This window comes from Neoarius graeffei, chromosome 6, assembly GCF_027579695.1.
Source record: "Neoarius graeffei isolate fNeoGra1 chromosome 6, fNeoGra1.pri, whole genome shotgun sequence".
Classification (NCBI taxonomy): domain Eukaryota; kingdom Metazoa; phylum Chordata; class Actinopteri; order Siluriformes; family Ariidae; genus Neoarius; species Neoarius graeffei.
The window spans coordinates 62,819,694-62,891,782 of record NC_083574.1 but is presented as its reverse complement, the minus strand read 5'-3'; the positions used below and the strand labels follow the sequence as shown (position 1 = coordinate 62,891,782).

The window sequence follows — 72,089 nt, the reverse complement described above, 5'->3', positions numbered from 1 at the left end:
TCCATGCTTAGACTGCTGCCTCCGCGACCCGGCCCCGGATAAGCGGATGAAGACGAGGTGAGACTTCAAAAAATGAGATTTTAGGAAGCAGTCAGATTGAGGCTGTGATTCTTGCCATTTCTCTCATTTGGACAATAACATGCCATCCTTTGTTAAGTTGCAGATGCAGAACCTGGTGTAAAATTAAGTTTCTGAAATATTTTTGCATGTAACATAACCACTGTACCTTCCTTGATACCACCTTTAAATGTATGGCCCTAGGGGTGGTCACAAGACATCAGGATTGGCCATGAGTGACAGAAAGCAAGAGAGGTCAAACCTTTGACATTTGCTGTTCCACCAGCCCTCGATTTTTATACCAACCCTTCTCTTGCCAATTACATTTTTTTTCTTTTTCCCTGGGGTATCAAATTGCAAATGTCATAGAATAGACTTTGTCAGTGGAGACATTGTATGTATGTTATATGTGGTTCCATTTCATCTTGGTGACCTCTGTTGGTACAATTAACTTCTATATGATCAACTTGCCATCTGTGTGAAATGCTGTACAGAACACTTGCAGCATCCAAATATAATCAACAAGCCAATTATTTTAGACATTCCTGTCACAGGAGGCACAAAAGATATAAAGGCTAAGAAATATTAAAATAGGTCAGCTTGACATTGCAGAGAATCCAGTCAGGACTTTAGTAAAAGATAATGACTGTCATCAGAGAGTATGTGAGGAGAAAGTGATACTCTAACTGCTGCCTTCTAAATAACATGCTTGCTCAGTTTGGTTTGATGTGTGATAAATAAAAAACCCTGATATTTTCTTTTAACTTTATGCCTTTCACATACATTATCATGAGTGCATTTACACTAATTATAATTATCATGTGTGTCCTAATTTTAAGAGTATTTTAATGTTAAATTGGTAATTCATGCTTTTTATTCATGAGAGAGTAATTGGATAGATCTTAAATTTTAAAAGGGGTTCTCTTTGGAAAGTCAGACATAGAACCTTTTAAGCATTCCACCAGAGGGACAAAATAAGGAGCCCTTTAAAGTCCTAAAAATATTCATCAACTTTATTTAACCAGGAGTAAGAGACTCACTGAGATTAAAAGTCTATTTTCCAAGAGTGTCCTGGCCAAGACTGCAGCACACAACAGTTTCAAACACAAACATAAAACATTACAAAATAAAAGCTAAAAATAAAACTTATCAATTTTTGAAACATCTACAATCAGAAGTAACTGTATCCACATCCTTTAAAAACCCTTTAAAAGTGTTCAGTGAAACCAGTTCCTGAAGGTTTAAGTGATTGTGCAACTGGTTTCAAGCAGAGGGAGCAGTGTATTTAAAGGTCCTTTTCCCCAGTTCAGTGTGGACTTTGGGGACCGTAAGAAGCAATAAATCCTGGGAGGGAACATGATAACTTCCCATACTTTTTTGTTGTATGTAAGCCTGTATAAAAACAAGAAAGAAGTCCAAGAACTGCCTTATCAAGAAAAATATGCCAATGCTTCAGTCTACGGGTAGAGAGAGCTGACCAACCCACCCGCTCATACAGAAAGCAATGGTGTGTGAGAACCTTGATATTTGTGATAAATCTCAATGCTCCATGATAAACTGTATTCAGCATGTGTAGATACTGTGAAGAGGCATGCATATACAATTGTGGTCAGAAGTTTACATACAGTGATATGAATGTCATCTTGGATATGAATGTCATGGCAATATTTGGGCTTTCAGTAAGTTTTTTGAACTGTTCTTTTTCTGTGGCAGAATGTACAGCATACATATTTTAATTAAAAAAACAAAACACAAGAATTTGGTGTACAAGTTTTAATTTTCTTTGGGTTTTCTGAAATGAACACAGGGTCAAAATTATACATATGCTCACTTAGATTATTAATTCAGAGGTGCTGAAACTTCCAAAATGTCTCTTATCTTGCTAAGGCCAAGGTCTTTTAACTTTCTGTTAATGATCATGATTGACTACAGCTGGTAGCTTCTCTGTGCCTTCATAAAAAGGGTTTGTTTACAGCACACATTTGACTGACCAGCACACAGTAAAATGAAAGTCCAAGGAGCTCAGTGCAGAACTGAGAAAGACGATCACAGATATACACAACTTTGGAATGTCTCTTGGAGCCATTTCGAAACAACTGCAAATTCCAAGATCAGTTCAAACAATTGTATCCAAATTATTGTGAGATGTAGTCACTTTGCCAAGCAACTTTGCTTCAAAGAAAACCCCAAATGAAGTTCTTCATACTAATATAATGTATGTAGCATCGAAAAATAGGTCTACCCAGTTAATTCCGTTACTTATTATTTCCAGGCCCCTGGGGCCATATTCTGAGTTTCTTTCTGAATTTGCAGATTTTATCTCAGATCTGATTATTTCCTTAGACCAGGGGTGGGCAATTATTTTTTCCATGGGGCCACATGAGAAACAGAAAATTTTGTGGAGGGCCGGACCAAAAGGCTGAACTAAATTCTGCATAATATTAATTGTATTTCTTTATATAAAGCAGTAAATAACATAGCTTGTAAAAACAGCTAAGACTGGTAAGAGTATGGGAAAAACGAGGTTGCCTTACAAAAAATGTCATTTATTCAATCAAATTTCCCAAAACGAGGGTTATGTATATAACCGCGGTTCTATGAGTTTCGGATGACCGCCAGAGGCGGTGCTTTCAGCACATGGATATCCATCACACGAACGTGCAGGTCGAGTAATAGTAACAACAAAGTCACGTGTGACCTGGATGACATCACCCCGTGACCCTGGCACAAAAGACCGGTGAACCCAGGAAGTGACCTCTTGGCAAATCTTCTCGTGTACACTCCGAGTGACTGCCAAGCTCTGGTGGTCATCCGAAACTCATAGAACCGCGGTTATATACATAACCCTCATTCTATTTAATTTCTCCTGACCGCCAGAGGTGGTGCTTTCAGCACATGGATGACTAATACCAACCAGGTCATGAGGAGTGCCTACCCGTACTCAGTGCTGCTGAGACGGGCCTGGAATGACGGCCGTCACCACAGGATTATGTGGGACGACATTAAGACGGTAAAACCTGGTGAAGGTGCAGCTGGACGCCCAGGAGGCTGCGCTGCATATGTCTGAAAGGGGTGCGCCCTTCAGTGATGCCCATGAGGCCACCACGCCCCGTGCAGAGTGCGCCCTGACAGCCGGAGGAATCGGGGAGCCACTGTGCCTGTAGGCATGTAATATGGCCTCGACTATCCACTTGGATAGCCTCTGTTTAGAGAGCGCCAGACCCCTCCTCGGCCCTGTGTGGCACAGAAACAGGGCATCACTCCTACGGAAGCCCTCCGTACGGAACACGTACACCCTGAGGGTGCGAAGTGGGCACAAAAGTTCCGACCTCTCACCATGGCCCGCCTCGAACGCCGCAAGGCTAAGGGGCTGGTTGATGAAGGTAGCAGAGAGGGTCTTTGGGAGGAAAGAGGGGTTAGGCCACAGAGTGACCCCACTGTCGCCGGAGTGCCACTGCAGGCACTCCCCACTGACTGACAGCGCGTGTAATTCCCCGACGCACCTCGTCGATGTAATGGCCAGAAGAAAAGCAGTCTTCAGGGAGAGCCATGAAATGTCTGCCGTGAGCAGGGGCTCAAACGGTGCGTCGCAGAGAGCCTGCAGCACCAAGTGAAGATCCCGTGTGGGTACCCGGCTCCATTGGGGGGGGTCTCAACCAGAGAGCACCCTTCAAGAAACGTGCCACCAAGGGGTGGGACCCCACGGTCCTTCCCCCAACTCTGGCATGCTGAGCAGAGATGGCAGCTGCATAGACCTTGATGGTGGAAGGATTAAGACCCTTGTCAAACAGAGACTGGAGGAACAGTAGAATGGTCGGCAGGGGGCAGCATGTAGGCTCCTCCCCCCAAGTCAAGCACTAGTTGGAGAAAAGCCTCCATCTGTTGGTGTAGAGGGCATTGGTGGAGGGTGCCCGAGAGCTTGCAATGGTGTTGACCACTGCCGGCTCACAAAGACCTAGCAGGGGGTCCGGCCCTTCAGCAGCCACACCCAGAGCTGCAGACGGGCTGGATCCGGGTGCCAGATCTGCCCTCCCAGCTGTGATAGCAGGTCCGTCCTCACTGGCAGGCACCAGGGGTCACCGTTCAGAAGTTGCAGCAACTTGGGAAACCACACTCGGCCCGGCCACCGAGGGGCAACAAGCAGCAGTCCGTGGTGGTCCATCGCAACCCTGTGTAGGGTTGGCATGATCAGCGGCAGAGGGGGGAAGGCATACAGCAGTTGCCTCGGCCAAGCATGCACCAGCGCATCCTGGCCCAGGGAGCTGGGGCCGTGGAGGCTGAACCACAGAGGGCAGTGTGTCGACTCCTGGCAGGCAAAGAGGTCCACCTCTGCCCTGCCAAAACATTCCCAGATGGCGAGAACCACCGCTGGGTTGAGTCTCCATTCCCCGGGATCGGGGTCCTGGCGGGACAGCAGATCCGCTGCCCTGTTGGCAGTGCCTGGCAAGTACATGGCACGCAGGCTCAAGAGATGTCGATGGGCCCACCGCAGAAGTTGGCCGGCCACTTCCAAGCACTGGAGGGACTTGGTGCCTCCCTGGTGGTTGATGTAGTACACTACCGTAGCATTGTCCGTCCACACCAGAACGTGTCTGCCGGCCAGGCCTGGGAGGAAGTGCTGTAGGCCAAGGAACACAGCCCGTAGCTCCAGCACATTGATGTGCTGCTGTCGCTGCCCTGGACTCCAGCAGCCTCTGACGGTCCGGCATTGCCAGACTGCACCCCAACCTTCCAGGGAAGCATCCGTGGTGATGACCTCCCTCCGGGAGGGGATAGCCACCAGCGGAACACCCTGCAGAAGGTAAGCCCTCCTCCTCCATGGACGTAAGAGCCTGCAAAAAGTATCCGTCACCTTCACAAGCCTGTGCCCGTGCAGTGCCGGATGGAGGTGGAGACCGTTGAGCCACCTCTGAAGTGGACGTAAGTCCAGGAGCCCCAGCAGGACCAGAGAGGAGGCTGCCGTAAGCATGCCCAGCAGGCACTGAAAGGTCTTCAGGGTGAGTGACCTGGCCCATCTGAAGCGGCCAAGCAGCAGGTGGATGTTGTGGATCCTGGTCTGGGAGGGGGTTGCCATCAACGACCTCGAATCCAGGTGCATGCCCAAGAAAATCGTCTCCTTGGCTGGGCACCAGTGAGCTCTTCTTGTAATTCACCCTGAGCCCCAGCTCTGCAACATGTGAGAGCACAGTTGCGATGTCGGTGTGGGCCTGAGCTGCTGACCGTGAACAGATGAGCCAGTCATCCAGGTAAGGCAGAACACGCAAACCCCGTGCCTGAAGTGGTGGCAATGCCGCTGCCACACACCTGGTAAACACACGTGGGTGCCAGCGATATCCCAAAGGGCAGAACATTGAACTCGAAAGCCTGGCCCTCGAAGGCAAACCGCAGGAACTGCCTGTGGTGTGGCGCAATGGGAACATGGAAGTAGGCGTCTTTCAGGTCGACGGTGGCAAACCAGTCGCCCGCCTGGATGTGGTGTAAGACATCCACTGTACGCAGCATGCGGAATCTCATGGTCTTCAAGTGGGAGTTGAGGGACCTCAGGTCGAGGATCGGGCGGATACCGCCGTCCTTCTTCGGAACCAGAAAATACCTGGAGTAGAACCCACCTTGCTGTCTCTGCCTGTCGACGGGAGAGATTGCTCCTTTCTCCAGGAGGGTGGCGATTTCCTGCCGGAGGACGAGGGACTTCCCCGGATGGCTCACGGTGGTGTTTGACCCCATGAAAATGCAGCAGTCGGCGGCAGAACTGGATGCGGTAACCCTCGGTGAGGGTCACCAGCACCCAGGGGTCTGGGGTCAACGCTCTCCAGCGTTGGAGCTGTTCGCTGGAAAAGCGGCCGACCGCCGGCGCGCTGATGTCAGCGCCGCCCAGACCGCCCCCGTCGGTCACCAGGGGGGCGACGAGGAGCGGACTGGGTGTAGGGGGCGGCACCGTGGGTCCGGGAGGTGGTCGGGTGATGAAAGTCATCAACCTGTCTGGTCTCCTGGCGGGTGCGTGGCTGAGACGGAGTCGGTGTGGGCCCCCTGAAGGACTGTGCAGCGTTGCCATGGTGGTAGACCTGGCAGAGGCTAGCGAACTGCTGTCGTGCCTGGACGACCTGGGCATGCCGGTCCAGGGCTTGTTGAGTGGCCTCGCCAAACAGCTCCCCGGGGACAACAGGGAGAGAGTGCAGCACACGCCAGTCGGGCTTGGCCAGAGGGGACTGCGCCAGCCATATCTGCCGGCGGGCGAGGGTGAGATACGACATCAGCTGGCCCAGTTCCTGCGACGAGTAGGCAAAGGCGTGGAGAGCCGCGTCGCACAGCTCCCGTGATGCCGTGCTCGTCCCCTCCAGCGTCCGGGCGAGGGCCAGCAGCAGGTGGGACATGGAATTGTCGATACGACCCATTCGTGCCGCCGTGTCGTATCCCCGCATGATGAGGTCGTCGGTCACACGGCATTGAGTGCGGGGGCATCGGGCGTCAGGCCGCAGAGCCTCGTTGGGCGAAAGGACGAGGGCAGCCACGGAGGGCTCAATGTTGGGCATCTGCTGGAGGCCATAGGTGGGGGCGTCCTGCATTGCTGCCAGGGCCCTGCAGTCACTAGGGAAGTGGGAAAGGCATCTGGGGTCTGCCCAACACCTCTGTAACTCCTCGATGTATGGGGCCGAGGGCGGAACAGACAACGAGGAAGGCTGTGTGGAGCCTCTGAAAAAAGCGCTCTGATGCTGGGCCACCAGGGGCATGTCCAAACCCAGACGGGCCAATGCAGCCCTCAGTGTTGGCTGGATGGATGAGCGTCCGTCTTCCGACATTGCCACGGTGCCATGGCTTGTGGCCTGGGAACCGGCCGGAGAGGTGGAGTCGTGACCGTCAGACCCACCGCAGTCAAAGCTCTCCAACACCTGGATCGACAGCTCATCCAGGCCGCATGCATCAACGGCCGGTGGCAGAAGCGGTGGTGACGGCGAATGGTCGGGCTGCCAGGCAGATGGGGTGGCTGCGGGAACATTGCTGCCCTGTGGCGGAGGCTGGAGATTCGCCAGCAGGGCCTTCATCTCCTCCAGCTCGGTGGACATCACCTCCACCTTCCAAGCCAAATCGCCCGAGCGCTTCTTTTTCGCCTTGGAAGCGGAGACGTGTGGGGGAGCCCCACGGCACTTGCTGGGCCCCGCTGCTGCAGCCGGCACCATGTCCTGTCCCCCCAAGGCCCGGGGGGATGTCAGATGGAGGATCCATCCAAGCCAGCCTGGCGGTCCGTGCAGCCACGCTCAGGCACATGCAGTCTGCGCAGGCCATGTCCGTCAGTCCCTGCCGCAGGTGATCAATACCCAGGCACGAGGGGCACTCGCGGTGGCCGTCCTCCGGCTCGAGGGGAGCCCGGCAGTTGGTGCCGCAAGAGAATAGGTCCATGACACCTGGCTGGCAGAAGGGAACTTAAAAAATAGGGCTAGAGCACCCCAATAATTATTAAGTAACACAAAATAAACAATCAGGCAACAACGAAAAACGACCGGGCGAACACACCCGTGGTCGGAAAAAAATGGTGCGAGGGCCTAAGCGGGAGCACCCGGACCTCGCGAACCGCGAGCCTACTGCCGCGGGTTTAAAAGACAGCCGCAACTAAACAGTCACTCACTAGCGTGAGAAGACATCATACACCACTAAAACATACAAGACAGCCAGCCCGTGAACAGGCCGGAGGCAAGGCTACACAAAACAAGGCGGTCGATAATACTAATAAAAATAGGTGCCGTGCGCCACAGAACTGATAACAAAACAGCGGTGAGAAACACCGCTTTAATTCAAATGAAATGAAAACCACTTACCTGAATGAAAACAAGCCGGCCTCCAGCGGCGAGGACACCACCTCGGAGGGCTAGTCAGCTAACTCCACCGAGCGAGAGCACTCAGCTAACGGAGTAACAAAACAATACGAATACCACGACAAGAGAAAAAAAGAATTGATGGACTTAACGCAGTTTCTTGGGGGATGCGTAAGCACAGCCCCAACCCCACGGGTAACGAAACTAACACGGCGCTTTGTCCAAAATCCAAATTTCCAAATTCCAATCCAACTCGCAACCTGCAAAACGCGAGAAGATGCAAGAGGTCACTTCCTGGGTTCACCGGTCTTTTGTGCCGGGGTCACGGGGTGACGTCACCCAGGTCACATGTGACTTTGTTGTTACTATTACTCGACCTGCATGTTCGTGTGATGGATATCCATGTGCTGAAAGCACCGCCTCTGGCGGTCAGGAGAAACGAAATAGAACAATGGTTAACAAAATGTGAACGTTTGTACCATTTTTTTTCAGTCACATTCACCCCAAAACACAATAAAGACATCACAATATTGTCTTTCTACTCCAAATATCAAACAAGATACATCATATTATAATCATGATGCCCACATTTGTAGTCTAATCACCTCTTTGGTGTTTTTCAGTTTTTTATTTGTTCAGTGAGAGAAATCTAGTCTCTGTTGGTCTTTTTAACGAGTGCATCAGAGTCAGGTTGAATGTCTGAGGTGGAGATGCGAAGCACAGCTGACAGAGTCGATTCGGTGTAGGAATCAGATCTTTTTTTTATTGAATTCAAACATAAACAGAATTATTTTATATTACAACATAAAATAACATCTCCTCTGAAAATATAATCTAAAAAGAAAACTTATCAAATACATATATATATACAATATATGTAAAATGAAAAAACAAAAAAACAAGGGGTTTATGAAAGGTTAACTTGTGCTATGAATGTGTACAGTATATTTGCATGAGGATTGTTTATAGATTTCAGACATTTTTGTAACAAGGACAGTTCATTCTTAAGAGCAGGCCATGAAGGGGGGGATTTGGCATATCGACACTTGTGTATGTAATATTTTGTAAAAATAATGAGATTATTCACCAAAAAGTAGGAATCAGATCTACAGATCGGCTCGGGCTCCGGCGCCTGCTGGTGACGTCACACTATGTGATTGGCTGGACCGTTTGAAGGATGACGTGCAAGTTTGTGGTTGGTCTGGACAAATTACGGAAGTAGTTATCACGGGATTAGGTTTTGTGGGATTTCATGTCATGTTCATGTCGCGCGCATTGCGTTTTTGTTGAACACAACTTCAAAATAAAAGCAATGCACATTCAGTCCATGCATGAGGTAAAATTAGAAAATACGTGTATTTTGTAATTTCTAATTAACCTTTCGCGGGCCGGTCAGAATGAACCAAAGGGCTGGATGCGGCCCGCGGGCCAGAAAATGCCCAGGTCTGCCTTAGACAAAGCTTTAGTTGTCGGAGATTTTAATATTCACTTCAATAACCCAGAAGACCCTTTGAAAACAGCGTTTGTGTCCATTTTAGATTCAGTAGGGATTAATCATACTGACCCATAATGGTGGTCACACTCTCGATCTAATACTAACATTGGGGTTAGATGTAGAAAATATAGTCATACTTCCACAGTCTGAAGTTATTTCCGATCATTATCTCATCTCATTCAAAATATGTCTGAGTAATAATATATGCACCTCACTACACTACTGTATTAAGTGTACATTTATGTCAACTACTGCACAGAGCTTTATAAATGATCTCACAGTGTTATCAACTTTGACTGGGTCACTGTCAGCCCCTGCAGAACTTGATCAGGCAACTGAATGCTTTGAGTCAACATTCCGACATACCTTAGATAATGTAGCACCTCTTAGAAAATGGTCAGAGACAAAAAAATTAGCACCCTGGTATAATGATGACACTTGCACATTAAAACAGACCACTCAAAAATTGGAAAGTAAATGGCGTCAAACAAAATTGGTAGTGTTCAAATTAGCATGGAAGGAGAGCTTCCTGAAGTATAGGAAAGCTCTTAGTGCTGCTAGATCAACATATCTCTCCTCCCTAATACAACCCCGATTCCAAAAAATTGGGACAAAGTACAAATTGTAAATAAAAACGGAATGCAATAATTTACAAATCTCAAAAACTGATATTGTATTCACAATAGAACATAGACAACATATCAAATGTCGAAAGTGAGACATTTTGAAATTTCATGCCAAATATTGGCTCATTTGAAATTTCATGACAGCAACACATCTCAAAAAAGTTGGGACAGGGGCAATAAGAGACTGGAAAAGCTAAAGGTACAAAAAAGGAACAGCTGGAGGTCCAAATTGCAACTCATTAGGTCAATTGGCAATAGGTCATTAACATGACTGGGTATAAAAAGAGCATCTTGGAGTGGCAGCGGCTCTCAGAAGTAAAGATGGGAAGAGGATCACCAATCCCCTTAATTCTGCACCGACAAATAGTGCAGCCATATCAGAAAGGAGTTTGACAATGTAAAATTGCAAAGAGTTTGAACATATCATCATCTACAGTGCATAATATCATCAAAAGATTCAGAGAATCTGGAAGAATCTCTGTGCGTAAGGGTCAAGGCCGGAAAACCATACTGGGTGCCCGTGATCTTCAGGCCCTTAGACGGCACTGCATCACATACAGGCATGCTTCTGTATTAGAAATCACAAAATGGGCTCAGGAATATTTCCAGAGAACATTATCTGTGAACACAATTCACCATGCCATCTGCCGTTGCCAGCTAAAACTCTATAGTTCAAAGAAGCCGCCGTATCTAAACATGATCCAGAAGCGCAGATGTCTTCTCTGGGCCAAGGCTCATTTAAAATGGACTGTGGCAAAGTGGAAAACTGTTCTGTGGTCAGACTAATCAAAATTTGAAGTTCTTTATGGAAATCAGGGACGCCATGTCATTCGGGCTAAAGATGAGAAGGATGACCCAAGTTGTTATCAGTGCTCAGTTCAGAAGCCTGCATCTCTGCTCATATATTCTCCAGGATTTTGCAATGTTGCAATTTGTAACTTCAACGCAAATTCAACCAATCCCCGTGAATTCAAGGCGGTGTTGCAATTATATCCAATCACCGCAACTTTCCCGCAAATTTGACCAATCGTTGGCGTCGTCTTGAGGTGACGTCGACAAACTACCTTCCGCCTTACTTCCAGTGTTGCCAGATTGGGCAGTTTCCCGCCCAGTTGGGGGGTTTCAAGTGCATTTTGGTGGGTTTTGAAGATATTTTGGGCTGGAAAACGTCAGCAGTATCTGGCAACACTGCTTACTTCCATGTATACATTCAAGAGAAGCAGCATGTATGAGTCAGTGTTTATATAGGCTTAAATTCTGTTACTGAAAGTGTGTTATGTTTACAGTGAAGGACTGTGCACTTTACATTATTTTTTTTACTTAATACAAGAAATTAATTGATGCCAACATTTTTACCAAAATGGTATTTTATTTTTCATTGTTTAGGCAGCTTCAGCATCATACTGTGAGATTCTGTTCAAATTGTTTTTTTTCTTCTTCTATGAAGCCTGAGCCATTTATTTTATTAGTTTATAATTATTGTTTAATTTAGTCTTCAGGAGAGACTGCCTGCACACAGTACTAGTATTAATAGTTTTTTTTTTCTTCCATGAAAGCTGAGGCATTTATATTATATTTTAAGGTAACTTCATGTTGTGCTGTGAGATTCTATGCACTTCAACTTTTGAACCAACAGGTGCATTTGGATAAGTCTCATCTCATCTCATTATCTCTAGCCGCTTTATCCTTCTACAGGGTCGCAGGCAAGCTGGAGCCTATCCCAGCTGACTACGGGCGAAAGGCGGGGCACACCCTGGACAAGTCGCCAGGTCATCACAGGGCTGACACATAGACACAGACAACCATTCACACTCACATTCACACCTACGGTCAATTTAGAGTCACCAGTCAACCTAACCTGCATGTCTTTGGACTGTGGGGGAAACCGGAGCACCCGGAGGAAACCCACGCGGACACGGGGAGAACATGCAAACTCCACACAGAAAGGCCCTCGCCGGCCCCAGGGCTCGAACCCAGGACCTTCTTGCTGTGAGGCGACAGCGCTAACCACTACACCACCGTGCCGTCCATTTGGATAAGTAAAGCCTATTTTTCTGCATTTTTGTAGTCCTGGTATTAAATTGGTAAAGTTGTTTATAGGGCCATTTCTCAGTGTCTGTTTTTTGAATCAATAGTTTTTCAGCAATAACTTAATATTTAACATATCACTCAATTTTAATCTCAAAAAGAGAAAATTGCAACAATTTCTCGCAACTTTCACTTCCTCCCGCAATGTAATCGCAACAAAAACCTACAAAACACAGCAACTTTCATCGCAATTTTTTTGGAAAACCCCCCACGTCATCAGACATTTTAGCCCGCAACAATCACAAAAAAGGCCTGCAAAATCCTGGGGGGACTGATATATTGAGCCATATTTGAGTTACTGTGAAACATATGGGGGGAAATGTAGCTTTTCAGACCTGTTGCTGGGCCTTAATATGTCTAAATGAGCAGCAGCACACCTGGCTACTCTAACATTAGCAGCATGTTTAGCCATCATATTTTCATTAACGGACAGCGTGGTCATCTTCTCGTTGTGTTCATCATGACATGTTTGTGCTCTATCAGCGCATTGCGACATGTTAAAAGGAGGCAGAAACATGAGTCTGTGAACAAAGGAGTATACACACTAAACAGCGTTTATGTAGAGAGCATGCACACTAAACAGCGTTTATGTAGAGAGCATGCACACTAGACAGCGTTTATGTAGAGAGCATACACACTAGACAGCATTTATGTAGAGCATGCACACTAGACAGCGTTTATGTAGAGAGCATACACACTAGACAGCATTTATGTAGAGAGCATGCACACTAGACAGCGTTTATGTAGAGAGCATGCACATTAGACAGCGTTTATGTAGAGAGTATGTTATGCACAACCTGTCAACCTCGATTACAAATTCTTATCTCTGTATTGGCCTAATTTAATGTTTTAAAGTAATTATTTTTTCGACTAAAATGAATGACTAAAACTGGACTAAAACCCTCTTAGTTTTCATTGACTAAAACTAGACCAAAACTATCAAGGATAGAATTGACTAAAATGTGACTAAAACTAAAGCATTTCGTCCAAAAGACTAAGACTAAAACTAAATCAAAAATGGCTAGCAAAAACAAAACACTGATCAGGGGACAGAGACTTTTTTTTACAAAGCCCCACAGTTATGGAACAGCCTTCTGAGTAGTGTTCGGGAATCAGACACAGTCTCAGTGTTTAAGTCTAGGCTGAAAACATATCTGTTTAGTCAAGCCTTTTGGTAATGGTGTTTATGAGGTAAAGGTATAGATCTGGAGGGTCCTCTGACATAGAGTGTTTTGGTAAACTGGGATGCATGGATGCTGTCAGTCCCCACTCGCTTGCTCACTCGAGTTTGTTGATGGTGTAGTGGCTGGCTGCTTTATGTCCTGGGGCTCCCTCATGCCTGTGTTACCTTCTGGCTCTCCCCTTTTAGTTATGCTGTCATAGTTAGTTGCCGGAGTCCCTGCTTGTACTCAGTGCAATATTTATACTGTTCCTACTTATTCAGGTGACATTGGGCATACCTAACAACCTGCGTTTTCTCTCCCCCCCCAAAAAAAAAAAAATCTGTCCCTCTGAGTTACATGTCGGTCCTGGGATCGAGATCCTGACCTCTTCTGCTCCTCGGACCTGCCTGATCCATCCTGGTGCCCTGTGTCTGGTTGGAGTCTCATCGCATCGCTCCTGTGGAGGGTGGCCCCATGTGGACAGTTGGGGGTCATGCCTGGAGGATGCTCTGGACTCTTGCAGTGGTGCTTTTGTGGCTGGAGACTGAAGTTGACTTGCTGACTCTGGGACTACGGTTGTCGTGAACGGTTTTGCATTTGGGTTTCCGTTGGTGGGGGGTTTACAGCATCAGTGAAGCTGACTTTATGTTAATACTGTTTGTGTTATAGTCATGGTGTCTGTTGTTGGCCGGGTGGGGATGGGTTCCCTTTTGAGTCTGGTTCCTCTCAAGGTTTCTTCCTCATGTCGTCTGAGGGAGTTTTTCCTTGCCACCATTGCCACAGGCGTGTTCATTGGGGATAGATTAGGGATAAAATTAGCTCATATTTTAAGTCGTTCAAATTCTGTAAAGCTGCTTTGCAACAATGTTTATTGTTAAAAGTGCTATATAAATAAACTTGACTTGAAAATGTCACTCTCAGCTGAAAGGAAATTGGTTTGGATGGTGAGGAACAACCTGGGAACCATCATGGCACAGCCCTGCCATGAACTGGAAGCTGATGGATCACTGTCTACAGTTCAGATCACCATGGACTATCCAAGTATGGCTGCTATCCAAGAAATAACTCCCTGCTCCAAAATTGACACTCTCAAGCTTAACTACAGTTTGAAGCTGACCACACAGACAAAGAAAAAGCCTTATGGAGGATAGCTGTATGGTCAGATGAGACAAAGATTGAGTTGTTTGGCCACAATGTACAGAGGGACACAGTACCAGCTGGTGGTGGTGGTGGTAGGATGATCATGCTCTGGGGCTGTTTTGCTGCTAGTGGAACTGGTTCAATGCACAAAGTGGATGAAATAATGAAGAAGGAGGTCTACCTCAGAATTCTTCAGCATAAACCATCAGAAACTTGAACATGACTTGGGACTTGGGAGTTACAACAGGACCGTGAACCCAAGCACACATCAGAACTGGTTGTGGAGGATAAAGCAGGCTAACATTAAGCTTAAAACAAGTCCTGACTACACCTCTATTGAAAATATATGGACCATGCTTATAAGTCGAGTCCATGCCAAGAGGAAAAAAAAATAGTTTTACTCTGCGAATTCTACCATGAAGAGTCATGAAATATCCAACCAGAATTCTGCCAGAAGTTTGTTAATGGTAAACAAAAATGTTTGATCAAGGTGAATCTTGCAAAGAGACATTTTACCCAAACATTACTTGTGCTGTATGTATATTTTTGACCCTGTATGTATAATTTTGACCCTGTGTTGATTTCAGAAAACCCAAAGAAAATTTAAACTTGTGCACCAAATTTTAGTGTTTTTTTTTAATTAAAGATACATGCTGTACATTCTGCCACAGAAAAAGAACAGTTCAAAGAAATGCATGTTCAAAGTTCAACAGTTCAAAGATGACATGTCACTGTATGCAAACGTCTGACCACGACTGTATACAACATCCCCATAGTCCAACACAGACATAAAAGTAGCAGCTACCAGGTCTTCCTGGCCTCAAAAGAGAAGCAGGCCTTATTTCGAAAATAAAATCCTAATTTCAGTTTCAGCTTTTTTTTTACCAATTGCTGAAGATGAGGCTTAAATGTGAGACCATAACCTATTTTATTATATACTATACTAGTGTGTGTGTGTGTGTGTGTATATATATATATATATATATATATATATATATATATATATATATATATATATGAGATAGATAGATTGATCCCTGGGGTACACCTTTCGAGACATGATGGGAACTAGAAATGCAACCTTGTGCCTCATGCATTGGGATCTGCCTGACAGATTATTCTCAAACCAACAACCAGCTTGTTCTGACAGTCCTATACTGTTGAGTCTCTGTTTCAGTAAGGCATTATCCACAATATAAACAGCCTAAAGGCCCGGTCCCACTGCACTTACGGATGCAAAGAGGATGTAAAACGTAAAAAAACTTTGGCATCCGTTGGAAAACGCTATGCATCCGTTATGTACTCATTGCATACGTGCTTCATACGCTCTATCCATCGAGCATCCGTCCACTGTGATTTCATCTGCGCAAAAAGTTTTGAGCTGCACAAAACTTTTAGAACGGATGAACTTTCCGCCATGTATGATGTAAATCCGCGACATATACGAGCAACAAACGTTCTATATCCGTTATCATCCATTAAACGTCTGCTGTATCCTCTCTGCATCCTCTGGGCATCCTCGCAACTCACATCCGCTGCAGCTGAAAACAGAAAGAGGGAGGAAAGATAAGGTACATGAAACGTCTATTCATCGTTAGTAGCACGGGAATAGAAAGGATGTAAGCGTATGCATCTCGTATATAAAGTATTCAAAACGGACAAAGCGTTTATATCTGGGATGTATCTCGTATATTTAGGATGTCTGGAGTATGTCTAGAGTATGTAGAAGGACACCTAGCGGATATTTTGTATAAAAAGGGGGAGAAAATCATCTGGATCTCAGTAGAGATGTATCGATGTAGCCGCCAGCACGTCTTTCCACTTTATGCTGACGGCGTGCGTGCTGCATCCCTTTATATCCGCGGAGCAGACGCAATTCATACCCCCCGCATGCGCAATGAACGGTCTGCATCCGATATACATCCGTGCAACATCCCCTTTGTTTCCATTAGGCGTATGTGATGCATCCCCTTCATCCGCTATGCATCCGCTCTTTCTGCTATGCGTCCGCTTCTCAGTTATCACCGGTAACCCCTTCGGAGCTGTCATCCACTTCCATCCACTTTCATCCGTTAGGCTTCCTATGAACATGCGTTTAACATCCCCGCTATATACTACCCACGTCAGTTCTTTTCCGTTCTGTTTTCGCAAATTTTCACCAATTTTGTCCATTTCTGGAGCGGATGAAAACGGATAGAGCCACCCCCGAAATTTTGCTCATCCGCTGTGTCCTTTTTGCATACGTTTTGTGTCCATCGGCCAGTGGGACCGGGCCTTAAGACAAATTACTCAGAAGGGCTGCACAATGATGCTTGCTGTCAAGAGATTCAATAAAATCATTAACTACTATTAAAATAAGCTCCAAGTCATCAGTTATATTAAGAGCATAGGCTGAGGTTAAATCATGGTCTTTTTTTTTCTTAAAACACACGCAATAAATAAATGTTTTATTTATATATATATATATATATATATATATATATATATATATATATATATATATATATAAGGGCTTAATCAGTCAATTGTCACATTATAAGCAAAGCCATTTAATAAGGACGAATACAGTGAAATTGAAATCTCTCTATGGACAAGGTTTGAAGTTTAATCTAAACCCTCAGGCAACAAGAAAAATTGCAGACTAACTTCGCAAAAACATTATGTTTAATAGAGCACAAATTAAACCAATTCTGCTGGAAAGGAGCAGTGAAGTCCACATCATTCAGAACACAAGCTCTGCAATTAGACTGTGGTGAATTTCCACTCGGCTCATCAGCCATACATTTTGTTAATAGGTCAGATAGTCATGCAGCACAAGTGCACACACATTATTGAACATAAAATCCAGGCCATAGGGAATAGAGCTTTCATTGTTAGCCATCAAAGAAATACATGAGCTATTATGGAGAGAAACTGGGGAAAAGAGAGGCTGAAAGGTTGGTGCTGCTTTTCAAAACTTAATAAAGATGCTAGCTACTCTCTTTCCCCTCCCAGAAGCATCAACTCATGTTAGTATCTTTTAATTTCATTGAGTCACTTTTTAGGGATAGTAAATCCCTCAGAACTGGTGTTTTCAAATGATACTACAATTCACCTGTGCCTTTGTGGAGACTGTGCAATACTGGACATGGGATAATGATGGTCAATATTCAGCAGGGTTTTGAGTGACTCCCTATGGCATTAGTGACTGGAACATATTGATTCTTGCATCTTTGCTACTGCATTGACTTACCATGCCACTGGAGTCTGTGAAAAGAGGTCTGCTGATCCCTGAGATATATGTAACAGATTTGTTTTAATTATGTGTGCCAATGGCATGGAAATTGGATCCTTGACTGAAATGGTGAGACTGCAACAATAATAGCACTAATTGTTTTTGCTTTGCTTCCTCCACAGATCAATAGATAGAGGTGCACTCTGTGCAGCTCTGGCAGGGATACAGCTGCCTGGGAAACTGAATTAGAGTTGCTTGAATGTGTAACTGAAATGTTAATTTTGGAATGTTCTCAAATTATGAGGCTGTCCCAAGAATTTCTAAGTGTCTATAATATCTTTTTTTTGTATTATTCTTAAATATTTAACTATTTGCTACAAGCAGTGTGGTGTCTACCTATGAAATGTTAATTTTATGTCAATTACTTTGCCTTACAGTGACCTTATTTATTTATTTATTTTTATTTATTTTATTTTTGTATTGCCGTGTCTGCCTGAGGGTCTCACCAAACCCAAGTCCTAATCCCAAAACATTGCAATACTACAAAACCCTTTGAAATAAAATACTCAAACAGTTAGAACAATTTAGTGAGCAGACTCACTTCCTTTCAGCTGTGTCTTCCCTGTGCTGTGGCTATTTCTCCATGCCCAATAGGGGATCTGCTTTGTGGCTTTTAATAACCTGCCTTTTGGTGTGCTACCTCCTGAGACATATTCTTCTCTCTCTTTCTTTTTCTCTTTATTTGTGCCAATCTGTTTCTAACCTACCAGCAGCTGGATGGAAGAGAAGTGACTGCCTAAGAAATGGAGGTGGCAGTAGTAAATTTCTTCCAGTTGCTCAACACCCTAATCCTCCTCCTTTTCTGCCCAGCTCAAGCATTATATTACAGTTTCATTGACTGGGAGGTGTTGTGTTGTGGCAGAATAAATAGTCAAGGGGATCCTAGCCTAACGATTAGCTTGTCAGTCAAGCCTGTATGGTGGTGAGAGAACATGAGTGGAAAAGAGGGGAGGAGGGTAAAGCTGGCGTAAATAGGCAGGAATGCTGGCTGCCGTTGCTGACTGCTCCACACCACCTGTTACAGAAGGCAATATGTGCCAAGTGTATTAACTTTATCTGCTACTGGGACATAACCACTGTCCAAAGCTAGGCCAGAACCCTAGTATGGGTGAGACATCTCTCTCTCTCTTTCTCTCTCTCTCACACACACACACAAAAAAAAGCTGTGTAAACAACGAGTAACCTTCCATGTTTCAGTCTACATGATCTGGTTGTTAAGAATAAATTAGTCAATGTCATATGTGTAGTGAAACCCACAACATGTGTATGAATATCTAAATGCCCTTTGAACTGTCACTCACAATTATAGATATTATGTCTGTGTTTTTCATCCCTAAAACACTGCTAAAAACCAATAGTTTCCATTATGCTAGTATGGGTGAAAAAGTCCTTTTCTCACTGTTATGCTGTGATACATTTAATATATGTATGCCTTTTAAACTCAATCATAAATAGCCAAATCTATCAACTGTAGTATTACACTTTGCACAGGATCCTAGCGGATTACAATACACTTGCTTGTACCTCCCCATAATCAGGGCGGAGCTAAGTAAGGAAATATGCACAAAAACATGCACTGCTGCTGCTTGGAAGCTCTGTGTCATGTTTGTTTTGGTGCATTAAATCAATTATTCAGGGTTGATCCCAGGAGGTATCAAGATCTAATCCTATTCTATTTCAGCAAGTAGTAAAAGAAAAGTAGTTGTATACTAGTTTGATAGTTGTATACTACATATGAGCCAAAAGCTTTACAAAGAGGAAATGCAAAGCGCAAATTGGCAGCCTTTGGAAAGCATTTTAGCCATCTTCCCAATGTTTATCACAGTTCATCAGCAACAGAAAGTCATCTAATAGCTGATATAATACTTGTCCCCTAATGTATGCTTTATTGTATTAGTCTGTCACAGTCAAATATTATATGTATTTTTTTTAATTTAAATTATTAAGTTACCTATGTGTAGACCTAATAATTATATTTTAGATTATTTACTGTTACTATTAGGGATGAATTGGTTACTGGTTTCACAACAAGATTCCTGATGGCTTATATTACCATTTCAAATTTTAAGTATCATTAAAATTGCTGTTGATTGCCAAGATTTGAAAAGCTTACGTTCAGTGCTGTCCAGCATCAACCAAATTTAGCAAGAGTCTCCTAAAATTACTATGTAAATGCTATGTGCAATACGTTAGTCATTTTTGTATGGTGTTTAATTAGTCTCCATTCCCCAAACCCGTGCTTACACATGCACGTGATTCCCAAGCGACAAACCATCCTCGCACCTGTTCTGTGCACTTATGTCATGTAAATGTGCATGCATAGGTTTTTAATGCCATATTTTTGGCTCTGGTCATTGGTCTATTCCAGTCAATGCTACAGTTTAAAAAAAAAAAATCATGACTCAGTTGTGAAAGAGGTTCGGTGTAAAAGTTTCCAAAGACCTAAGGTTTTGAAAGTCTAGGAATACTTCAAATTATAGCAGCACTAGCACTATGCATGAGCCTGCCAGAAAAGGCAAGTGTTAATAATATTACATTTTATTTATAAGCACCTTTCATGACACTCAAGGACACTTTACAAGAATAAAACAGAAAAAAATAAACAACAAATAAATACTACACAATATAAAATGGGAAGAGGAAAAACATACAATTTACAAGGAATAAGCTAAACAGCAGATAGAAACTAAACAGCAAAATTAAGAAAAAAGAGAGGAAAACAATGCAAATTACAAAGAAGAGGCTATTTTGAACAGGTGAGTTTTGAGTCTAGATTTGAAAAGAGGAAGAGAGTCAATATTATGGATATCAGGTGGGAGGGAGTTCCAGAGTTTGGGAGCAGAGCAGCTGAAAGCTCTGGTCCCCATGGTGCTAAGGCAGGCAGAGGGCACAGTGAGATGAGTGGAAGAGGAGGATGTGAGCGAACGGGTGGAAGTTGCAATATGGAGGAAATTTGACAGATGGGGAGGGGATTGTGGATGGCCTTGAATATGTAAAGGAGAATTTTGAAATCAATTCTGTACTTAACTGGGAGCCAGTGTTGTCTATTCATGTTTCTTAAATTACAATTAGCAGGGAGAGCTTTTAAATATTTTTTTTTGTCCTTGTAGCTGCTAAATACACTCATTATTAAAACCATAAAATCATCTGCCTGCTATCTTAGAATTTCCATTTTATCAGTGTTTGAGAAAATGGATAGGCTAGAATCTGGGTTTATTCTACGTTGACTGATGGTGCCTATGTGTGTTCATGCATGTTGGGACATGTACCTTGTCTGTTTTATTTCTTCCATTATTTTAAGCACATTTCTTTGTGTAGAGAATGTCTTAAATACAATAGATACCTGTTACCTATCTGCTTTCAGCCTCATGACACGAGGCCTTCACAGAGTCCCTCCACTTTTCCTGGTTAGCCGCCACAGCCCGTACCTCACCCCATATTTTCCAACCCGCCATGTTCCTCTCTTTCTCTCCAGTGTGCCTCCAGGTTTTCTTGGGCTGTCCTCTTTTGTTTCCCCTCTGGTGCCCTGGTCATTACTATACTACAGTGGCTATCCTGGTCCTGTCTTAGTATGTGGCTGATCATCTTCCATCTGTGATGTTACTTCTTTGTTCAGCAGCTTCATTTTGCTTTCCCCCCTAACTCTTCCATGCTAACATGATCCTGCCACCCGATTTGTAGAATTATTCACAGGCACTTATTTTGAAACCTATCCACTGCCTTGTCATCCCCTTTATTCATCTTCCATGTTGCACACCCATATAGCAAGACTGGCACTACCAGGGTCTTATACAGCTTGAGTTTACTTCTTTTAGAGATGGTTCTTGACCTCCAAATTCCCTTCAATCTTGCAAATGTACCCCTGGCTTTTGATAGTCTGTTCTTCAGGTCCTTCATGTCACCTCTTCCTTATAAACCTTAGCCCCCAAGTAAATGAACTTGTCAACATCCTCAATATCCTGTCCATCAATGGTAATATTTTCTTGGTTTCTGGAGTTGATCCTCATTATCTTCATCTTTTCCTTGTTGATCTTGAGTCCCACTCATCAGGCTTCTTCATCTAGTCTGTTAGTCTTGTCTTGCATCTGCTGCTTAGGTGAGGAGAGTAACTCTGTGTCATCCGCATAATCTAGGTCATCAAGTCTGGATGTAAACTTCCATCTAATACCATTCTCACAATGTCCAACTGCTCTTCTCATCACCCAATCCATTACTATCAAGAACAAGAATCCTGGCATATTGTATCTTTGCTTAACACTGGTTTTAATGTCAAATGGCTCACATGTTTCTCCTTGATTTTCTATTGCACACTGAAGATATTCATAGAATATTATCACCATTCTTACAATCTCTTCCAGGATTCCATACTTCCTCATAATTATCCATAAGCTGTCATGGTGGATTGAATCAAAAGCCTTCTCAAAGTCTATGAAGCCCAGGTATAGTGTTGCTTTCCACTTGTTCACTTGCTCAATGATGTTCTGCAGTTCAAAAACTTCATCTGTTGCTCCTCTTCCCTTTCAATAACATGGTTGCTTCTTCCTCAGTCTTCTATTTACTTGATTACCAGTTCTTGCTTCCACTTCTTGGGAATCTTCTCATGTTGCCAGGCTTTCTTCATTCGTTGATGTATTTTCATCATGGAAAACTGTTTGCCTTCAATAACTCGGCCATGATTGAGGCAATCCCTAGTGCTTTCCCATTCCTCAGTCTTTCAATAGCTCCTTTGACTTTTCCTAGTGTTGGTTGATTAACTGCAATCTTTTAATCACATCTGCAAATTCAAATTCACACACTTCATTGATAGTAACTGGATTTGCTGGTTCTTTCCAGTTAAGCACTTCCTTAAAATGCTCTGTCCATCTGGCTTGCACTTCTTCCCTGCCACTAACAAGTTTCCAGCTCTTATCTAGCACTGCCATGCTCTGTCTTGGCCATTCATTAAATAGCGTCTTTGTAAGTGCATTAAGTGTCCATGTGTTGGCTTCTTGCCACTTCTTCTGCTTTACTCGCTATACAGTGTCTTGCAAAAGTATTCGTCCACCTTGGTGTTTCTCCTGTTTTGTCGCACATCAAGCTGTAATAAAAATGCATTTTTAGGGGGTTAGCACTATTTGATTGACACAACATGCCTACCACTTTAAAGGTGCAATTTTTGTTTTATTGGGACACAATAAGATTAAAAAAAAAGAAATCTGGAGTGTGCATTGGTATCCCCCCCAAAAAAAAGAAAAAAATCAATACTTTGTAGAGCCGCCCTGCGATGACCTGGCGACTTGTCCAGGGTGTACCCCGCCTTTCGCCCATAGTCAGCTGGGATAGACTCCAGCTTGCCTGCGACCCTGTAGAACAGGATAAAGCGGCTAGAGATAATGAGATGAGATGAGACTTTGTAGAGCCACTGTGGCAGCAGGGGTGGGGCTCTACAAAGTATTGATTTTTTTTCTTTTTTTTCACAGCAGTCTGTGAATGGAGGGTGGGGTCAGGGAAGGTAAGTGGCTAAGTCATTCCACCTGCTGTCAATTGTGTGTGTATGTTACAGGGATGGAGCATAAAAGGAGAGAGAGAGAGCAGAGAAAGGGAGCTCTCTCCCTGATCACATCACATGTGTGAGTGAGTGAGTGAGTGAGTGAGTGAGTGAGTGAGTGAGTGAGAAGGAAGGAAAAAAAGAAAGAAAGCAAGCAATCAAGCAAGCTGAAAAGCTAAATAAAGTGGTTTGTGGAACATTAACTCTCGCCTGCTGTGCTTCTGTGATCCACCCACATCAGGAATTACTACAGTGGTGCCAAAACCCAGGAGCACAGAAGGGAACCACCCCATGGAGTCCTCTCCATTCAAAGAGCTCATTCTTGCCCTCGCTACCACCCAGCAGAACCAGCATCAAGCACTGACCACCCTCCAGAAGGAGTAGCAGCAATGCTTCAAAACCTTGATGCTGGCCCAGCAGGAAGATCACCAGGCATTCCGGCACCTGCTCGCGTCAGCAGGGCCATCAGCCACCGCTGCCTCCAACCTCACAAAGATGGGACTTCAGGACTATCCGGATCCCCGACATGCCAGAAACCGCCCCCGATCGGGCCGGAACGTATTGCATACCAGTGAGTATTCAAGGGGATACATATCACACTTTGGTGGATTCCGGTTGTAATCAGATCTCAATTCACCAACACCTGGTGCAAGGTGAGGCATTGGGGGGAGCACAAGTGGTGAAAGTGTTGTGTGTGCATGGAGATGTTCACCATTACCTTCTAGTGTCTGTCCATATTCTATTCCATGGCCAAATGCATAGAATAAAGGCGGCAGTTAGTCCTCGTCTTACCTACTCATTGATTTTGGGTACTGATTGGCCGGGATTTAAAAAACTAATGGAATATTTAACACATAGTGGGTCCTGCCCTAGAAGGTCATGGGAAGATCCCGGTGTGGCATTGGCTGGAGAAGCTGTCACAGAGCCGTCTATGTCAACACCGCGTCAGAGTGAGGAGCAGCCCGCTCCTCCTCCCTCTCTTGGGGATTCCCCGTTAGAGCAGTCATGAGACGAGACTCTGTAGCATGTGTTTGACCAAGTGAGAGTAATCAATGGTCAAACTCTTCAGTCAAGCACAGCACCAACCTTCCCCTATTTTGCCATTATTAAAGATAGATTGTACCGAGTGATGCAGGACACTCAAACTAATGAACGAATAACCCAGTTGTTAATCCCAAAGAGCCATAGGGAACTCGTATTCCATGCGGCTCACTTTAATCCCATGGCTGGACAGTTGGGGCAAGACAAAACACTAGCCCGAATAATGGCCCAGTTCTATTGGCTAGGGATTTGCGGGGATGTCCATCGGTGGTGTGTGGCATGCCGTGAATGCCAATTAGTAAATCCTGAGGCAACTCCAAAAGTGCCGTTGCACCCTCTTCCTGTAATCGAGACCCCGTTTGAGTGAATTGGGATAGATATCATCGGGCCATTAGTGCTGCGGGAAAATTGGGAGGAGGGACCTTCACCTAGTAAAATCAGCATGGGGATATCGCTTTATTTTAGTTCTAGTGGACTATGCAATGCAATATCTGGAAGCAGTGCCTCTCCGCAATATCTCAGCACACGGTATTGCAGAAGCGCTCTTCCGCTTTATCTCCTGGGTTGGGATTCCAAAAGAAATCCTGACAGACCAAGGCACCTTGTTTATGTCACGCACACTGCGCGAGCTGTATGGGTTACTGGGGATTAAGTCTATCTGCATCAGTGTCTATCACCCACAAACAGATGGCTTAGTAGAGTAATTTTAACCAGACACTCAAAAACATAATCTGGAAATTCGTAAGTGAAGATGCGCGTAATTTGGATAAGTGGCTCGAGCCCCTGTTATTCGCAGTACGAGAGGTCCTGCAAGCCTCCACAGGGTCTTCTCCCTTTGAATTATTATATGGGCATAAGCCGCGTGGTATTCTGGATGTGCTGCAGGAAAATTGGGAGGAGGGACCTTCACCTAGTAAAAATTAAATCCAGTACATTCTTGACCTGCACGCAAAACTCCACACCCTCACGCACCTAACCCAGGAGAATTTGCCACAGGCACAAGAACGTCAAAGCAGGTTGTATGATGGGCACATGCGTTAGAGAGTTCACGCCGGGAGACAAAGTGCTTGTATTATTGTCCATGTTGAGTTCTAAATTAGTCGACAAGTGGCAAGGGCCCTTCGAGGTCACATGGTGAGTTGGGGATGACGACAATGAGGTGAAGTGAACGGAAAGGGGTGGGGCACTGCAAGTCTACCACCTCAACCTTTTAAAATGCTGGAATGAGGGGGTCCCCATGGCGTTGGTGTCGGTAGTCCTAGAGAAGGCAGAGCTGGGGACGGAGGTAAAAAAGATAACATCTCGGACCACTCCAGTCTCTTGTGGAGACCACCTCTTGACGGCCCAACTCACGGAGGTATCCAAGTTGCAGAAGGAATTTTCCGACGTGTTCTAGCCCCTTCCAGATTGTACTCACCTCATAGAACACCACATCAAAACACCTCCAGGGGTGGTAGTGAGTGGCTGCCCTTACCGCTTGCCCGAACTTAAGAAAAAGGTGGTTTGGGATGAACTCAAGGCCATGCTCGAAATGGGCATAATCGAGGAGTCCCATAGTGACAGGAGCAGCCCAGTGGTCCTGGTTCCCAAGACTGATGGGTCGGTCTGGTTCTGTGTGGACTATAGAAAGGTTAATGCAGTGTCTAAATTTGATGCATACCCAATGCCTCGCATTGATGAGTTGCTTGATCAGTTAGGTGTTGCTCGCTTTTATTCGACACTGGATCTAACAAAGGGATATTGGCAGATCCCCTTGACTCCTCTATCCTGAGAGAAAATGGCCTTTTCCACACTGTTTGGTTTACACCAATTTGTCATGCTTCCTTTTGGGTTGTTTGGGGCACCTGCTACGTTCCAGCAGCTTATGGATAGGGTCTTTCACCCTCACACTGCCTATGTGGCCGCCTATCTGGGTGACATAATAATCTACAGTCATGATTGGCTGCGGGACTTGGAACACCTGAGGGCTATTCTAAAGTCGCTGAGGTGAGCAGGCCTCACAGCTAACCCGAAAAAGTGTGCGATTGGGCAGGTGGAAGTACAGTATCTGGGGTTCCACTTGGGTCATGGGCAGGTGCGTCCCCAAATTAACAAGACTGCAGCTATTGCAGCCTGCTCGAGGCCCAAGACCAAAAAGGAGGTGAGGCGGTTCTTGGGGCTAGCTGGCTATTATCGTAGGTTTCTACCTAATTATTCGGACATCACCAGCCCACTAACTGACCTCACTAAAAAGGGGGCTCCAGATCTGGTCCAGTGGACGGAGCACTGCCAACAGGCCTTCTCTGAGGTAAAGGCTGCACTGTGTGGGGGGCCACTTTTACACTCCCCTGACTTCTCTCTCCCCTTTATTTTGCAGACTGATGCATCGGACAGAGGGCTGGGGGCCGTTTTGTCCCAGGAGGTGGAGGGCGAGGAGCACCCCGTGCTGTACATCAGCTGAAAGATGTCGATGTGTGAAAGCAAATGCAGCACAATTGAAAAGGAGTGTCTTGCCATCAAGTGGGCAGTCCTTGTCCTCCGATACTACCTGCTGGGGCACCCTTTCACTCTCTGTTTGGACCACGCACCCCTCCAGTGACTCCACCGCATGAAGGATGCCAATGCGTGGATCACCTGTTGGTATCTCGCTCTCCAGCCATTTAAGTTCAAGGTGATCCACAGGCCGGGGGCAAAGATGGTGGTTGCGGACTTCCTGTCCCGTCGGAGGGGTGAGTCAGCTTCAGGCCGGTCGGCTCCCCAGCCTGAGTTGGGTGGTGGGGGTATGTGGCAGTGGGGGCATGGCCAAGCAGCAGTCTGTGAATGGAGGGCGGGGTCAGGGAAGGTAAGTGGCTAAGTCATTCCACCTGCTGTCAATTGTGTGTGTTTGTTAGTTACAGGGATGGAGCATAAAAGGAGAGAGGGAGCAGAGAAAGGGAACTCTCTCCCCAACCACATCCCATGTGTGAGTGAGAAAGAAAGAAAGAAAGAAAGAAAGAAAGAAAGAAAGAAAGAAAGAAAGCTAAATAAAGTGGTTTGTGGAAGATTAACTCTCACGTGCCGTGCTTCTGTGCTCTACCCACATCAGGAATTACTACAGCCACCTTTTGCTGCAATCACAGCTGCAAGTCTCTTGGGGTATGTCTCTATTAGTTTGGCACATCTAGCCACTGGGATTTTTGACCATTCCTCAAGGCAAAACTGCTCCAATTCCTTCCTTCAAGTTAGATGGGTTGCATTGTGGGTACAGCAATCTTCAAGTTATGCCACATATTCTCAATTGGATTGAGGTCTGGGCTTTGACTAGACTATTCTAAGACATTGAAATATTTCCCCTTAAACCACTCCAGTGTAGCTTTAGCAGTATGTTTAGGGTCATTGTCCTGTTGGAATGTGAACCTTTGTCCCAATCTCAAACCTCTAGCTGACTCAAACAGGGTTTCCTCCAGAATTGCCCTATATTTAGTGCCATCTGTAGCGGTTCAATACTGGTGGGTGGAGCACAGAGGACGGCAGGACAGAGATCAGGTTCAAAATAGCATTTTATTGCTACACTTTTCAGTCTAACAATTATAACTCGAACAGACACACACACACACACACACGACTGGCGTCTTGTTCAGGGATGAGCTCCTCTGCTCTCGCTCTTCCTCCTTAAATAGGGCGCGGTTACTGGGAAGACACACACAAACACAGGTTAATTGCCATCAGGTGTAGTGATTCTGCCACTTACCTTCCCTGACTCCACCCTCCTGTCACAGACCGGTGCTTGACCACGCCCCTGCTGCCACATACCCCCACTGCCCGACTCAGGCCGGGCGGCCGTCCGGCCCGCAGCCAACTCCCCCCCCCTTGATGGGAGAGGAAGTCCGCCACGACCATCTGCGCCCCCGGCCTGTGGACCACCTTAAAATTGAAGGGTTGGAGCGCCAGATACCAACGGGTGATCCGTGCGTTGGCATCTTTCATGTGGTGGAGCCACTGGAGGGGCGTGTGGTCCGAACAGAGGGTGAAAGGGTGCCCCAGCAGGTAGTAATGGAGGGCAAGTAACGGAGGAGCTGGGTCGGGGAGAGGTGGTCTCCACAGGGGACCGGAGGGGTACGTGATGTCAATGCCCCTTTTTGAACCTCTGGCCCCAGCTCCGCCTTCTCCGGAACCACCGACACCAACGCCATGGGGACCTCCTCCTTCCAGAGTTTAAGCAGATTGAGGTGGTAAATTTGTAGCGCCCCACCCCTGTCCGTTCGCCTTACCTCGTAGTCGATGTCCCCGACTAGCCGTATGACCTCAAAGGGTCCTTGTCACTTGGTGATCAATTTGGAGCTCGAAGTGGGCAACAGTACGAGTACTTTATCTCCCTTTGTGAACTCCCTAAGGTGCATACCCTTGTTGTACAGGCGGGCTTGCCGTTCCTGGGCCTGCCGCAAATTCTCCTGGGTTAGGTGGGTGAGCGTGTGGAGTTTTGCGTGCAGGTCCATAAAGTATTGAATTTCGTTCTTGCTTTTTGAAGGTCCCTCCTCCCAATTTTCCCGCAGCATGTCTAGGATGCTGCGTGGCTTACGCCCATATAATAATTCAAACGGGGAGAACCCCGTGGAGGCTTGGGGAACCTCTCGCACTGAGAACAACAAGGGCTCGAGCCACTTATCCCAATTACATGCGTCCTCACTTACAAATTTTTTAATGATATTTTTGAGGGTGCGATTGAACCGTTCTACTAAACCGTCCATTTGTGGGTGATACACACTGGTGCAGATCGGCTTAATCCCCAATAACCCATACAGTTCACGCAGTGTCCGTGACATAAATGTAGTGCCTTGATCAGTCAGAATCTCTTTCGGGATTCCGACTCAGGAGATGACGCGGAAGAGTGCCTCTGCAATACTGCGTGCTGAGATATTGCACAGAGGCACTGCTTCCGGGTATAGTGTTGCATAGTCCACCAGAACTAATATAAAGCGGTACCCTCATGTTGACCGATCTAATGGCCCGATGAGATCCATCCCAATTCTCTCAAACGGGGTCTCGATCAATGGAAGAGGGTGCAAAGGCGCTTTTGGAATGGCCGCTGGATTTACTCACTGGCATTCACGGCATGCCGTACACCACCTACGAACATCGCCGTGAATCCACGGCCAATAGAATCAGGCCATTATTCGGGCTAGTGTCTTATCCTGCCCTAAGTGTCCAGCCATGGGATTAAAGTGAGCCGCCTGGAATACCAATTCCCGGCGGCTTTTTGGAATTAAAAGCTGCGTGACTCGCTCTTTAGTTTGAGTGTCCTGCATCACTCTGTATAACCTATCCTTCATAATCGCGAAGTACGGGAAGGGCGGGGTGGCTTTCGGCTGGAGAGTTTGACCATCGATTACTCTCACTTGGTCAAACACATGTCGCAGAGTCTCGTCTCGCGATTGCTCTAATGGGAAATCTGCGAGGGATTCCCCAAGAGAGAGAGGAGGGGCCGGCGGCTCCTCACTCTGATGCGGAGATGACGTAGTTGGCTCTGTGACAGCTGCTCCCGCCAAAGCGACCCCGGGACCTCCCCCCGTTAAATGGCAGGACCCACTCTTGACTAAGTGTATCGTTAAATCCCAAAATCCCAGCCAATCAGTCCCCAAAATTAAAGAGTGGGTAAAGCGAGGATTAACCGTCGCCTTCACTATAACTTTTTCCCCTCTGAAAAAAATGTGGACCGACACCAAAGGGTAGCTGTGAACGTCCCCATGCACACACAACACCTTCACCCCCTGTGCTCCCCGAATGCCTCGTTTTGTACCAGGCTTTGGTGAATTGAGGTCTGATTACAGCCAGAATCCACCAACGCCTGATATGTATCCCCTTGGATACTCACCGGTATGCGATACGCTCCGGCCCGATCGAGGGTGGCCTCTGGCGCGTCGGGGATCCAAACCACCGCGCACATTTCCATTGCCGTGCACTGCTGTTGAAGGTGGCCCGGCTCCCCGCAGCGCCAGCAAACCGGCCCGGGCTTTCCCTCTGCACCGGTGTTCTGGGGCTCACTCACCTGAGGGGGGTGAGAGACAGACACAGAAGGGAGAAACGGGAGGGCACCATGTGTGCGATGGGCCAGCTGGGGTGGTGCCGGCCCCCGCCTCCACAGTGGGGGAATGGGGCGAGGACGGGACACAGGAGGAGGGGGAGAGAGAGAAGAGGAGAGAAGAGAAGATGCCGTCTGCTGTCCTGCCGCCGGGACAGCCGCCAAATGGTCCTCCGCCAGCTCGACTGCCTGATCCAGCGACGCCGGGCGGTGGCACTGGACCCACTCCGTGGTTCCTGCTGGCAACCGAGCGATGAACTGTTCCAGCACCACCTGGTTGATGATTCCCTCGGCATCGCGGTTGTCGTCCCTCAACCACTGCCAGCAGGCATCCCGGAGCTGCTGGCCAAACACGAACGGCCAGCCGACTTCCTCCAAGTGCAACGCGCGGAAGCACTGGCGCTGCTGTTCTGGGGTGCATCCCATGCGCAGGAGGATGGCCTGGCAGAGGTCCGCATAGGCCAGCCAGCGGTCAGTGGGGAGCTGTAGCTCAGCCAGCTGTGCCTCTCCCGTTAGCAGGGGGAGGAGGCACGCCATGTGCTGCTCCATCGGCCACCCCGAGGCTTCTGCGACTTGCTCGAAGAGCGTGATGAACGCCTCGGGGTTGTCCTGCGGGCCCATCTTGGTGATGGTGAGGGGAGACGGGCCTGCAGTAGGAGCGCTGGTGGACCCTGCCGACGTGAGGAGGTGCCAGAACGCCTCTTGGTCTTCTTGCTGGGCCAGCACCAGGGCCTCAAAGCGTCGCTCTTGCTCCTTTCGGAGGGTGACGAGCACCTGGTGCTGGCTTTGCTGGGCCGTGGCGAGGGTGTGGACCAGGTCAGTGAACAGGGAGGACTCCATGGGGCTGATCAGCTGGTGCTCCACTTTGCCCCGGGTTTCGGCACCACTGTAGCGGTTCAGTACTGGTGGGTGGAACACAGAGGATGGCAGGACAGATATCAGGTTCAAAATAGCGTTTATTGCTACACTTTTCAGTCTAACAATTATAACTCTAACAGACACACACACACGACTGGCGTCTTGTTCAGGAATGAGCTCCTCTGCTCTCGCTCTCCCTCCTTAAATAGGGCGTGGTCACTGGGAAGACACACACAAACACAGGTTAATTGCCGTCAGGTGTAATGATTCTGCCACTTACCTTCCCTGACTCCACCCTCCTGTCACAGACTGGCGCTTGACCACGCCCCCACTGCCACACCATCTTTCCTTCAATCCTGACCAGCTTTCCTGTCCCTGCAGATGAAAAACATCCCCACACCATGATGCTGCCACCACCATGCTTCACTGTAGGAATTATGTTCTCAGAGTGATGGGAAGTGTTGGGTTTGCACCATACATGGCATTTCCTATGATGGCCAAAATGTTCAATTTTAGTCTCATCTGACCAGAGAATCTTCTTCCATGTGTTTGGGGAGTCTGCTATATGCTGTTAGGCAAACTCCAAACATGTTTTCTTACATTTTTTGTTTTAGCAATGGCTTTTTTTCTGGCCACTCTTCCATAAAGCCCCACTCTGAGGAGTGTACAGCTTAAAGTGGTCCTATGGACAGAGATACTCCCATCTCCACTGTGGATCTTTGCAATTCCTTCAGTGTTATCTTTAGTGTCTTTATTGCCTCTCTGATCAATGCCCTCCTTGCCTGGTGTATGAATTTTGGTGGGTGGCCTTCTCTTGCCAGGTTTGTAGTGGTGCCATTTTCTTTCCATATTTGCTATTATGGATTTAATGGTGCTCCATGGGATATTCAAAGGCTGGGCTATTTTTTATAACCCAACCCTGATCTATACTTCTCCACAACTTTGTCTCTGGCCTGTTTGGAGTGCTCCTTGGTTTTCATGTTGCTTGCTTCAGAGTGTTGCAGAGTCCAGGTCCTTCCAGAACATGTTGATTTATATAGATATCATGCGATAGATCATATAACAGTTTGATTGCACACAGGTGGATCTTAATCAACTAATTATGTGACTTATGAAGTTAATTATTTGGACCAGCTCTTATTTAGGGGTTTCATCTGAAAGGGAGTTAATACCTATGCATACTCCATATTTTTGTTTTTTCATCTTAATTATTGCTTGTGTCACAGTAAAAATAAATAAATAAGTACAAATTGCACCTTTAAAGTAGTATGCATGTTGTGCAAATCAAATTGTGCTAAACCCCCCAAAATCCATTTTAATTTCAGCTTGTAATGTGACAAAATGGGACACACACCAAGGGGGATGAATAATTTTGCAAGACACTATATTCTCCATCCATCTCTTTTTGTCCAATTTTATATTCCTTTTCAGTTCTCTGGGTTTTTTTTCCCTTGTCCTCATCTGCCTTTTGACCCACTCTGAGTGTGTGGCCAGGGTTTTCTTATAAATTTTATCTCTCTGGTCAACAAGGTCCCATGATGTTTCACTGCTTCATGGTTACTTCTTCCTCAATGGTCTACCAAGCACAGAATGAAATTGTGAGTGAAGAGTTTAGAGTCAGTATGGGTCTCTGACCTTATTGATGACACCAGCTGCAGTGCAGAAAATGCTGGCATTATGTCAGAGGTTTTGGTTCTAATGGATCACAACCTTCTACCAGAAGGGAGTGTCTCAAACAGTTTGTGTGTGGGGTGATAGGGGTAGGTCACAATCCTTTCTGCTCTCCTCAGGGTCCTGAACTCATACAGGTGCTGAAGAGATGGAAGGTTGCAGTCAATTGTCCTTTCAGCAGAGTGAATGGTACACTGCAGTCTGCCCTTGTCCTTGGCAGTGGTGGCAGCATACAAAAGTGATGGAGGAGGTGAGGATAGACTCAATGATGGTGGTGTAAAAGTGCACAATCATTGTCTTTGGCAAACCGAACTTCTTCAACTGCTGCAAGAAGAACATCCTCTTCTGTACTTTCTTGGTGAGAGAGCAGATATTCATTTACCACTTGAGGTCCTGAGTGATTGTAGTGCCCAGGAAGGGGAAGTACTCCACAGAGATTGCTGGGGAGTCAAACATGGTGATGGGGGAGGGTGTGGCAGAGCTCCTCCTGAAGTCTGCAATCATTTCTACTATCTTGAGAGCATTGAACTCCAAGTTTTTCTGTTTGCAACAAGAAACCAGATAGTCAATCTCCCACCTGAAGTCAGACTCATCCTCATCAGAGAGGCATCCAATGAGGGTGGTGTCATCTGTGAACTTTTGGAGCTTGACAGACTGATGACTGGAGGTGCAGCTGTTGGTGTACAGGAAGAAGAGTAGAGGAGAAAGGACGCAGCCTGGGGGGATCCAGTGCTGATGGTTCAAGAGTCAGACACATGTTTCCCTAGCTTCACATGCTGCTTCATGTCAGACAGAAAGTCAGTGATCCACCTGCAGGTGGAGTCAGGCACTCTTAGCTGGGAGAGCTTGTCCTGCAAAAAAGCCAGCATGATAGTGTTGAAGGCGGAACTGAAATCCACAAACAGGATCTTAGCATAGGTTCCTGATGAGTCCAGGTGCTAGAGGATGAAGTGAAGAGCCATGATGATAGCAGCATCTGCAGATCTGTTGGGTCTGCAGGCAAACTGCATGGAGTCCCAGGGTGGGTCAGTGATGGCTTTAAGGTGGTGAAGCACAAGGTGCTCAAAGGATTTCATAACCACAGAAGTCAGGCCCATGGGTCTGTAGTCATTTAATCCAGTGATCCTTGGCTTTCTGGGGATGGGGATAATGGTGGAAGCCTTGAAGCAGGCTGGCACGTGACATGTCTCCAGTGAGGTGTTAAAGATCTCTGTGAACACGGGAGACAGATTATCAGCACAGTGCTTCAGGGTAAATGGTGAGACAGAGTTGGGACCTACTGCTTTGCGGGGGGTTCAGCTTCTTAGAGCTTATTGATATCCTTCTCCAGAGTGGAGAGAGTCGAGGCTGAGGAAGTGGGGAGTGGACCTCCAGGTTGAGAAGTTGAAGATGCCCTGACAGAAGTAGAAGTGGGGTAGGTGGGGGTGGTGGGCAGGAGCTGAAGTGTGGAGTCATGGGGCATGATATCAGGACTCTGTTAATGAATTGCGCCTGGCCAACCAACTGAATGAGTTCTTCTGTCACTTTGAAGGACAATGGGACTCAGTATCTTTCAAAGTGAGAGTAGAATTTCTTCAGTTGGTTTGTCAGGCACAAGTCATTAACAGAGTGGGGGTCTCAAGGTTTGTAGCTAATGATCTGCCTGAGCCCTTTCCAGATGGATGCAGAGTTGTTGGCTGAGAACTGGTGTTGGAGTTTCTTAAAGTACAGTTGTTTAGCTTCTCTCACCTCCTTGCTAGACTCTGTAAACATGTCCCCACTTCTGAATGGTTCTTCCTTTTGCAACCTAAGCTGTCTGAGCTTATCTGTGACCCAGGGTTTGTCATTATTGTAACTCACCCAGGTTCATGATGGAATGCAGCAGTCCTCAGAGAAACTGATGTAGGACGTCACAGCCTCTGTGTCCTCATCCAGACTATTGGTAGCAGTCCTGAACACATCCCAGTTTGTACAGTGCAAGCATGCCTGAAGGTTCTCCGCAGCCTCATTGCGCCACATCTTTGATGTCCTCACTACAGGTTTCCTCAGCTTTAATTTCTGCCTGTATGCAGGAATCAGGTGGACCATGGCATGGTCAGAGTAGTCCAGTGTGGCGTGGGGGACAGCATGATAGGCACTGTTGACTTAAGTGTAACAATCTTCTAAAATATTCCCCTTTCTGGTCAGGCATTTAATAAACTGTTTGTATTTTCATAGTTTGTGGCTGAGGTGACCTTTTGTTAAAGTCACAGAGGAAATAACTCAGGAGTCTGCATTAGTCTGCTCCACACCCAATATCTGATTGGCTAGCATGGTCTGTGCATTCTGCACATTGGTCTGCAGTGGAATGTAAATACCAACAAGAATGAATTAAACAAATTCTGGAAAGGGCTTAGACAGATCATTAACTACAAATCTTTAACCCCCTGCTCTGTTAATAACTTGTGCCTGGCAAACCAACCGAATGAGTTCTACTGGCACTTTGAAAGACAATGTAGGACATTGTCCTACAAAGTGAGAGTAGAACTCCTGGTGGTTTGCCAGGCACAAGTCATTAACAGAGTGGGGGGCTGAAGGTTTGTAGTTAATGATCTGTCTAAGCCCTTTCCAGACAGATGCACATTTGTTGGCTGAGAACTGGTGTTCGAGTTTCTCAGAGTGCAGTCATTTAGCCTATCTCACCACCTTGCTAAACCTGTTCCTAGACTCTTTAAACCTGTCCCCATTTCTGAATAGTTCTTCCTTTTGCAACCTAAGCTGTCTAAGCTTATCTTTTACCCAGGGTTTGTCATTATTGTAACTCACTCTGGTGCATGATAGAACACAGCAGTCCTCAGAGAACCCGATGTCAGATGTCACAGTCCTCATCCAGACTATTTCTAGCAGCCCTGAACACATCCCAGAGTCTTGAGTACATTTGTTGTTGGCTGGAGCTTTGGATAACTTCTAGAGCAGGCTAAGTTTTCTGTGGTTTGGCAATTGTTTTTGTGATTGTAATACTTTGTGTTTTTCTGCTGTTGTTGAATATTTATCTGCTGCTTGTTAGGCATGTGCTACTCCTTGTGTTTATATCTGCTTTGCTACTACTCAGGATTCACCCATCAGTTTTGATTGCGTGAACAATCAGCTGCTTTTTATTTGTGAATTAGCTGGTCTTTTAGTGTGGTTTTGAGTGACTATATTAGATTGAGCTTACTGTTGGATATCAGTTGAGAGCATTTGTTGTTGGCTACTGGAGTTTCAGGCAACTTTCAGAGCAGGCTAAGTTTTCTGTGTTTGGCAGTTGTTTATATGATTGGAATACTGTGTTTTTCTGCTGCTTGTATCTGTTGAATACTCTGCATATCTGCTGCTTTTTAGGTGCATGCTACTCCTTGCGTTTACCTTGTGTTTACATCTGCTGTGCTACTCATCAGGATTCGCCCATCAGTTTTGATTGTGTGAGCAATCAGCTGTTTTTCTTTTGCTAATTAGCTGTGCTTTTAGTGTGGTTTCAAGTGACACTCCTTCCCAAAATCTCTTCCCCTCTCTTGCATCTCCCATAACTGTTCATCATGTGTCTTGACACCATTCCTGTTTGTGGTCTCACCTACAAGAGGCACTTCCATTTATGGCCCCCTGCAAGGACAATACTTCTCCAACCTCATCTATCCTTCAGCTACCTCCACTGACAACTTCTGAATCACTGCTGGAATATGGAACTACCAGTCTGCTACACAGATGGCTGACTTCATCTCTGCCCATGCCTCTCTTCTGTCCCTCCACATCCTTGTATTGACAGAGACCTGGGCCCTGTACTACGAAGCAGGTTTTCTGGCTTACCAGGGTAACTTCGAGAGTAACTTTATCATGTGCAGCGTAACTTCCCAATTAACCCATACTACGAAAGTTGGCTATGTTCAAACCGAGGTATGCTGCCATGGCAACTTACGCTGCATCTCAAACCTGCTCGTCTCAGGTTATGTTCTTGGTTAACCTGAGGTTTCCAATTAACCACACCTTTTTTAAACACCACCTCTCCAGCGACATTTCCTCTAGAGACAATGCCAGCGTACCTGGATGACCCATGCGATATTGGAGCGCAGATTGTGAGGGGCTGTCTCCGGAGGGCGAGGGTATTTAGAGACCGCCAGAATCCGCTGGCATACCCGGATGATGTGCTTTATGAACAATATAGATTTTCAGCTGAGGGAATTCATTACCTTTGCCAGCTGATTGAGGCAGACGTCTGCAATGTAACCCGCCGAAGCCAGGCCCTCACAATCGAGCAAATTATGTGCTTGTCATTGCGTTACTTTGCCAGTGGACAATATATGTATTCCGTCGGTGATGCTGAAAACCTCAGTAAGAACACGGTCTGTCATATGATTCGCAAAGTGGTACTTGCCCTAAACAAACTGATGAATGCATTTGTCGTGTTCCCTGGGCATTTAACCGCACTTCAGATCAAAGAAGGGTTTTATGCAATCGCAGGTAATTACTAATATCAAATTGTGTCTGTTTGCCTACTCTCATAGAGACAATTGTGACTGACAATTGATATGACTAACAAAATATACCGGTACAGGTTTCCCAAGAGTAATAGGAGCCATTGACTGCACTCACATCCGCATCAGTGCACCCCTGGGAGAGCATGAGGCGGATTATGTGAATAGAAAATCCTTCCATAGCATCAACGTACAGGTAAAAGGTCTACTTCATATAGGCCCACATTCAAATAGGTCATGTCCATACCTCAAATCAACCTGTCAGTACTGGTCCCATTTTGCGTTAGGTGATGTTTTGTCCTCCACATGGGTTGGTGTTGTTCCTCATTTGCAGGGGTAACAGTGTGCTTGTACCTCAGTCATATCCCCTGTCCTTGCACAAATGTTTGATGTTCTTAGATGACATGTGACCACCAGTCGATGATAACCAGCCTGGATGCAAGATGGCCAGGGTCTGTCCACGATTCCCGCATATTTAGAGAATCCTCACTAGCTGCGGGATTCGAGGAAGGTAAGATAATCCTACATCTAATCCTTCTAACACAAATCATCCTGCATCAAAAAGATATCAGGACAATACAGAAAAGAGCTAAAATACCACAGACGTCCCTACTCAAACTTCATGGTATTCCTTGAGTAAAGAATAGTGAGCATCTTACAGTTGTTTGACACTAACTACATTTCTCTCCATTTCATACAAGGGCGATTTGATGGTATCCTGCTCGGGGACCGTGGATACCCATGCTTGAAACACCTCCTGACACCATTCGCAGACCCTCAAACAAGGGCCCAGAGAGCCTTCAATCATGCCCACAGTGTTACAAGAGCATGAATTGAGATCACGTTCGGCATATTGAAGGCTCGGTTTGCCTGCCTAAAAGGCCTGCGTATGAGGCCAGAGAAGGCCTGTCAAATAACAGCGGCATGTGTGGTACTGCATAACATAGCCACCATCAGAAAAGAAAGGGTTCCCAATTATGTTCCCTCACCCCCCGATGTTGTTGACCCCATGACCCTGGACCATCCCACAGGCCGTTCAGTGAGAGAGGCCATCACAAACCAATTTTTCAGCCAGTAACACAAAATAAAGAAAAGCCAAAATCACCACTCATTCCTACTGTATTTATTTATTTAAGTTTTCCCGTTCCTGAAAAGAAAAGACAGAAAAGCCAAATGAATGCTTGCTTGCACGCACACACACACACACACACACACACACAATGTAATAATACCTTCTTCTCATGCTCCAACTTTTCAATTTCTAGTTCGAGCTTCCGAATTTGCAGCCTCTTTTTTTGCAGTCTAGCTGTAACATTTTCTTATACAGGCTGCGCACATTGTCCACTCTGGCCTACAGAACCCCCACCCCAGAATGAACATATTAGCCTAGTATGCATAACAGTCGGCAATGATGGACCGAAGAGGAAGAAACTGTACTTTGTGACATTGTGACATCCCTGGCAGGGAAGCCTCAGGAGGGGACAGGGGCAGCTCCAACTCCTCCTACAAAGGAACACAAGCACACAGACTGATTGCATCATTGATACAAGTCACACTTCAAATGCAGTACTGCTGAAGAGTAATGGGGCACCCTCCTAGAATATTGACACAGCATATAGTAGCAGTGGTAGAGTCTTTCAACCTGCATGTGGGTGTCGGATTTGGCCGTGAGGGTCTCCTCATCTTCCTCCTGAGAGAACATACATAAATCATAGGCTGCACCTACATAATTTATGAACACGGCATAATGCATGCAATGTTAGCTATTACAGGTACCTCGGCCGGAGGCTCACTGGAGCCGGGTATGGGCTGTGGTGGCTGGATGGTCTCCAGATTGCTTCCTTCAACTGTACACACAACACATAAGACATGCCACTGATGAACGAGAAAACACACTTCTTACATGGAACTTGAATGCCATATTACCCCGCACGTAGAGGGTGGACATTTCCACAGCACCAGGGGTGGATTGTAGGCCTCCTTCTACCCCCTCCATGATCGGCCTACCGCTATTGTTGGCGAGTGCCAACTCCTCGGCCACGGTAAGGGCTTCTGGTGCCCTCCCTCCTCCCATGCACCTGGCGGCCACCTTTTTCTTGTTGGCTGTGAAAGACAAGCATCTTTTCATTATATATGCCACACACACACACACACCATTACGAATGATGTTTTTATACTTCATTTTCACCTGTTGCCAGGTGCGTTTGGCACTGCTGTTGCCTCTGAAATGTTCACAGGACATACACCAACTTAGTCAAAGGGACTGAACAGTCAGTCATCCTAATTCATGTGACTCATGTGCACATATCAGCTTAAGTAAGCTACTTCATGAATTTACCATACCACATTTTATTCAGGATTTTTCGGACATTAAACAAGCTATATATGACTGGCGCCACGTCGAAAGACCATTTTCTGTGACTTGTGATTGATCATGAAGCTTTCTCTCATCCTATACTTCTGTTCTGGAACATGTAGAAGGGAGAATGTACTTACGCATTTACCCGATCAGCAATTCGTTGCCAACATGCTTGCCGCTCCTTATTGGCAGCCGCTGTGTTCGATTTGGTTCTAAATGTTGTTTTGAACTCCTCGTAGCTTTCCATTATGATGGTGCATTCTTCCTCCGTGAAGTACGGCGACCGTGCCATTGTGAACAGTGGGGATTTGCGCTGATAACCTCCCCTTTAACGTGAACGCACATTAACCCTGATTAGGTTAACACAGGTTCAACAAATCAACTTCATAACTGGCGTCATAGTACCGTTTAACCCCAAACAAGATACCCAGGTTTTGTCAACCCTGGTTTAGCGGGGGAACCCTGGGTTACTTCTGGGTAGGTTAACCTCCGTTGGTAGTATAGGGCCCTGGATTTCAACTGACAACACCACTACACCTGCAGCCCTCTCCACCTCCTTCTCCTTCTCTCACACCCCTCGGCTGTCTGGCCATCATGGTGGTGGCACTGGTTTGTTGATTTCTCAGTCATTGAAGTTATCACCTCTTCCACTCTTCCACCTCTCCATCTCCTCCTTTGAATTTCATTCTGTTTCAGTCTCCTCTCCTGTTTGTCATTGTTGTTTATCACCCTCCTGGCCCTGTTGGATGTTGCTTTGATAAACTTGACATCCTACTCAGCTCCTTCCCAGAAGATGGTACACACAACTGATGCTCCTGGGAGACTTCAACCTCCACCTAGAAGCTTCCCACTCTGCTGCCTTCCTTCCCCTACTCCACTCCTTTGATCTCTCCCTGATGCACTCTCCTCCAACCCAAAAAGCTAGCAACCTCAACTTGCTCTTCCTCAGAAACTGCTCTGCCTCAGATCCGACAGTTACCCCTCTCCATCTGTCTGACCACCACTTCATTTCATTCTCCCTCCCTCTGCCTCTCCACCCATCATCCCCCCTCCTACTCCACTGTCACAGTCCATCATAACCTCCACTCCCTCTCTCCCTCCTCTCTTGCCTCCTCTGTCACAGCCTCCCTCTCCCCACTTGAATCCTTGGCCAGTCTCCCCACTGAACCTGCTGTATCCACCTTGTTCTCCTCTCTCTCTTCATCACTGGACACATTATCTCCTCTTTTCTCCAGGCCAGCAAGATATTTCCCTTTTAGTCCCTGGGTGTGCAAAACACTTGGCTCCGATAGAATTGGTCAAAGTGCAGCAGAGAGGAAGTGGAGAAAATCCAGGGCCACTGCCGATCTGTCCTGTTACCAGTCCCTCCTTGCTGAGTTCAAATCCTTGATCAGATCAGCCAAGATCAAGTTTTATCACTCTAAAATTCATACCTCCATGTCCAGCCCTCATTTTCTGTTTTCTGGTTTCTCTTCTGTTGTCAACTATCCACAAGCAACACCACAGTCCTCCATCACTGTAGAAGACTTTACAGTCTTTTTTGAGGAAAAAATCATAGCCATCCACAACTTCATCATGCCTGCTTCCCTATCCCACCCCCTCCCCACCTTCCCTGTCTCTTCCCCCTTGCTCTATGCTTTTTTTCCCCTCTCTCCACTTCAGATGTCTCTGTGGCAGTGGGGGCATGGCCGAGCGTCAGTTTGTGAATGGAGGGCAGAGTCGGGGAAGGTGAGTGGCCAAATCGCTACACCTGTTGTCAATTAATGTGTGTCTGTGTGTCACTTGCAGTGATGGCACTGCATAAAAGGAGTGAGAGAGCAGAGGAGTGGTGAATTGGGACCAGAACACGACAATGTGTGCATATTTCTGTGTGCATATGACTGTCCCAGTTGGGAAAGTGTTGTGCTGAAAAGCATAATTAAAAGTGTATCTAATTGCTAACAACAGTCTGCTGTACTTCTGTGCTCCACCCATGTCTGGGCAGCTTCTACAGTGGTGCTGAAACCTGGGAGTGCAGAAGGGAGCCCCTCCATGGAGTCCTCACCCTTCAAAGACCTCATTCATGCCCTCGCCATGGTACAGCAGAACCAGCATCAAGTGCTGATCGCCCATGAAAAGGAGCAGGAACAACACTTTGAAGCCTTGATGCTGGCCCAACAAGACCACCAGGCATTCCAGCACCTGCTCACGTCAGCGGGGTCCTCAACCACCACTGCATCGGACCCTCCCCACCTCACCTTAACAAAGATGGGTCTGCATTACTATCCAGAAGCCTTCCTCCCGCTCTTTGAGCAAGCAGCCGAGGTATGGGGTTGGCCACTTGAGCAGCGCGCAGTGCGCCTGCTTCCCCTGCTGACCAGCGAGGTGAAGTTTGCTGCGCTGCAGCTCCCCACCAACAGCCGGCTCATATACACGGACTTAAAGAGAGCTATTCTCCAGCATGTTGGCCACTCCCTGGAACAACAGCATCAGTGCTTCCACACGCTGCACTTGGAGGAGGTCAGCCAGCCATTCATGTTCAGTCAACAACTCCGGGATGCCTGCCGTCAGTGGCTGAGGGCAGATGACCATGACACCAAGGGGAATTATCGACCTGGTGACACTGGAACATTTCATCGCGCAACTTTGGGAAGGAATAGTGGAGTGGGTCCAGTGTCATCACCCGGGGTTGCTGGATCAAGACATTGAGCTGGCAGAGGGCCACATGGTGGTGGTTCCGACAGCAGGAAGGCATGCGTCCCCTTCTCCTCTTTCATCTCTCTCTCTCCCCCCTCCCTCTGCTTCCCATCCTTGCCCTGTTCCCCCACCATGGAGGTGGGGGCCGGCTTCCCCCCAGCCAGCCTGATGCACCCATGGTGTCTTCCCGTTTCCCCCTTCCTTGTCTGTGTCTTCTCCCCCCCCCCAGGTGAGTGATGTCCATAACGCCAGGGCAGAGGGAGAGTATGGAATGGTGTGCTTGTGCTGCAGGGAGCTGGGACATCTCCAAAATTCGTGCTCCGCGATGGAGATGGGCGCGGTGGTCCAGGTCTCCGATACACCAGAAACCACCCTCGATCAGGCTGGAGCGTATCGCATACCGTTAAGTGTACAAGGGGATATGTATCAGGCCTTGGTGGATTCCAGCTGTAACCAGACCTCAATCCACCAAAGTCTGGTGCAAGGTGAGGCAATTGAGAGAGCACAAGTGGTGAAGGTAATGTGTGTGCACAGGGATGTTCACAACTACCCTTTAGTGTCCGTCCACATTCTATTTTGGGGAGAAAAGCATAGTGTAAAGGCAGTGGTTAATCCATGCCTCACCCACTCATTGATTTTGGGGACTTATTGGCCAGGGTTTAAAGAGTTAATGGAATGCATAGTAGTAAGTGGGTCCTGTAGTAATGCATCTCAGGATGATCCTGGACTAGCTTTGGATGGAGAAGCTGTCACAGAACCGTCTATGTCAGCACCACATCAAGGCAATGTGCAGAGCGAGGAGCACCCCACCCCTCCTCCCTCTCTCAGGGATTCCCTTGAGGATTTCCCATTAGATCAGTCATGACACGAGACTCTGCAGCATGCATTTGACCAAGTGAGAGTAATCAATGGTCAAATTCTCCAGCCAAATGTGATGCTGGCCTTCCCCTACTTTTGCTATTGTTAAGGATAGGTTATACTGAGTGATGCAGGACACTCAGACTGGAGAAAAGATAATGCAGTTATTAATCCCGAAGAGCTATAGTGAACTCGTATTCCATGTGGCTCACTTTAATCCCATGGCCAGACACTTGGGGCAGGATAAAACACTAGCCCAAATAATGGCCCAGTTCTATTGGCCAGGGATTCATGGGGATGTTCATTGGTGGTGTGTGGCATGTTGCAAATGCCAATTAGTAAATCCCGTGGCCACTCCAAAAGCGCCTTGGCACCCTCTCCCTTTGATTGAGGCCCCTTTTGAAAGAATCGGGATGGATCTCATTGGGCCATTAGATCAGTCAGCATGGGTATATCACTTTATTTTAGTTCTGGTGGACTATGCAACGCGATATCCAGAAGCAGTGCCTCTCCGCAATATCTCAGCATACAGTATTGTGGAAGTGCTCTTCCATATTATTTTCCAGGTCAGGATTCTGAAAGAAATCCTGACAGACCAAGGCACTACATTTATGTCATGCACACTATGCAAACTTTATGGGTTATTGGGGATTAAGTCTATCCGAACCAGTGTCTATCACCAACAAACGGATGGCTTAGTGGAGCATTTTAATCAAACACTCAGAAACATAATTCATGAGTTCGTAAGTGAGGATGCACATAATTGGGATAAATAGCTCAAGCCCCTGTTATTTGCAGTTCGAGAGGTCCCACAAGACTCCACAGGTTTTTCACGATTCGAATTATATGGGTGTAAGCCATGTGGCATTTTGGATGTGCTACGTGAAAATTGGGAGGAGGGACTTAGCCTAGTAAGAACAAAATTCAATATGTTCTTGATCTGCACAAAACTCCACACACTCACTCACTCACTTAACCCAGGAGAATTTGCAGCAGGCACAAGAACGTCAAGTCCAACTGTATGACAGGGCATGCGCCTTAGAGAGTTCACTCTGGGAGACAAAGTGCTCATATTATTGCCTATGTTGAGCTCAAAATTAATTGACAAGTGGCAAGGGCCCTTTGAGGTCACACGGTGAGTCAGGGACGTCGACTATGAGGTGAGGTGAATGGACTGGGCTGGGGCATTGCAAATTTACCACCTCAATCTGTTAAAATGCTGAAATGAGGAGGTCCCCATGGCATTGGTGTCAGTAGTCCCAGAGAAGGTGGAGCTGGGGCCAGAGGTGCAAAAAAAAAATTGACATCTCCAATCACTCTGGTCCCTTGTGGAGACCACCTCTCACAGGCCCAACTCATGGAGGTGGCCCAGTTGCAGAAGGAACGTGTTTTCCGATGTGTTTTCACCCCTGCCCGGCTGCACCCACCTCATAGAACACCACATTGAGATGCCCCTGGGGCTGGTGATGCACAGCCGCCCTTACCGCCTGCCCGAACACAAAAAAAAGGTGGTCCGGGATGAACTCAAGACCATACTCGAAATGGGCATAATCGAGGAGTCCCACAGTGACTGAAGCAGCCCGGTGGTCCTAGTTCCCAAGACCAATGGGTCGGTCTGGTTCTGTGTGGACTATAGAAAGGTCAATGCGGTCCCAACATACCCAGTGCCTCGCATTGACAAGTTGCTCGATCAATCAGGCACTGCTTGTTTTTACTCAATACTGGATTTAATGAAAGGATATTGGCAGATCCCCTTCACTCCTCTATCCCAAGAGAAAACGGCCTTTTCCACACCGTTTGGGTTACACCAATTCGTCACACTTCCTTTTGGGTTGTTTGGGGCTCCCACAACTTTCCAGCAGCTCATGGGCAGGGTTCTCTGCTCTCACACCGCCTATGTGGCCGCGTACCTAGACGATATCATCATCTATAGCAGTGATTGGCCGCTGCACCTCGAACACCTTAGGGCCATCCTAAAGTCACTGAGGCATGCGGATCTCACAGCTAACCCAAAAAAGTGTGCAACTGGGTGGGTGGAAGTATGGTATCTGGGTTTCCACTTGGGTCATGGGCAGGTGCATCCTCAAATTAACAAGACTGCAGTGATTGAGGCCTGCCCAAGACCCAAGACCAAAAAGGGGGTGAGACAGTTCCTGGGGCTGGCTGGCTACTATTGTAGGTTCATACCTAATTATTTGGACGTCACCAGCCCGTTGACTGATCTCACCAGATCTGGTCCAGTGGATGGAGCAATGCCAACAGGCTTTCTCTAGGGTAAAGGCTGCACTGTGTGGGGGGCCACTTTTACACTCCCCTGACTTTTCTCTCCCCTTTATTTTACAGACAGATGCATCGGACAGGGGGCTGAGGGCCGTTCTGTCCCAGAAGGTGGAGGGCGAGGAGCACCCTGTGCTGTATATTAGCCGGAAATTGTCAATGCATGAAAGCAAGTACAGCATGATAGAGTGCCTGTCTATCAAGTGGGCAGTCCTCGACCTCCGGTACTACCTACTGGGACACCTTTTCACCCTCTGTTTGGACCATGGTCCCCGCCAGTGGCTCCACCACCTGAAGTATGCCAATGCATGGACCACCTGTTGATATCTCACCCTCCAGCTGTTCAAATTTGAGGTGGTCCACAGGCCGGGGGCACAGATGATGGTGGCAGACTTCCTGTCCCATGGGGGGGGGGGGGGAGTTCACTGCAGGCTGAATGGCTCCCCGGCCTGACTCGGGTATGTGGTAGTGGGGGCATGGCCGAGCATCGGTTTGTGAATGGAGGGCAGATTCGGGGAAGATGAGTGGCCAAATCGCTACACCTGTTGTCAATTAATGTCTGTCTGTGTGTCTCTTGCAGTGACAACACTGCATAAAAGGACTGAGAGAGCAGAGGAGTGGTGAATGGGGACCAGAACATGACAGTGTGTGCATGTGTCTGTCTGTGCATATGACTTTCCCAGTTGGGAAAGTGTTGTGTTGAAAAGCAAAATCAAAAGTGTATCTAAACACTAACAACAGCCTGCCATACTTCTGTGCTCCACCCACATCTGGGTAACTTCTACAGTCTCCCGGCTCTGGCTCTCTCACCATCTGACCACCTGTGCACTTGACCCTATACCTTCATCTCTCCTCCAGACTATTACTCCTGGCATCCTCCCATTTATCACCTCCCTTGTCAACTCTTCTTTGTCCTCCCAATACTTTCCCTCCAGCTTCAAATGGGCCCACATCACTCCTCTGCTAAAAAATCCACCTTAGACCCCTTGGTCATCCAGAACTATTGCCTCATTTCTTTTCTCCCCTTTCTGTCAAAGATGCTTGAACATGCTGTTGCTCACAAACTCTCTTCTTTCCTTTCATGGAAGAAAATCCTGAATCCTCACTAGTAAGGCTTCTGAGTCAGGTACTCAACAAAGACTGTACTTCTTTCTGTTCGTGAGGTACTTCATGCAACACGTGCTACCTCCCACTCCTCAGTCCTGATTCTCCTTGATCTTTGTGCTGCATTTGACACTGTTGATCACCCCATTCTCCTATCATCCTGATCAGCTCTAGGGATCTGCAGGACTGCCCTAGACTGGTTCAAGTCTTACCTCTCTGGTCACCCCTTCCAGGTTACCTGGTCTGGTACTGTATCAGCACCATGCCCACTTACCACTGGTGTCCTTCAAGGTTCAATCCTTGGTCCACTTCTTTTCTCCCTCTACATCTAGTCTCTTGGCCTGATTATCTCTGCTTATGGTCTGTCCTACCTCTGCTATGCTGATGACACCCAACTCTTTCTATCTTTTCATCCTTCTGACACACAGATCTCTGCTTGCCTGCATGACATCCAGAGTTGGATGGACAACCATTACCTGAAGCTGAACCCAGGCAAGACAGAGGTAATCTACATTCCAGCTCCATCCACTTTACCTTTGGACATTGTCATCTCCCTAGGGGACATCTCTAGGTCACCTTGACCCTGTGCAAATAACCTTGGGGTCATGGTCGACAACAAACTCTCCTCCTCAGCGAATATTGCTGCAGTGACCTGAACGTGTAGATTCCTCCTCTTCAACATCCAAAGAATTCAACCTTTTCTTTCCACCTACACTACTCAGTTCCTGGTCCAAGCATTGGTTCTCTCCTACTTGGACTACTGCAAATCTCTCCTTGCTGACCTTCCAGCTTCTGCCATCAGACCCCTCCAGCTCATCCAGAACAATGCAGCTCACCTAGTCTACAACCTCCCTCATTCTTCCCATGTCACCCCTCTGCTTGCTGACCTGCACTGGTTACCTGTTGCAGCTCGCATCAAATTTAAGACACTGTCGTGAGCTTACCAGGCTCTCAAGGGGTTAGGGCCAGCATACCTCCCGAGTCAGTTCCGCCCCTACATGCCAGCCAGATCCCTACACTCTGCTACTACTACTGATCACCTGGCCCTTCCTCTCCACTCCTGCCAGCCCACTCAAGACTGTTGTCTCTTCTGGTTCCCCATTGGTGGAATGACCTTCCCATTGAGATCAGAACTGCTGACTCTTTGACAACCTTCAAGCACAGACTGAAGACTCACCTTCAGGCTGCACCTCTCGCCTTCCTCCCTGCCCACTGTGAAACTGCATTTTGGTCTTGACCAACCCAGGCTGTGTACCGTCTAGCCTGGGGTTAGCCATTTTAAGTGCTCTATTTAGTTGTACTTTATATGATTGGTTTGTTTCCTTGGCTGTTTGAGTATTGGTACTTCAAAGGCATATTACACTAGGCATTGTTGTCACTTGTTCAATTGGCATGAGTACCTTCTTGTCAAGAAGTTCAACACTTTGTGTACCTCACTTTTGCACTCATTGTGCATCGCTCTGGATAAGAGCACTCTGTTAAATGGCATGTAATGTAATCCCGGTTCAGACAGTCCAAGCATGCCTGAAGGTTTTCTGCAGCCTCATTGCTCCACTTTGATGTCCTCACTACAGGTTTCCTTAGCTTTAATTTCAGATGGACCATGACATGATCAGAATGGACCAGTGCAGTTTGGGGGATGGCATGATAGGCATTGTTGACTGTAGTGTAGCAGTGATCCAAAATATTCTCCTCCCCGGTCGGGCTTAGTTCATGGTTGTGGATATCTTTGATCAAGTCACTGAGGGCAATAACTAGGGAGTCTGGGTTATTCTGCTTCACACCCAATATCTGGCCAGCCAACATGCACTGTGCATTCTGCACATTGGCCTGCGGTGAAATGTAAATACTGACCAGAATGAATGAAATGAACTCATGGGAGGAGTAGAAGGGTTTACAGTTGATAAAAAAAATGATTCCAGGTCAGGAAAACAGTGCTGCAGGATCACTGACACCTCACTGTACCAGCCACTGCTTACATAAAAGCAGATTCCACTGCCCTTTATTTTACCAGAGAGATCTGTGTTATGGTCTGCTCTGAAAAGTTGGAAGCCAGATGGCTACAGCGCAGAAGCCGGTATGAGTCTGCATAGCCACATCTCCATGAAGCATAAAACAGAAGATGAAGAAAAGTCCCGGTTTCTCCTCACCAGCAGCTGGAGTTCATCCAGTTTCTTGCACAATGAGCACACATTAGAGAGAAATATTGCAGGTAGCAGACTGTGAAGTTTGTGCCGGCAGAGGTGCATGAGTGCACCAGCACACTTTCCTCTCCTCCAGCATTTCTCTGAGTGAGCAGAAGTGTGAGACCACCTTTGACCAGAATACCCAATAATTCTACAGATAACACTATAAAAGTTAGGTCCACTGGCATTGTTCCTGATGTTCATGAGTTCTTCTCTGGTGAAAGAGCTTTGGGTATTGCAGCAGTGAACTGAATTTACTCAGAAAATAAGAGAAAACAATATGAACCAACACACCAAGGCAGCCATCTGCTGTGCCAACTTGGTGTCGTTTTAGTGCAAAAGTGAAAACTGTTTTTCTTGGATGTACATAATAATGTGAGGTTAACATCCATTACCAAAATGATTCCATAGTATGTATTACATTCAACCATATTATGATGATGATATTGCGACAAAACTCATGGAAATTTGGCCAAGATCAAAAATTTTCATGTCTCTGGCAACATGAAACCATTGTTACAAAATGAAAGTTGTGAGAAAAGGATCAGAAATATTTTCCCAAAATGTGCTAAATGCAAATTGAACACATTAATAACTTAGTCAACACTGCACTAGCATGTCACTGTTAATCAAAAAAAATTATTCAGTCACTTTTGCCTTAAACCTTCTATGTTCACTGAGGCATCCATTCATCCATTATCTGTCTTGGTCACAGGGGACACTGGAGCCAATCCTAGCTGACTTCGGGTGAGAGACAGGATACGGCCTGGACAGGCCATGTCATGCTCTGCCCCGGACTTCCACTCTGGAGATTACTTATCTCCCTGGTCAGCATTAATCCGGATCTGGGACAGGAATTCCATCTAGCCTGCATTTCACTTCCTGGTTCTCTCTGCTGTGTATAAATAAGCCATTCTCAGACCCTGACTTCGCCAGAACATCTCATTTTGCTATTCTAGCCAATTCTGTGCCTTTATTTTGATCTCAGATCATTATCTCATCTCATTCAAACTATGTCTGAGTAATAATATATGCACCTCACCACGCTACTGTATTAAACGTACATTCATTTCAACTACTGCACAGAGCTTTATAAGTTATCTCCCAGAGTTATCAACTTTGATTGGGTCACTGTCAGCCCCTGCAGAACTTGATCAGGCAACTGAATGCTTAGAGTCAACATTCTGCCATACCTTAGATAATGTAGCACCTCTTAGAAAATGGTCAGAGACAAAAAAATTAGCACCCTGGTATAATGATGGCACTCACACATTAAAACAGACCACTCAAAAATTGGAATGTAAATGGCATCAAATAAAATTGGTAATGTTCAAATTAGCGTAGAAGGAGAGCTTCCTGAAGTATAGGAAAGCTCTTAGTGCTGCAAGATCAACATGTCTCTCCTCCCTAATAGAAGATAACAAAAATAATCCTAGATTACTATTTAAAACTGTAGCACAATTAACCAGAAATAAGTCCACTATAGACACATGCATACCCGTAGTATGTAGTAGCAACGATTTAATGAATTTTTTTATGAAAAAAATTAAGAATATCCAACAAAAAATTCAAACTACTAATTTAAGGTGAGACAATGTAAGTGACCCTGTAGTTAACAATATAACTGTATCAGATCATCAATTAGAATGTTTTACTTCCCTAAAAGAAACTGAATTATTTCATTAATCTCGGCATCAAAAGCCTCAACTTGCATACTAGATCCCTTACCTACATGTCTATTCAAACAGATAATACCTGAAGTAATTGAACCACTTCTAAAAATAATAAATTCTTCTCTTACGATTGGCTATGTACCCAAATCCTTTAGACTAGCAGTTATCAAACTCCTAATTAAAAAACCTGACCTTGATCCGTGTCAGCTCTCCGATTATAGGCCAATTTCAAACCTCCCCTTTATCTCCAAGATCCTTAAAAAAGCTGTGGCACAGCAGTTATGCTCATATTTACATAGGAAAAACATCCATGAAATGTATCAGTCAGGATTTAGACCTAATCATAGCACAGAGACAGCTTTGGTTAAAGTAGTAAATAACCTACTGTTGGCGTCTGATCAGGGCTGTCTCTCACTGCTTGTGTTGCTTGACCTTAGTGCAGCATTTGATACCATTGATCATTCCATTCTTCTGGATAGACTAGAAAATGTTGTGGGAGTTAAGGGAACGGCCCTCTCCTGACTCAGGTCTTATTTAACTGATCGCGATCAGTATGTTGATATAAATGGTGATATTTCTAGATGTACTGAGGTAAAGTTTGGTGTTCCACAAGGTTCTGTCTTGGGTCCACTGCTTTTTTCTTTTTATATGTTACCTCCGGGTGATATTATTCGTAAACATTGTATTAGTTTCCACTGTTATGCTGATGACACACAGTTGTATGTTTCTGCAAGACCTGATGAGAGATACCAGCTTAATAAAATTGAGGAACGTGTAAAGGACATTAGACACTGGATGCTTATTAATTTCCTTCTGCTTAACTCTGACAAGACTGAAGTACTTGTACTAGGACCACATGCAGATAGAAGTAAGTTTTCTGATTACACAGTAACTCTGGATGGCCTTTCTGTTTCTTCACATGCAGCAGTAAAAGACCTAGGAGTGATTATTAATCCCAGGCTTTCATTCAAAACTCACATTGATAACATTACCTGGATAGCTTTCTTTCATCTCAGAAATATTGCTAAAATAAGAAATTTAATGTCACTACGTGACACTGAAAAACTAGTTCATGCTTTCGTTACCTCCAGGTTGGATTATTGTAATGCCTTACTGTCTGGATGTTCCAATAAGTGCATAAACAAGCTCCATTTAGTTCAAAATGCAGCAGCAAGAGTCCTTAGAACTAGAAAATATGACCACATCACCCCGTCTTATCCACACTGCATTGGCTCCCAATCAAATTTCGTATTGATTATAAAGTACTACTATTGACCTTTAAAGCACTGAATGGTCTTGTACCACAGTACCTAAGTGAACTTCTGCTCCTCTATGACCCGCCACGCCTACTTAGATCAAAAGGTGCAGGCTATCTGCTGGTACCTCATATAGTGAAGGCTACATCAGGGGGCAGAGTCTTTTTTTACAAAGCCCCACAGTTATGGAACAGCCTTCTGAGTAGTGTTCGGGAATCAGACACAGCCTCAGTGTTTAAGTCTAGGCTTAAAACATATCTGTTTAGTCAAGCCATTTGTTAATGGTGTTTATGAGGTAAAGGTGTAGATCTGGAGGGTCCTCTGACATAGAGTGTTTTGGTAAACTGGGATGTATGGATGCTGTCAGTCCCCACTCGCTTGCTCACTTGAGTTTGTTGACGGTGTAGTGGCTGGCTGCTTTATGTCCTGAGGCTCCCTCATGCCTGTGTTACCTTCTGGCTCTCCCCTTTTAGTTACGCTGTCATAGTTAGTTGCTGGAGTCCCTGCTTGTACTCAGTGCAATATGTATACTGTTCCTACTTATTCAGGTGACATTGGTCATACCTAACAACCTGTGTTTTATCTCTCTCTCTCTCTCTCTCTCTCTCTCTCTCCCCCCCAAATCTCATCATCTCATCTCATCATCTCTAGCCACTTTATCCTTCTACAGGGTCGCAGGCAAGCTGGAGCCTATCCCAGCTGACTACGGGCGAAAGGCGGGGTACACCCTGGACAAGTTGCCAGGTCATCACAGGGCTGACACATAGACACAGACAACCATTCACACTCACATTCAGACCTACGGTCAATTTAGAGTCACCAGTTAACCTAACCTGCATGTCTTTAGACTGTGGGGGAAACCGGAGCACCCGGAGGAAACCCACGCGGACACGGGGAGAACATGCAAACTCCACACAGAAAGGCCCTCGCCAGCCCCGGGGCTCGAACCCAGGACCTTCTTGCTGTGAGGCGACAGCGCTAACCACTACACCACCGTGCCGCCCCCCCAAATCTGTCCCTCTGAATTACATGTTGGTCCTGGGATTGAGATGCTGACCTCTTCTGCTCCTCGGACCTGCTTGATCCATCCTGGTGCCCTATGTCTGGTTGGAGTCTCATTGCATCGCTCCTGTGGAGGACAGCCTCATGAGGACAGTTGAAAGTCACACCTGGAGGATGCTCTGGACTCTTACAGTAATGCTTTAATGGCTGAGGACTACAGTTGACTTGCTAACTTTAGGACTGCAGTTGTCATGAACAGTTTTGCACTCAAGTTTCCATCAATGAAGAGTTTATAACATCAACGAAACTGACTTCATGTTAAAACTGTTAATATTATAGTAATCCTGTCTGTTGTTGCCCAAATGAGGATGGGTTCCCTTTTGAGTCTGGTTCCTCTCAAGGTTTCTTCCTCATGTCGTTTCAGGGAGTTTTTCCTTGCCACCGTCGCCACAGGTTTGCTCATTGGGGATAGATTAGCTCATGTTTTAAGTCATTCAAATTCTGTAGGGCTGCTTTGGGACAATGTTTATTGTTAAAAGTGCTATACAAATAAACTTGAATTGACTTATTGCGTTTCATGGTTTTTGCTCAAGCTATTTTTCTAGTTCATGGTTTTTGCACTTAGGGTTTTTTTTCTTGTTTTTTTTTTTGCTCTAGTGTTTTTGTCCTTGTCTGTCTTGTGTTTTTGTCAACTTTTTTGGCTCTTTTTACCTGGACTATTTTTTGCCATTTGTTTACCTTTTTGCCATGCCCTTTTTCCTGAATTAAATCACCTTATTTATTGGATTACTGTCTGTGTTCTGCTTGTGGATCCTTATCTCACCACACCTCCACCACCCCTAACAGGCCACCAGTCAATTGCAGGGTTAAACAAGCAACACAGAGGCAAACAGCCATTCACAACTATGGGCAATTTAAGGCATACTCACACTCGACAATTCATACTACACCTGAGCGTGTTTGACCCTCAAAGTCTGGTTCATTTGACTACTGTGATCACTGCGTGTTTCTCTCATGTGTGTTCACTTGGCCTGCTTTGAAGAGGTGTGCTTGGGTCTGGTTAGTTGGGCTCATGCACAGTGTGATTGCTAAACATGACCAAACACAGAACTCAAATGCGATGACTTCAAAATTAGTTGATGGAAGCAAATATTGAATAATAATATTAATAATAATGAGATGAATGTCTTTTGTTACACAACATAATTTTCTGAAAATTGATAACTTGCATAATTGATTTGGCATGTGAGTGGGCCATGTTTCACTGCTCCCAAAATGACTCCATGTGTGTGTCCTGCTTGCTTGACATGTTTCCTGGTGCTGCTTAAATTTTTACACCCCCTCAGAAATCCCTGATGCAAATCACTTATTTTTCTCTCCTTTTACATTGATTACTTATTCATCTTTTGACCCTGTGAATAAATTATGGTTGGTACTCAATATCCAGGGTTGTCATGCATTGCTGTCTTGGGAAAGTCTCACTGGTTCCTGTAACATGCTGTGTGTGAGAAAAAAAATTGTGTTTGTATGTGTGTGTAACACTTTCAACTAAGGGTGGAGCACAGAGGACAGCAGGACAGAGATCAGGTTTGTCAATTACGGCTTTTATTGCCACACTTTTCAGTCTAACAACACATTCACACAGATGCACACACACAACCGGCATCTGGTTTCGGGATCAACCCCTCTGCTCTCGCTCTCCCTCCTTAAATAGGGCGCGGTCACTGGGAAGACACACACAAACACAGGTTAATTGCAGTCAGGTGTAGCGATTCTGCCCCTTACCTTCCCTGACTCCGCCCTCCTGTCACAGACCGGTGCTTGACCACGCCCCCGCTGCCACATACCCCCACTGCCCGACTCAGGCCGGGCGGCCGTCCGGCCCGCAGCCGACTCCCCCCCCCCCCCCGATGGGAGAGGAAGTCTGCCACGACTATCTGCGCCCCCGGCCTGTGGACCACCTTAAAATTGAAGGGTTGGAGCGCCAGATACCAACGGGTGATCCGCGCGTTGGCATCTTTCATGCGGTGGAGCCACTGGAGGGGCACGTGGTCTGAACAGAGGGTGAAAGGGCGTCCCAGCAGGTAGTAACGGAGGGCGAGGACCACCCACTTGATCGCCAGACACTCCTTTGCAATGGTGCTGTAGCGCCCTTCACGCACGGACAGCTTCCTACTGATGTAGAGGATGGGGCTGTCCTCCCCCTCCACCTCCTGGGACAAAACTGCCCCCAGCCCTCTGTCCGACGCATCAGTCTGCAACACAAAGGGGAGAGAAAAGTCAGGGGAGTGTAGAAGTGGCCCCCCACACAGTTCAGCCTTTACCTCTGAAAAAGCCCGCTGGCATTGCTCCGTCCACTGGACCGGATCTGGGGCCCACTTTTTAGTGAGATCAGTCAGCAGGCTGGTGACGTCTGAATAATTAGGTATAAACCTACGGTAATAGCCAGCCAGCCCCAGGAACTGTCTCACCCCCTTTTTGGTCTTGGGCCTCGGGCAGGCCGTAATCGGTGCCATCTTATTAATTTGGGGACGCACCTGCCCGTTGCCCAAGTGGAAGCCCAGATACCGTACTTCCACCCGCCCAATCGCACACTTCTTTGGGTTGGCTGTGAGCCCCGCTCGCCTCAGCGACCTAAGGATGGCCCTCAGATGTTCAAGGTGCCTCGGCCAGTCATTACTATAGATGATGATATCGTCTAGATACGCGGCCGCATAAGTGGCGTGGGGGCAGAGGACCCTATCCATCAGCCACTGAAACGTAGCGGGTGCCCCAAACAGCTCAAACGGAAGGGTGACGAATTGGTGTAAACCAAACGGTGTGGAAAAGGCTGTTTTTTCTTGGGATAGGGGAGTCAAGGTGATCTGCCAATATCCCTTCATCAAATCCAGTGTCGAATAGAAGCGAGCAGTGCAGAGTCGATCGAGCAACTCATCAATACGAGGCATTGGGTACGCATCGAATTTAGACACCACGTTGACTTTTCTTTTTTTTTTTTTTTTTAAAGATATTTTTTTGGGCTTTTTGCACCTTTATTGGATAGGACAGTGTAGAGACAGGAAATGAGCGGGGGAGAGAGACGGGAAGGGATCGGGAAATGACCTCGGGCCGGAATCGAACCCGGGTCGCCCGCATTCATGGTATGGCGCCTTAACCACCTGAGCCACGACGCCCCCCACGTTGACTTTTCTGTAGTCCACACAGAACCGGACCGACCCATCGGCCTTGGGTACCAAGACCACCGGGCTGCTCCAGTCACTGTGGGACTCCTCGACAATGCCCATTTCGAGCATGGTCTCAAGTTCTTCCCGAACCACCTTTTTTTTGTGTTCAGGTAGTCTGTAAGGGCGGCTATGCACTACCACCCCCGGGGGTGTCTCTATGTGGTGCTCTATGAGGTTAGTGCGACCAGGCAGGGGCAAGAACACATCCGAAATCTCGGTCTGCAACTTGGTGACCTCCGTGAGCTGGGTCGGGGAGAGGTGGTCTCCACAGGGGACCGGAGGGGTACGTGATGTCAATGCCCCTTTTTGAACCTCCGGCCCCAGCTCCGCCTTCTCCGGAACCACCGACACCAACGCCATGGGGACCTCCTCCTTCCAGAGTTTAAGCAGATTGAGGTGGTAAATTTGTAGCGCCCCACCCCTGTCCGTTCACCTCACCTCGTAGTCGACGTCCCCAACTCGCCGTGTGACCTCAAAGGGACCTTGCCACTTGGCGATCAATTTGGATCAATTTGGATCAATTTGGGCAACAGTACGAGTACTTTATCTCCCTGTGTGAACTCCCTAAGGTGCGTACCCTTGTTGTACAGGCGGGCTTGCCGTTCCTGGGCCTGCCGCAAATTCTCCTGGGTTAGGTGGGTGAGCGTGTGGAGTTTTGCGTGCAGGTCCATAACGTATTGAATTTCGTTCTTGCTTTGTGAAGGTCCCTCCTCCCAATTTTCCCACAGCACGTATAGGATGCCACGTGGCTTATGCCCATATAACAATTCAAATGGGGAGAACCCCGTGGAGGCTTGGGGAACCTCTCGCACTGAGAACAACAAGGGCTTGAGCCACTTATCCCAATTACATGCGTCCTCACTTACGAATTTTTAAATGATATTTTTGAGGGTGTGATTGAACCGTTCTACTAAACCATACGTTTGTGGGTGATACACACTGGTGCGGATCGGCTTAATCCCCAATAACCCATACAGTTCGCGCAGTGTCCGTGACATAAATGTAGTGCCTTGATCAGTCAGAATCTCTTTCGGGATTCCGACTCGGGAGATAACGCGAAAGAGTGCCTCTGCAATACTGCATGCTGAGATATTGCACAGAGGCACTGCTTCCGGTATCGCATTGCATAGTCCACCAGAACTAATATAAAGCGGTACCCTCGTGCTGACCGATCTAATGGCCTGACGAGATCCATTCCAATTCTCTCAAAAGGGGTCTCGATCAATGGAAGAGGGTGCAAAGGCGCTTTTGGAACGGCCGCTGGATTCACTAACTGGCATTTGCGGCATGCCGTACACCACCTACGAACATCGCCGCAAATCCCCGGCCAATAGAATTGGGCCATTATTCGGGCTAGTGTCTTATCCTGCCCTAAGTGTCCAGCCATGGGATTAAAGTGAGCCGCCTGGAATACCAATTCCTGGCGGCTCTTCAGAATCAAAAGCTGCGTGACTCACTCTTTAGTTTGAGTGTCCTGCGTCACTCGGTATAACCTATCCTTCATAATTGCGAAGTAGGGGATGGACAGGGTGGCATTCAGCTGGAGCATTTGACCATCGATTACTCTCACTTGGTCAAACGCATGTCGCAGAGTCCTGTCTCATGACTGCTGTAATGGGGAATCCACGATGGATTCCCCAACTCTCCGCCTACTCAAGCGAGTAGGACGCTTCTTTGCTTTGCTCCTGCTTTGCTCCTGCTTGATTTTTATTTTACTTTCTCATTTAATTTCCACTATTTTTTCATTTCATAAGCTTTTAATTTTAATTTAATTTCCACTATTTTTTCATTTTATTTTTCATCTTTATAAGATAAGTTAGTTTTTAAAACAGGGCGGCACGGTGGTGTAGTGGTTAGCGCTGTCGCCTCACAGCAAGAAGGTCCTGGGTTCGAGCCCTGGGGCCGGCGAGGGCCTTTCTGTGCGGAGTTTGCATGTTCTCCCCGTGTCCGCGTGGGTTTCCTCCGGGTGCTCCGGTTTCCCCCACAGTCCAAAGACATGCAGGTTAGGTTAACTGGTGACTCTAAATTGACCGTAGGTGTGAGTGTGAATGGTTGTCTGTGTCTATGTGTCAGCCCTGTGATGACCTGGCGACTTGTCCAGGGTGTACCCCGCCTCTCGCCCGTAGTCAGCTGGGATAGGCTCCAGCTTGCCTGCGACCCTGTAGAAGGATAAAGCGGCTAGAGATAATGAGATGAGATGAGTTTTTAAAACAAAATGCCAGGGGGCAAAAAATCCAGGAGATCCTGCAGAAAATGCACAGAACTATAACAGAGGATTTCTATCCTGGAATCAAAGATTGATGCTCTGCCAAAGACGGATGAATTAAGAGCAATATCTCAGGAAAGGAGTACAGAAACAGTGGCTGAGAATGCAGAGATTGCACCCTGATAGGCCGATGGCATTGCAGATCGAGTGGATGAATTCATCAATCTAACAGGGCAAAATGTGAGTACAGAAAACTGGCACATGATGGGTGGCAGGCCCAAAAATAAAAACAGAAGAGTAATTACCTCAACACCAGCTCGTTCTGATGCTATGCAACCCATGCTCCACAGCCATGCTATTAGAAATAGAGCTAGGTCTACAAATTACAATAGGATTTACAATCCTATGGAAAATCCACAGGCTTCAGAACAAATTTGAATGCCTCAGGGATGTGGAAGCGGAATTTTCAGGCGGACAAACACATCGTAGAAACAGATCGCACCACAACCGAAGAGCTGTGGGAAGAGGCAAAAAGCAGCTCGTAACACTACCTGATCCCACAACCCTTGTTTCTGGTGATTCCACTGTAAGGCATTTAAAAGGACATGGGATGATTATTTGCTGCCTTCCAAATGCATCCATCTCTGACATCAAAGACAGCATTTTGAAACTCATGTCTGAGCATAAAACTATCAAACGTATTGTTGTGCATGTGGGAGCAAATGATGTTTTCAGAGAACAGCTGTTTGTCCAAGATGATTTCAGAAAACTTTTTTCTGATCTCTATAAGACTGGAATGCAATCTTTTATCAGTGGCCCACTCCCTGCAAGGGGAAGCTTTGCATTTACTTGACTCTTCAGTCTTAACACCTGGCTTGGAAAAACTTGTTTTTCAACTGGTATGAACTTCATAGACAATTTTAACCTTTTCTGGAATCACAGAGAATTCTTCAAGCCAAATAGCACTGAACTCAGCTGGATTGGGACCAAAGTCTTAGCGGATCATTATAGACTTGCTCTACAACATGCAATTTTCTCTCAGCCAACATTGAGGAAAACAGTTGATAAGATGTCGCAGACTGACCTAGTTACAAATATCAACAATACCTCTGGAAAGCCAAAACAATCATCTATGCAAGTCTTCACCAAGGACACACAGCCATCTGGGGCAGACTGCCAAGAACCATCTGGGGCAGACTGCCAAGGACATCAACAATCACATGGAGAATGTGAGCATGCGATTCCATCATGCAATTCCATCCAGATTAAGGACCTGACCAAAGATAATCATGTCAAGGCTGCATCACCCACATCTCAACCCCATGCAAGTATCACAGAGACTATCAGGGAGACAGTCACCACAGAGACAGTCATGGAGACACTTACAAAGACCTCACCAAAGTCTCGCTCTTCTGATTTCATTGTACCATCTCCATCTCCCCCCTGCATGGATTTCCCTAATAGTATGCAGAGACTGCTGCCAATGGCTACACTCTTTTTCCAGCCCAAATCTGTCGCGACAAGCAGTGTACCCAGTTCATCAAAAATCAACCAACAGACTGAACTGTGTTCGCCCAGGACTTTCAGCTGGCTACCAATCTTTTTCACCACCTAAAAGATACATGACATCTCCAGTCTTTCCACCCTCAAACCAAATGGAACATACAGAGAGTCTTGTATGATGTGCTGTGGGTCCCTGCAGTGGGTGTAGTTTTGAAAACAAGCTGGGACCCAGTATGCCTATGCCATTCTCTATTCCTGTGTTGATAAGAAATAGAAAACATAGAGCATATTTAACCCAGGGGTAAACCAGTCTCGTCTCCTTCCTGTTTCAAAACAACATCAGAGTGCCCAAGCGGATATTACTTCTAGACTTTCTGTAAAGCTAGCTCTTCTGAATGTTAGATCACTTTCAAACAAGTCATTTTTAATTAAGGATCTTATCTGCAAATACAATCCTGATGTTTTGCTTCTAACTGAAACTTTGCTGGATCAAGCAAATAGTGCTACCACCCTTATTGAAGCAGCTCCCCCAAATTTTAATTTTATGAATGTTACCTGACAGGGGAAAGGTGGAGGGATCGCAAATATATTCAAAGTTTCTTTTCAATGTAAACAATCCTCACTTGGTGATTTTACATCCTTTGAACATTTATGTGCACTTGTTACATGCTCTCCTAACATATTGTTATTAAGTATTTACAGGCCTCCGAGACATTCAGCCAAAGTTTTTCTGGAAGAGTTTGGTGAACTGTTGTCAGTCATTTGCTTAGAGTTTGACTGTCTTATTATATATGGAGATTTTAACTTGCATGAAGATAATCCTGCAAACACTTCTGCCAGAGAACTACTTGCACTTATTGACAACTTCAACCTTGTACAACATGTACAGGGGCCGACCCACTCTCGTGGTCATACCCTTGACCTCATCATCACAAAGGGTCTTACTGTTTCTACTACTGTTGTTGACCTGGCCTTATCTGATCATTTTTCTGTTTTCTCTGATGTTTCTATGTCTCCTCACATTCAGAACAGCACAACGACTATGGGTAGGAGAGTCATAAACGACAACACGTGTTCTCTTTGAGCAAGCTCTCTCACGGATCTCAACCAAAATGTCAGACTCTGTAGATGATTTACTGGAAATTTTTAATTTAAATATGACCCAAATTATGGATGATATTGCTCCATTCAAAATCAAAAGAGTCAATGACAAGCAGAAAGCAGCATGGAAGCAATACCCAGCTGTTAAACTGCTAAAGAGAAAATGTAGAAAGACTGAAAGAAAATGGCGCAAATCTAAACTTCACGTCCATTATCAAATTCATAAAGAGATGCTTTGTAAATATAATTATGAAATTAGTAAAGCAAGACAGTCTTTCTTCTCCAACATCATCAACAGGAATATGAACAATGCCCGTGTGCTGTTTTCAACAGTAGAGAAGCTAACTAATCCCCCACCACAATTAGCACCTGAACTTCTCTCAGTTAATAAATGCAATGAGTTTGCATCCTTCTTCAAAGTTAAAATTGATAAAATACGGCAGAATATTGCTCATAATATATCTCAGTTGCAAATAACTGAAAAGCTGCAATCACCAGTGACACAGACAGATAACTTCAACACAATGTCAGAATTTTGTTTACTTGATTATGAGACTCTTGAAATAACTGTACAAAATCTCAGTTCCTCAACATCTGACTTGGACATTCTGCCCACCAACTTTTTTAAGTCTGTTCTTCATCTTATAATTACAGATGTGCTTCAAATCATAAATACATCCCTAGAGACTGGCATTGTTCCTGTGTCCCTGAAAAAAGCCGTTGTAAAGCCCCTACTTAAAAAGAATATTCTGGATGCTTCAGTATTAAACAACTACAGGCCAATATCAAATCTACCATTCATTGGGAAAATCCTTGAAAAAATTGTCTTCAATCAATTAACTACCTTCTTGATATCAAACAGCTGTATTGATAACTTTCAGTCAGGATTTCGTGCCAATCATAGCACTGAAACAGCGCTGATTAAAGTTATAAATGACATACGTCTTAATACTGATGCAGGCACAACATCGGTCCTGGTGTTACTGGACCTCAGTGCAGCTTTTGATGCTGTTGATCACAACATACTGCTATATCGACTTGAACACTGGGTTGGGTTGACTGGTAAAGTTATCAATTGGTTAAAATCATACTTAAAAGATAGAAGCTTCTTTGTTACCATGGGAAATTGTACCTCAACATCAATGTCCTTGACCTGTGGTGTCCCCCAGGGGTCGATTCTTGGACCATTACTATTCAACCTTTATATGCTCCCACTTGGGCAAATTATCAAGAACAACTCAATTTTGTATCACTGCTATGCAGATGACACCCAAATTTATTTTGCTCTATCACCTAATGATTATGCCCCCCTTGAATGTCTCTACCAGTGTATCGACCAAATCAACAACTGGATGTCACAAAATTTTCTTCAGCTGAACACAGATAAAACAGAAGTAATTCTATTTGTGAAAAAAAGATGAAAGACTCAGGATTACCACTATTCTTGACACAAAGGGGATTAAAACAAAAGATATGGTTAAAAATCTTGGTGTTTTCATTGACAGTGAGCTAAACTTTGACAGTCACATGAAAGCAATCACTAAAATGGCATTTTATCACCTAAAAAACATTTCCAAACTAAGAGGACTTATGTCAAAAAATGATCTGGAAAAACTTGTACATGCCTTCATTTCTAGTAGGGTTGATTACTGCAATGGCCTTTTCACAGGCCTGCCAAAAAAGATCATCAAACGACTTCAGGTGATTCAAAATGCAGCGGCTAGGGTTCTCACACGAACAAAAAGAACAGAGCACATTACTCCAATTCTAAGGTCCCTTCATTGGCTTCCAGTAAGCTACAGAATTGACTTTAAAGCATTGCTGCTGGTGTACAAATCTCTAAATGGTACAGGGCCCAATTACCTCTCTGATATGTTGCAGCGGCCTAACCCAATCAGATCTACCAGATCACAGCAGCAATATTTACTGGTAAAACCTGTTGTTAAAACAAAGTGTGGTGAAGCAGCTTTTAGCTACTATGCAGTACAGCTATGGAACCAACTCCCAGAGGACATCAAAAATGCTCCTGCTGTTGGCAGCTTCAAATCTAGACTCAAGACCAAGCTGTTTTCAAATGCTTTCTGCTAAATTATTAATATTGTCATCTCTACATGTTTTAAACTCTAAACTTTTACAGTCTCTGCATGTTTTAAACTTTACTTAACTTTTATTCTATTTTATTTTGCTGTTTTTTTTACTGAACTTTTACTTCATTTTATTATTTTATTTCTACTATTGTTTAATTCTTATTATTTTTCTTCCCCATTTATTTTATGTAATTTTATTTTCTATTGTTTACTGTTTTGCTTTTACTTCTGTAAAGCACATTGAACTGCCACTGTGTATGAAATGTGCTATATAAATAAACTTGCCTTGCCTTGCCTTGCCCAAGAGAGAGAGGAGGGGCCGGTGGCTCCTCACTCTGACGCGGAGATGACGTAGACGGCTCTGTGACAGCTGCTCCCGCCAAAGCGACACCGGGACCTCCCCCTGTTAAATGGCAGGACCCACTCTTGACTAAGTGCATCATTAAATCCCGAAATCCCAGCCAATCAGTCCCCAAAATTAAAGAGTGGGCAAGGTGAGGATTAACCGCCGCCTTCACTATAACTTTTTCCCCTCTGAAAAAAATGTGGACCGACACCAAAGGGTAGCTGTGAATGTCCCCATGCACACATAACATCTTCACCCCCTGTGCTCCCCCCAATGCCTCATCTTGAACCAGGCTTTGGTGAATTGAGGTCTGATTACAGCCAGAATCCACTAACGCCTGATATGTAGCCCCCTGGATACTCACTGGTACACGATACACTCTGCCCCGATCGAGGGCGGCTTCTAGCGCATTGGGGATCCAAACCACTGTGCCCACTTCCATCACCGTGCACTGCTGTTGAAAGGGGCCCGGTTCCCCGCAGCGCCAGCAAACCGGCCCGGGCTTTCCCTCTGCACCGGTGTTCTGGGGCTCACTCACCTGAGGTGGGGGAGAGACAGACACAGAAGGGAGAAACGGGAGGGCACCGCGGGGGCGGGCCAGCTGGGGTGGTGCCGGCCCCCGCCTCCGCGGTGGGGGAATGGGGCGAGGACGGGACACAGGAAGAGGGGGAGAGAGAGAAGAGAAGATGCCGTCTGTTGTCCTGCCGCCAGGATAGCCACCAAATGGTCCTCCGCCAGCTCGACTGCCTGATCCAGCGATGCCGGGCGGTGGCACTGGACCCACTCCGCAGTTCCTGCTGGCAAGCGAGCGATGAACTGTTCCAGCACCACCTGGTCAATGATTCCCTCGGCGTCGCAGTTGTCGGCCCTCAACCACCGCCAGCAGGCGTCCCGGAGCTGCTGGCCAAACGCGAACGGCCGGCCGACTTCCTCCAAGCGCAACGCATGGAAGCGCTGGCGCTGCTGTTCTGAGGTGCGCCCCACGCGCTGGAGGACGGCCTGGCGGAGGTCCGCGTAGGCCAGCCGGCAGTCGGCGGGAAGCTGTAGCGCGGTCAGCTGTGCCTCTCCCATTAGCAGGGGGAGGAGGTGCGCCGCGCGCTGCTCCATCAGCCACCCCGAGGCTTCGGCGACTTGCTCGAAGAGCGTGATGAACGCCTCGGGGTCGTCCTGCAGGCCCATCTTGGTGACGGTGAGGGGAGATGGGCCTGCGGTAGGGGCGCTGGTGGACCCTGCGGACGCGAGGAGGTGCCGCAACGCCTCTCGGTCTTCTTGTTGGGCCAGCACCAGGGCCTCGAAGCATTGCTCCTGTTCCTTCCGGAGGGTGACGAGCGCCTGGTGCTGGCTTTGCTGGGCCATGGCGAGGGCATGGACCAGGTCGGCGAACGGGGAGGACTCCATGGGGCTGCTCGGCTGGTGCTCCACTTCCCCGGGTTTCGGCACCACTGTAACACTTTCAACTAAGGGTGGAGCACAGAGGACGGCAGGACAGAGATCAGGTTTGTCAATTATGGCTTTTATTGCCACACTTTTCAGTCTAACAACACATTCATACAGATGCACACACACACAACCGGCATCTGGTTTCGGGATCAGCCCCTCTGCTCTCGCTCTCCCTCCTTAAATAGGGCACGGTCACTGGGAAGACACACACAAACACAGGTTAATTGCAGTCAGGTGTAGCGATTCTGCCACTTACCTTCCCTGACTCCACCCTCCTGTCACAGACCGGCGCTTGACCACGCCCCCGCTGCCACAGTGTGCAACTGTGTATATGAGTGTGTTTGTTCTTATGAGAGTGTTCAAAGCCTTGTATGAATGTTGGAGCTAATGAATAGGTCCTTACAGTGGGTTGTGGCAGGTAATGAGCAGACACAGCACAGTGAAGCCTGCTGGCTGTAATCATTTGGAGCTGATCTCATCACCTTTGGTCCTGCATATCCCCAGTGGAGGGAGTGAGCAAGCAAGAGAGAGAGAGAGAGAGTGACTGAGGGGTATAGGCTAGCACCTGCCAAGCTGTCATAGAGAGGACAGAGGCAGAGAGGAAGGACACTGCTGCAGACAGAGTATGAGTATTTGCATGTTTTAAGGTGAGGTGAGTTATGTGGTAGAAAGTATGGGTGAGGTGAGTTATGTGGTAGAAAGCATGTGTGTACTGTATGTGTATATATGTATGTCTGTGTGTGTGTGTGTGTGTGTGTGTGTGTGTGTGTGTGCGTGCGTGCGCAATTATAGGCCAGTAAGTACTCTGACCCTACCATTAATTCTATGCATATTTTCCAACCCCAAGCTATATACACTTGAATACTAATTGGATTTAAGCATTCTCATGTGATATTTGTGTAATGAGGGAGAGTGTGGCCAAAAGTCACTGATACATGATATTAAGGTGTGCATAATTATTAGGCAGCGTCTTTATCTCAGGCAAAATGGGCCAAAAAAGAGATTTAACAGACACTGAAAATACAAAAATTGCAAAATGCCTATCAGAGGGATGCAGCACTCTTGAAATAGCTAAGCTGTTGAAATGCGACCACAGAACAATTAAACGTTTTGTTGCAAATAGTCAACAGGGTTCCAAAAAAAGTGTGGAGAAGAAAAGATGCAAATTAACCACAAAAGACTTGAGAAAGATTAAACATGAAGCTACCAGGACCTCATTGTCTTCCAGTGCCACCATATTCCAGAACTGCAACCTACCTAGAGTGTCCAGAAGTACAAAGTGTTTGGTGCTCAGAGACATGGCCAAGGTAAGGAAGGCTGAAACATGACCACCGCTAAATAAGGCTCACAAGTTGAAACATCAAAATTGGGCCAATAATTATCTGAAGACAGATTTTTCAAAGGTTTTATGGACTGATTAAATAAGAGTGACTCTTGATGGACCAGATGGATGAGCCTGTGGCTGGATAAGTAATGGACACACAGCACCACTTCAACTTAGATGCCAACAAGGTGGAGGAGGGGTACTGGTATGGACTACTATTATTAAGGTTGAGCTAGTTGGACCATTTTGGGTCCAACTCTCAAACCTACTGCCAGTTTCTGGAAGATACATTCTTCAAGCAGTGGTACAGGAAGAAGTCTGCATCATTCAAGAAGACCATGATTTTTATGCAGGACAATGCACCATCACATACATCCAAGTACTCCACCATTTGGCTAGCCAACAAAGGCCTTAAAGATGACAGAGTAATGACATGACCCCCTTCCTCTCCTGACTTAAACCCTATTGAGAACTTGTGGGCCCTTCTTAAATGTGAGATTTACAGTGAGGGAAGACAATACACCACTCTGAACAGCATTTGGGAGGCTGTCGTTGCTGCTCCACAAAATGTTGATCATCAACAAATCAAAAAACTAACAGACTCCATGGATGGAAGGCTCATGGCAGTTATTGAAAAGAAGGGTGACCACATTGGTCACTGAATATTTTTGAAATTCCATAAGTGTTTATTTGTTAATTCTGAGTTGTTTATTTGTTATACTTACTCTAAAATTAAAATAAACAAGTGAGATGGGAAAATTTTAGCTTTTCATTTAGTTGCATAATAATACTGCACACTACTGTAAATGTTGCCTAATAGTTGTGCACAGTTCTATATTCCACTGAGAAAGCCTAAACTCCCTTTTCCCTTGTTAAACATTTGGGTTTTAGGTTTTTTAATAATTTGGATTACTGAGAGCACTGTATTTGTTCAACAATAAAATTAATCCTCAGGAATACAACTTGCCTCATAATTGTGCACACGGGTCCTTCGACGGTGGGAAGGATTATCGTATCCTATTGACCAATCATGACCTGCCTCAAGCCAGGCAGCCCCTGGACAGTTAGGTGTTGGTCCACCTATGTCTGCTGCTCCAGAGGGTGCATGGAGCTTAGTGCACTGCTCAAGCATGACAAGTGGACTGAAACCCTGCACCTGACAAAGAAACTTGAAAACAAAGACGATACCAGTTCTTCAACTTGCTAGCTGGAATGTGCTAACTATGTGCACAGGCCTCTCTGATGACCTCTGTGAGGTGGACAACACTAGGAAGATGGCCATTATTGACAGGGAACTCACGAGACTTAACATTAGCATAGCTGCCCTCCAAGAGACCAGACTTTCCTCCAGCAGTTCCCTTAGAGAGGAGAACTACACCTTCTTCTGGAAGGGCAGAGGGCCTGAGGAGCCCTGCCAGCATAGAGTTGGCTTCGCTCTCAGAAACACCCTTCTGGATGCGATAGAGCCTCCCTTGGGGGGCACAGAGTGTCCTTCTGTCCACACGTTTCAGCACTGCAATGGGCCCTGTCAATATTCTCAGCATCTACACTCCCACCCTTAACTCCTCAGAGAACATGAAGAGCCAGTTCTCTGGACAGCTCGATGAACTGATCAAGGGTTATCCAAAAGATTATCTCCTTTGCCTTTTAGCTAATTGCAATGCTAGAGTTGGTGCAGATCATGAGTCATCGCCCATATGTCTTGGACACCATGGCATGGGAAAGATGAATGTGAACAGACAGAGGCTGTTGGAATTGTGCTTATATCACAACATTTGCATTGCAAACTCATTCTTTGGGTGTAAACCACAACTCAAAGTGTCATAGAAGCACCCCAGGTTTCACCACTGGCACCAAACTGACATGATCACTAGGCACTCCCCCCTCAACAGTGTTCCCATTACCAAGAGTTACCACAGTGCAGACTGCGACACTGACAATGCCCTTGTATGCAGCAAAGTGTGCCTACAACCTTGTAGGGCACACTGCTCCAAACCAAAAGGTCAGTCCCGCATTAAAACCTTACAGATGTCAATACCCCTCAAGGTGGAAAAATGTGTGTCTGGCTTAGACCAAGCTCTCCAGGACCTGCTGGACTCAAATGCCACAGTAAAATGGAATGCCATGAAGGATGCCATCTATAATACAGCCATGTCCGCATTCGACAAGAAAAGCCGGCCCAGCCAGGACTGGTTCAATGCTCACCTTCCAAGGATAGAACCAGTAATCGAGGCCAGAATGAAGCAAGAGGCATCAACAACCCTGAATGCACATTACATCTGCTCTGTTTGTAACAGGGACTGCAAGTCGAGAATTGGGCTCTACAGCCACAGCAGAACCCACTCTAGGAGTGCGACAATGATGGTCTCTTGAGACCAGACTGCCAAAAGAATTATATATATATATATATATATATATATATATATATATATATATATATATATATGCACACTCATACACAACTCTGGAAAAATTAAGAGACCATTTTTTCCCCCCTGAAATCAGCATCTCTATGTATGACAGCCATTTCACTCCAGTGTCTCTGCTATAATTCCAACACAAGCACACATCATTTTACTTAATGAGATACTAAATAGGTGATCACCTGAACCAAATCTTATTTAAGGAGGAAAAGTATAAAAATCACTGTGTTCATCACTATCCTCTTGCAACAGGACCAGTTTTGATGGCAAAAGCAGTGCTAGTAGTACCTTGCATTTCATGAGAATACAAACATATCTGTTCGTCATGCAAAATGACTTAAAAAGAAAAGTACTGAGTGGAAAAAAGAAGGGTTCAATTCTGGCTTTATGGGCAGAGGAATACAGTGAGCATTAGGTTGCTTCATCCTCAAAATTTCAAAGATGGCAGTTCATAATAACAAGGTCAAGCAGCAGGCACTGGGGGCAACACAGTTACAGACTGGCAGAAGGTGTAAACGAGACTCTACTACCCAGGATGATCATCAAATCCTTTTGAATGTCACTCAACAACAGTAGGATGACTTCAAGTGACCTCCAAAGAGAATGGCAAATGACAAATGGTTGTCTAATGGTTAGAAGGAGACCTGTAGAGGCCTACAAGCCAGTGTCTTGCACCCACTGTGAAATTTGGTGGCAGACTGGTGATAATCTGGGTGTGCTTCAGCAAGGCTGGAATGGGGTAGATTTTTGTTTGTGAAGGACACAAGAATCAAGCCATGTACAAGGTTATCCTGGAAGAAAACTTGCTTCCTTCTGCTCTGACAGTGTTCCCTAACTCTGAGGATTGGGTTTTCCAGCAGGACAATGCTCCATGCCACATAGCCAGGTCAATCAAGGTGTGGATGGAGGACCACAAGATCAAGACCCTGTCATGGCCAGCTCAATCTCAAGACCTGAACAGCAGTGAAAACCTCTGGAATGTGATCAAGAGGAAGATGAATGGGCACAAGCCATCAAACAAAGCTGAGTTGATTGAATTTTTGTGCCAGGAGTGGCATAAAGTCACCCAAGGGCAACGTGAAAGACTGGTGGAGAGCATGCCAAGACGCATGAAAGCTGTGATTAAATGTCAGGGTTATTCCACCAAATATTGATTTCTGAACTCATCCTAAGTTCAAACATTAGTATTGTGTTGTTTAAAATTGAGTTTGATTTTTATTTTTGTGCATTATTCAAGGTCTGAAAATGCTTCATCTTTATTTATTTATTTATTTATTGACCAGTTGTCATTTTCTGCAATTAAATGTTCTCAGTGACAATATTTTTATGTGGAATTTGTGGAAAATGTCAGTAGTTAATAGAAAAAAGTAAAAATGTTCATGTTCCTCAAAAACATCCCTAAATCATAAAACCAGAGAAACTGATCATTTTGCAGTGGTCTCTTTTTTTTTTCTTCAGAGCTCGCTTGCTTGCTGGCTGTGTGTACGTGTGTTTAATGTTTCTGTGTGTGTCAGAGAAAGTGGAAAGAACCTTTTGAAATTCCTCAGAAAACAATGCGCTATTCACCACGTTGTGAACAAAATAGAACAAAGTTCTGTTTTTACCCCTCATAAGTGCCAGGGGCTTTGATAATCACCTTCTTATACCTTCTTATGTGCATGCATGTCGAAAACTTCCAAAAAAGCCTGAAAGTGACTGTTTCCCTTCTTCAAACATATTTCATGCTCATGTATATCCTGTATATATCTGTGTAACAGTTTGGAAAGAACCCCAGGTAACCCTTTTCCAAAGTTGGTATGAGACTCCTTAACATCTGCTAGAACATCTTGACAGCTGCAGCATTGAATTTTAATACATTGTGGTGTCCATTCAGAATTCTGTGGATACTACGTTTACAACCCCATTTTCAGAAAAGTTGGTATATTTTCCAAAATGCAATCAAAACAAAAAATATGTGATGTTAATTCATGTGAACCTGACAAAAGTACAAAGAAAAGATTTTCAAAAGTTTTACTGACCAACTAAATTGTATTTTGTAAATATAAATTGAGTTAGAATTTGATGCCTGCAACACACTCAAAAAAGTTGGGACCGAGGCATTATTATTACTAGCGTTTGTGATGGTATGAGGTATGCATCTGACATGGGTAGCTCATTCATCTGGGAAAGCATCATTAATGCTGAATGACGTATGCACATTTCAGAGCAATATGCTGCTATCCAGACATTTTTTTTTTTCTGGGAAAGTCTTCCTTCTTTCAGCAAGACAATGCCAAACTATCTTCTACACATATTAAAACTGCATGGCTCTGTAGAAAAAGAGTCTGGATGCTAAACTGGCCTGCCTGCAGTCCAGACCTGTCTCCCATTTTAAACATTCATATGGCGCATTATGAAGTGCAAAATATGAAAAAGGTGACCCCGAACTGTTGAGCAACTGAAATTGTATATCAGGCAAGAATGGGACAACAGTTCTCTTTCAAAGCTACAGCAACTGGTCTCTTCAATTCCCCAAAGTTTAGACTGTTGTTAAAAGTAGAGGTCATGCAACACAGTGATAAACATGTTCCTGTCCCAACTTTTTTGAAACGTGTTGCTGACATCAAGTTCAATAGGACCATCCATCCATTATCTGTAGCCACTTTTCCTGTACAGGGTCACAGGCAAGCTGGAGCCTATCCCAGCTGACTATATGGGCAGGAGGCGGAGTACACCCTGGACAAGTCGCTAGGCTAGGTTATCGCAGGGCTAGAACATAGAGACAAACAACCATTCACACCTACAGTCAATTTAGAGCCACCAATTAGCCTAACCTGCATGTCTTTGGACTGTGGGGGGAACCAGAGCACCCAGAGGAAACTCATGGGGAAAACATGGAAACTCCACACAGAAAGGCCCTCATCAGCTGCTGGGCTCGAACCCAGGACCTTCTTGCTGTGAGGTGACAGTGCTAACCACTACACCACCGTGCTGCCCAAAATGAACATATATTTTCCCCCCCCAAAAAAAAATTCAGTTTCAAAATTTGATGTCGCCTTTCGACTATTTTCCATGAAACATTGGGTTTCCAATATTTGCAAATTGTTATATTCTGTTTTTCATTTATATTTTACACAGTGTCCCAAATTTATGGAATGTGTGTGTGTGTGTGTGTGTGTGTGTGTGTGTGTGTGTGTGTGTGTGTGTGTGAAACAATCTTATGTTAAATGCAAATTCATTTACACTTGTGTATGGAAATATACTTTGGTTTTGGCTTAGAATTTTGCAGTTTGCAAATTAACTTAAGGAATAACTCAGTCCATGGCAGTAATGTACACTGATTCATTCACCAAGTAACTGGTTTGATTCAGATTCAGTCTATTCATTCATGAATGAAACATGTCTATTATTCATTCAAATCTTGTACACAATATACAGATGTGCTGGTGCAGAATATTTAAGGGTTCCCTTTAGTTTTAAGAGTTATGGCATAACTTAGGCACTATAAAAAATAATTTGTTATTTTAACTTAAAAAAGTAGGGGCGGCACGGTGGTGTAGTGGTTAGCGCTGTCGCCTCACAGCAAGAAGGTCCGGGTTCGATCCCCGTGGCCGGCGAGGGCCTTTCTGTGTGGAGTTTGCATGTTCTCCCTGTGTCCGCGTGGGTTTCCTCCGGGTGCTCCGGTTTCCCCCACAGTCCAAAGACATGCAGGTTAGGTTAACTGGTGACTCTAAATTGACCGTAGGTGTGAATGTGAGTGTGAATGGTTGTCTGTGTCTATGTGTCAGCCCTGTGATGACCTGGCGACTTGTCC

The 72,089-nt window shown here is 45.9% G+C and overlaps 1 pseudogene; it reads left to right on the top strand.

The window, feature by feature from the left end:
* Window positions 1–36,807: 36,807 nt before the first annotated feature.
* Window positions 36,808–38,627, top strand: LOC132888305 (putative nuclease HARBI1; annotated as a pseudogene).
* Window positions 38,628–72,089: the final 33,462 nt, after the last annotated feature.